This window comes from Oculina patagonica, chromosome 4, assembly GCF_052425735.1.
Source record: "Oculina patagonica isolate OP01 chromosome 4, crgOcupat, whole genome shotgun sequence".
Classification (NCBI taxonomy): domain Eukaryota; kingdom Metazoa; phylum Cnidaria; class Anthozoa; order Scleractinia; family Oculinidae; genus Oculina; species Oculina patagonica.
Window position 1 is genome coordinate 60,911,268 of NC_135761.1, and position 72,089 is coordinate 60,983,356.

The following is a 72,089-nucleotide window of genomic DNA, read 5'->3' on the forward strand; positions in this document are numbered from 1 at the left end:
TTAATTGCGGTTTGGTTCATGGTTCTATTTATTACAATGAGTACATTGATTTTTATGAAAATATGCATAGAATACGGCGAGAATCGGTATATCATCGGAAGTACCATATTGAAAATATACTATTTAGCATATGCTATGGAAATAGGGTACAATTGACTAGTGATCAAATGAATCGGATTTATAAAGTGTTTGATATTATCGAATCCGCTATTCCTATTGTAAACAAAGGTAGAAAAAGACTTATATCAACCAAATTCATAATTAAACAGCTTTTTTTGATGATGAATCTACCTTGTGAATTTATCAAAATTAGCAAAAGCAAGAAAACGTTAGCCTTTTATCAATTGTATTGGAATGAGATTTTAGAATTAAAATTTGATAGTATCATGCACATTATCAGACAGTGAATTTTTTATCATATTTAAGCAGATACCGATCTATAATTGGGCTGTTATCACTTATGTAGTCATCGGTGTTTTTCATCGTTATTAGGATATTGGATAGGTCGAATTCACCCGTTCGCAAAATAAATTTTAGTGTGTTAAGTATATGCATATAGGATTGGGTTGCATATATACAATTTTGAATTTTCAAATCGAGATTTTGATGTTGAAGCCAACCTTGTATCAATAAAGCTCCCGTGCTGATTGCAACAAGGCTGATACCACCAGTTGAAACAGACGATACTATGCCCCCCGAAGCAAATAAAATAGCCAGCGAATTGCCTATTAATTTAAACCTTTTAAAGGTTTTTGTAGCTTGTTTATAACACCAACACTTCTTATGGTATACTTTGTAGTATTCTTTCAATTCTTGAATTTGCGCTTGATTTAACTTGTCACTAATATGATTCCATTCGAATATATTTTTGCGTTGTTTCGGCATATATATTATATGCTTAGACTATGTTTTATTTCTATTTTTAAATCTGTTGTATAATTTTCTGATATTTTTAATCAACCGTTCAATAGTTTTCAGCATCTCATGTATTAAATCTGCAGTTTTCATATAATAGTGAGTTAGATAATTTATTCGAAGAATATACCCATTGTTTTATCTAAAAATTGGACTTTGTGATACTCTCGACTATTCACTGACATTGCTGTGTTACTGAAACCGATTCTTTGTACAAAGTAATCTGAAGAAATTTTAATGCTAGATGTATTGATATTAAACCCAGAAAATGTTTGATCAATACTCATAACATTATTGCAAACAGCGATTCTAAATTGATTCCCTATTTTAGTATACCAGAGGTTTAAAAATTTAGTTATATAAACATCTCTGATTTGCTCTGTATATGAATCTAAATCATATTCAAGTGCTAATTTATTATTCTCTACTTTTATCCATGGGAAATGAAAGCTACCCTCGTTGCCTAATTCTATTTTAATTCTTTTATTATCACCGAGTTTATAGTCATTTTTAAATGATATATATATAGTGTAGTCATTTGATTCAGTGATATTTTCATTTAAATTAATTACGAAAACACCTATAAAGCCCCCTTTTGGTTCAAATTCTGTTAACAATTTAGTAGTTTGAAAAACGAGATTACTACCTAAGCCAGAAACAACACTGCCGTTGCTATCTGACATAGTAAAATTCGATACATCTAATAAATTAAAAAAGTATTCAAACACTTCATTATAATAACTTTTGGGTTGGAGTGATAATATTTTTGTTTCAAGATAGGCCTTAAGATTATCATTGAAGCTATTCAGTTGTTTATAATTGACGGCTTGGCTATCACTATTTCCCTCTTCAATACCATAAATAGCTTTATTATCCATATTGATCGCTGTGTTGAAATTAATTTGGTCATTAGCTATATAATATATTTGATCATAAATACTTGGTTCGACATTGGATTGATGACCAGATATTCCATAAACAGTGAAATATGTCTGTAGTTTAGGGGCATAAGAGCTTCCTGTTTTATTTTTCATGACTAAATCGAGATACAAGTAATTGTTTCCGATGCTTTGACTTTTTGTGAATTGGCATATCAATCTGACATATTTTTGTGTTTTGAACGTTTTTCTGCTAACGTTATGAATAGTTTCTATGGATGATGTGCCATATATTTCCAAACTGTCAGGGTCAATATCATCACTAACCCACATAATCTCAAGAACAGCAGTATATTGATCATTGGTCAATAAATACAGATTTAGTCCAATTCTTGAACTGTAATAGCCTTTAGAACTGTCAAGCAATAATTTCATGTCAACAACCTTTTTATTTACCTTATGTGGAGAATTTTGAAAGGTTACAACATTCCCCAATTGGACATCATCTTCTTCACTCACTTGTGCATTGGGATCATCCATTATATATTTGAATTTATTTTCACCATTAGCTGATTGAACATGACTTTCACCAACATGATCAAGCATGTATTTTTTGTTTACAGCGTCTGTATCATTGGTTGGGCTTTTTAGATTTGTTATTTTATGAGAGTTCATATCGAGATTAGCTTGCATCGAATTACTGCCATCAATATCAAGCTTGCTTTGAATTTTTTGAGTCAAAACGCGTCCTACGACCTTCTTTAAAAAAGTGTTATCGACGTAAAATTTGTCTGCCTTGCTTTGAATGGAATTGGATAAAACTCCTCCTGTCTTCTTTGTTAAATAAGTAGTATTGACGTACGATCTGTCTGCTTTAGTAGCAAGTTTGGTATCAATTTCAGTCCTTACTTTGTTATCCTCAGCACTAACATAGCCTACGTTTGGTACAGATCGATCGTTATATAAACTTGGATAATACACTTCGGTATTTTGCAATGAAAGTCCAACGCAATCAAAATGGGTTTCATCACTGTTTTTTTTCATTAAAAATTGGTTGACATATCTCTTGTTAACAGCACTACTCAAGTCTTTTGCATATGTATCGAGATCAGCATCAAATGCTACGTCATCTTGTGTTTTCAAACCAAATATTTTCTTTTTGTCCATATCATAATTACCATTACTAGTCAATTTGAAACCTACTCCAGAATCACCTTTATCACCTTTTTCACCTTTTACAGATGTTAAATTATTGTTATTTTGTAAAAGTCCGTTTGAGTAACTCATATATTACTTAGTTAGATTATATCTTTTCATTGAAATTCTTAGTAACAAATTTTCGTGGCTTATCAATATATACGAAGCCAAATGGTTCTTTAGTTGCTTTATCGTATAGCTCTTTTGGAATACTGTTTTCACGGCATATTAGACTACTCTCATTAGCACTTGGGAATTCGTATATAGAGAAATGTGAACAGTTTAATCTTATGTCTTTTGGTGTCTTATAGTAGCTTTGACTCAGATATATCACGCTACAGTTCTTATGCCTTCCTCGTATAAAATAGTCGACTAATGGTTTTTGGTTTTTATCACATACAAAATCGTCAAAAATGACTATTTTCTGTGAGTCACCATCAAGGTCTCCAACGGGAATAATCTCATCATTGCGTGCTTCAATAACATCATAACCAGCTTCATTACTTATTTGCTGGAACATATCCATAAGATCCACAAACTTGGACTGCTCTAAGTTTTTTGCGTATAAATAAATTTTATCAAAATATAATAGATTGTATATCATATGCATTAGTGTGTTTGTTTTCCCCGAACCGCTTGGACCGCAAACCAGCATCCGGAAACATTGATTTGGCATGAAATCGTATAGTTGTCTAAAGTTTGAGGCCATATCGTCTTCAGTGTCATAATTCGGTATTCTCATTATATTATATGGGTATATTATTTTCAGTTCAACAAGGTGTTCAACACGGTGTACATCAAGGTGTTAAACGCTATGTTAAATGTTGATTTTTATATTCAATTTTCATTTTTTATGTAACGTAATAATATAAAATAAAATGAGTTTACTTAGATGGAAAGAGCTTGCAAAGAGTAAATCTGATTTGGGCGATAAAATCAATTATGTTAAAAATGCAATCACACAAAATAATATCGGTCAGCAGACAAGCCAAGAGTCATTTTCTAAGGTATTCAAACCAGTGACAAGTAAATTAGATGATGTAATTAAAAGTAATTTGCAGATAGCAAAAGTACCCAAAAATCGTGTCAAAAAGGGGATGAGAGGTGAAATGGAAGCTCCAGATTACTATCCTGAAGTTGATCCTTTTGAGGATATGGACGTAGATAATTTATTTGATGAGCCTGTAATGCCACAAAATGAAAAACAGATTGTACCGAAACCACCAACATATGAAGAATCTTTAAAAGATCTTTTAGAAGGAAATAAGGAGATTTATGTTGATCCCCAATATTATCCTGAATATGTAGATGAATTACCTCCTGAATACGATGAGGATGAAATTGATTATGCTTTAGATGCTGATGATGAAGTAAGTGAAATACTAGATGACGTTGGTATCGACGATTATGATGTAGTGCAAATGAAATTAGATCAGCCTGAAATGACACCAAAGAAAACCAAGAACTATCTTAATAAGATTTTAGAGAAAGCCAAATATAAACGGAGACAATTGAAAGGTTTCAAGGCGAATGTTACTAAAGAATATAATAGGGGAACTATATCTGAAGCGGAAAGACAGATTAAAAATAAGAGAATAAGCAATGCAAGAGTTGCATTAAATGACTACATAAATCATTACGAAAGTAAAGCCAAAACGATAAAAGGTTCTGGTATTCGAAAAAATCAGAAAGGTGGAAATGTTATATTTTTTAACGATGTAAAACAGCTTCTCAAAAAATTGGAATTGATCATCGGTTCAATAAACGCAGGAAACACATCAGTTAAAATGCGAAATATGGGAGTCGCTATATTAGACACACTTTTAAAAAGGTCTACTATAAATAAACAACAATATAAACAGATATATAATCTGTACTTTAAAGTCTAATTTATGTAACTGTATTATATATATGGATCGTGAGTTAGTATTATCATCATATAGTGTTAAAAATCAAGGGAATAACACTCCTCAAAATTTTACAACTAAATTCAACAGGCCTATAACATTGGATAGCAATTACCAATATATGATAGGTCTCAATCGTATTATTAACATGTCATTTACATGGTTTAATGTAAATCCCTCATATGGTAATCAGCTGATTAAATATAGTTCAGATAATGGGAATAAATTTGAAGACATAACTTTCCCTGCAGGTGTTTGGAATTATTCTGAATTTGATGAATATATTAAAGAGATTACTAAGACGGGGGATGATGATAACCCTATATATCCCATCTCTATTGATTTTGATTCAACAACATTCCGAGTCACAATCACTTTATCTCAAAATGATCAACTTGATTTGACGCATAGCAATTTCAACGACCTTATAGGGTTTGATAAAAAGGTATTAAAGGATGCGGTTAATATTGGTCCAAGAGTCCCAAATCTAAGCCAAGATACCGATATATTAAATGTACATTGCGATCTAGTCAATACTTCTTTAGTCGATGGCGAAGAGTCGGATATCATTTATACTTTTTCGACCAGCGTACTACAGCCGAGTTATTCGTTTACAATCGAGCCTCGTAGGGTCACATATAACCCGGTTAATAAGCAACAGATAAGTAGCATTCGAATATACATCACAGATGGGAAGAGACGGTTAATTAACCTGAATGGAGCGGATACGTCTTTTTCATTAATTTTGAAAAGGATAGAATAATATAACATAATAGTATATAATGAAACCATATGAATTCAAGAGGTTTTACCATCCAAAATTTGGTAAATTTGTATATAAGCACAAAGGGTCAGGGATTATCGTTGATAACATTTTCAAACCGATGAAGAGTGTTATGTCGTCTGTTGTTAAAAAAATTGTCAAGCCCTTAGGTAAGAAGGCAATAAAATCAGGTATTTCTCATGCAGGTGATAAACTGGGTAAAAGGGCATCAGAAAAAGCCGGAGACCTTATAATGGAAAGGCTAAGGAATATGAGGAAGGGAAATGCTGGGCAAAAGTCACTATCCCCAATCTTACAGAAAGTAAATGCCTCACCTGTCAGACACCAACAGAAAAATGAAAGTACTGATATGATCATTAATAGATTAATATCAGGATCAGGTGTAAAAAGAAGGCGTTGAGTAAAATGAATAAAATGATTAAAAAAATTGGTACATAATTGCAAAATTATGTAACATAATAATATATGTCTTTTAGAACAAGCGAATACTTACAGAGATATGAGTTGGTTCGATTTCAACTCGATGATGTAATTCGAGTCCCAGCTAACGGTCAGCACCAACTTAAAAACGGCTATAAGTTCACGATTAACGATAGAAGTTCATTCTACGATTGGTATAATGCGTATTTCGAGGTGCAATTTCAGGTGCAAATGTTAGCTGATGGAGCAACCACGGGGGCGAATCGTATCACAGTTATTAATGGAGCACATTCATTGATTGCCCACATGATGATTAAATCAGCAGGAAAAATCGTTTATGATACCGATAATCTCCATAAAGTTACTTTCGTTAAGAATCTCCTCGAATATAGTGACGATTTTAGTCGTTCAGTAGCAAAAAATAGTCTTTGGTATCTAGATACCGACCATAGGATAGCAAATGCTAATCAGAATGCAGGGTTTGAGGCTAGGCGACTTTTGACGACAGGTCTCAATGATGTCAATGTTGTTATACCTCTAAATCGTTACAGTTTCTTTGAAGAGCTGGAAGGTCGAATGTTACTCCCAATGCAACTCCAATTCAATATACAGTTACAGAATGACGCCGAATTACTTAAAAAGGCCGATGATGTAGCTGATGGACGAGTGGTCCTTAATAGATTCCTTCTATGGGTCCCAAAATTGACTCCAAAGGACAGCCTATATGATAAGTTTGTTAGTTCCTTCTTGGTAAAGAACACTTGGACGTATATGCGCGAAATGTATGAGGTTTCCGCACCAACGAATAGCAGTGGATTCTTCCAGATATCATCCAGTATTGATAATGTTAAGGCTATCTTTGTATATCTACAACGAGCTAAATCAAACAATGCAGATGAAAATCCCTATGAATTTGATACCTACAATATCAATCTTGACCGTGGGAATGGTAGTTATTTGACAACATGTCGATTGGAATACGGCAACGGAGTGTTTTATCCTGAGACCGAATATGATAGTGAGTCCAAAGTTAGGATATTCAATGATTTAATGTCTTATGGTATGAGAAAGAATGATTACAACAGCGGTACACAACTCAACTTGGCAAATTACAACTCTCTCTATCCTATTATCTTTTTTGATTTATCATATCAAGCAGAGCGAGTAACTAGAGACCCAAAGCAGTTGATCTTCAGATATAAACTAAACGCTAATAGTGCGGAAGATAGTCCTTTCAACGTCCATGCCATCGTTCTTTATGATGAGACAATCGTTATTGACAAGGTGGGTAATGAGCTGGTTATTGTATAAATCAATCAATTGAATATTATGTATAAACCATTTTATTTTGTATACGTTTTATAAACAAGAAATTATATAACGTAGTATATATACAAGTAATGACAACTTATCACTCTCATAAAGTTAATCTATCAGAAGGACAGCGAAGGAAGCTTTTGACTGCTTATAGAAATAAAAGTGAAATTACAATTCGCTTAAGCAATTCAGATCTGACTGGCAATGACAGTTTAATGCTAACTCAACGACAAATCAATAAATTGAATAAGGCTAAGAAGTTAGGTGTTGGATCTGATTTAAACATCTCAAAGACACAAATTCGAAATGTCATTAGGGTCGGTCATGGGGCACCGCGAATTGGTTTTCCAATGATTGGAATTAGTGCTCCGAAAACGCAAACAAGATCAAGAAGGTCAACAACTAACAAATCAACAACTCATGACACAACAACGAAAAAAGACGGGGGTAAAATCAAACTACCAAATAAGAGAAATGCATTATCTTACAGACCGCCACCATTCATTGGTTCTTGGGATCAATATAATAAATTTCTCAAAACTGGGGGATTAGTTCTTCCAAATTATATTTCAAAAAAAAAGATTTCAAAACCCAAAAAAAAGTAATCAAGCCAAAATTTCATAAGAATATACCCATGAGTAATTTTGATCTCATACAATGGTGTAAGTATTTGAATATACCAATAAAAGATGTACTAATGAGAGATGAGACCGTTCCACATAATCACAAATTAGGATTATTCATTTATAATCTTGAACCATCCTATATGAGCGGAAGTCATTGGGTTGCAACTTATGTAAAAGATAACGCTATCAATTATTTTGATAGTTTCGGTATGCCTCCATTTCAAGAAATAGTCGATCACGCAAAAAAGAAGAATTTAACATTGATACATCAAAACAATCAGATACAGAGCATAAAGACTACCACCTGCGGATACTTTTGTATATACTTTCTCAACGAAATGAATAAGGGGAATTCGTATTATAATTTATTAGAAGTGTTTGACATATATGACACAATGAATAATGAAAAATTCATTCAACATTATTTCAAAAATATGTAACGTAATATATATACAATGACTAAATCGTATTGTGTACGTGAAAAAATAAAAACTAATTCAGTTCCTAATTCTGAAAAATATATGAGAACAAAAAACAATCGTTTAATACTCAAATCGAAATGCGTTTCTTGTGGTATTACTAAAACCCGTTTTGTTAGTGAGAAAAAAGGGGGTAAAATAGGTGAAACGATTAACAAAAAGGTCGGCGAAAAGATTCCAGGGTTTCAACAGGCTCAAGACTTAGCATCGGCTATCATGGGTGCTACCGGAGGCGATAAAGATTTGCTTAAACGTTACTGGTCGGGCAATATCGCTAAAGGGGCTTTTAATAAGAAGAATGGTTTATTCTCAAAGAAATTCTGGACATCTCCAAGTGAACACCAAGATCCTTCATGCTCTGGTACTATTTGGGATAAGAAATCTAAAAAATGGCGAAACACATACTGTGATTAAATATCTAATGTATATATATATATATATATGTGTAAGTCATACTGTGTTTCATGTAAAAAGAATACTGAGTCAATGAATTCTAAAAAAGTCAAAGCAAAGAATGGCCGTCTTATGGAAAAATCAAATTGTTATATTTGCGGTAAAAAGAAGAGTAAATTCATAAAAAGTCATAGTGGTGGAGCTCTTGCAAGACGAAAAGGCCCTTCTACTGTTGATAAAATAGCCTATGTAGCATCTAATTTCATAACTCCATCACCAAGCTTTGCTTCAATGGCAAGACTTTTAGCAGGGCAAGCTCTCAAAGGTGTAAAAGACAATGTTGATTACTACAGAAAGGGAGAAGGTATCGATATCCATAAAGCTATTCTGAAAGTAGCACCCAAAAAGGGTTTTGTTATTCCAGGGCATAAATATACCGGACCTGGAAATCCTCTTGAAAAACAGGTAAAATGGGATCCAAAAACAGGTAAAATACTAAAAATATATGAGCAACCAACTGGCAAAACAGACGCTGTTAGCATGCAACATGATGTAGATTATTCTGTATGTACTGACAAACCATCAAAAGATCAGGTTAAATGCAAAAACGAAGCTGATAAAAAGATGGTAAAAGCCCTTGATGCTATCCCATGGAAGGACAGACAATGGGGTCATGCTATTGCAAGGAACACTATTGCTACCAAGGCTAAAGTAGGTATGGGTGTAAAACAAAAGAAGACAAAAAACGGAAAACGGCGTTGAGTAAAAATGATTGGTCTCAACAATTAGCCGATGAGTTACATAAACCAATCAGACGAAAATTTAAAACTAGAAGAGTAATATCAAATGGAATTGACGACATATGGTCTGCTGATTTAGTTTTTATGGATAAACTTTCAAAATGGAATAAAGGTTATAAATATCTATTGACTATAATTGACGTATTCAGTAAATTTGCTTGGGCTATACAATTGAAAGATAAGAAAGGTGCATCAATAACTAGCGCTTTCAACAATATTGTCATTAATGACAAGCGTAAACCTGAATATCTCTGGGTTGATAAGGGATCTGAATTTTATAACAAAACATTCAAGGAATGGCTAAAGCAAAATGATATTAAGATGTATTCCACTTTTAATGAAGGTAAAGCTGTTGTTATTGAGAGATTTAATAGAACTTTGAAAAATAAAATGTACAAACAGTTCACTGTTCAAGGTAACACACAGTATTTAGATATGCTACCCAAACTGGTGAAAGAATACAATAATACAAAACACAGTTCAATAAAGATGACACCAACAGAAGCTTCAAAGGAAAAGAATCAAGGAATTGTATATATTAACCTATACGGAAATATGGAGCCATTATCAGCTAAACCAAAATTTAAGGTTGGTGACAGAGTCAGAATATCTAAGTATAAACGAATTGTTTTCGATAAGGGTTATACACCGAATTGGAGTGAAGAAATATTTAAAATAAATAAAATACAATACACTAATCCCATCACTTACAAACTGAAAGATCTCAGAGATGAAGAAATACAAGGTAGCTTTTATGAACCTGAATTATTAAAAGCAAAACAGGATGTATTCAGAATTGATAAAGTGATCCGTAGAGACTACAAAAAGAAACAGGCTCTTGTCAAATGGAAGGGATACAGTGATGACTTCAACAGTTGGATTCCAATCAAGGATTTGAAAGATATATAAACAATTTTTAATTTTATTTATGGAGTATATGTTAAGAGTGCCTTAAAATCAATTATCAAGTATTACACATGCAAATAAAAATATTAAGTATAATATTTTTATAAATCAGTATTTGATTACAAAAAATATTTTAGGACATACATTCATTTTAAAAAAACATTGAATTTATCAACAACTAATTTTTCATCTAATTGATTTTCATTATAAAAAAAGGTATCAATATTTATAATACTACAGCCGTTATCAAAAAGCATTTCGACAATATCTAAATTAAACAAATTTGATATTACGTAATTAGTATCTTTATAATTATCAAAATATGCTTCAATATAATCGGCCCATGGGTTAGCCCCGCCATCCATAACAATTACACTGTTTGGCTGATTAAATACCATGTGCTTGAAATTAAATTCATCTTCTAAGATTTTAGCAATTATTTTAATATCATTCGATCTATTATTTTTATCCGAGGTTAAACCGATTATAAATCTTTTATTATTCATATATATATTACAAAGAGATTTTATTTTTATATGGATTTATGTGTTTTTCCCTTAAACGCACTATAAAAAAACACATATAAAAAAAAAAATGTGTCATAATATTATATGAGTAAAGCAGATATAAAAAACAACCAATTATCTAATTTAATCAATGAAATTACATCAAATCATGATACAAACAGTTGCTCAAAACATGTAATATCTATACTAAAACTTGTAATAGCACTCAATAAAAGAGCTCAATTAAATGAAAAAATATTATTCCATTTAAAATCCATCTCAAATTTAAATCCAATAAAAAACATCCATAAGCTACAAGAATTGAGTAATCATTTAGATTCTCAAGTTAAAAAAATTGATATTTTAAAATCACAAATCATCAATTCAAACATTAAAAAAATAGAAATCATTATAAAAGATGATAATATAAATTTATCTAAATGTTAAATAACTAATCTTCTATAAAAGAGATTTTTTTATTTTGATTAAAGGGTTTAGCAAGGGTTGGTTTTTAAGGCTTGGTTTTTTCATTTTGGTTTTCAAACTTGATTCCATTTTGGTTTTCAGTTTGGCTTCGAGGTTTGGTTTCATTTTTGATTCTATTTTTGATTTCATTTTTGATTTCATTTTTGATTCCATGTTTGATTCTATTTTTTGATTCTATTTTTGATTCTATTTTTGAATCCAGTGCTGTGAGTAGTATAGGAGTTGGGGATGTAAGAGATAATAAAAATTTTTATGATCTCGTACCCCCAACTCCTATACTACTTGACTCGTCCCCAGTCGTCTTCGTACAGCACGCGGCAAAGATACAGCGGAGGGAGAGACGGGTACTGAGAAAGGGAGCGCAAGGGGAGATGGGTAGGGAGAGACCTCGCGCGCGTGCTTCTCCCTTTGCCGCGTGCTATATGAAGACGACTGGGGACGAGTCAGCTACAAAACGGTACAACTTCGAATCAATATAAGCTTATTGCGAAACTTGTAAAGCTTGTTTAGATTCCTCCGTCTGCTGTTCGGATAGGCAAAAGAATATGGCATTGATCAATGATTTAAGCAAATGAATACTTATTTGTATTCCCAACCAAGGTCGGAAAATTATAACATCGAAAAAAAGTAAATCAAATTAAAGACCACCAAGTATTTAGATTTTTTTCTGCAAACCGGAAGTCACTTTATTAAGCATGCGCGGTCATCTGACATGTGATTGGTGCGCGCGCTTGTTGTACGCGTACGCTTTTGATATTCTTTGCATATGTAAAAAAATCTGCTTTTCTAAATTCAACTTTAGTCTGACTGGTTATCAGATGTGAATTCAACTATTATTCAAGAAGTCTTTCGGCAGTTTTTTCTTGTTTCATCTTTTTAGCGAGTCTGAAGAAGTGCTCGAAAGAAAACTTTTTTTGACATCTGGCGCGTACAGGAGATGTGGATCGATATGGAGGTGTTTACATGAAACCGGCGAGACTTTCATTAAATTGCGAGGTGAAAAAAACCTACCTCGTTTTCAAAAGCCGTTTTTATTGAGGCTTGAGTTTTATACTGCCGTAAAAAATACGAAACGAACTTTCATCGCTTTTACTTTGGTTTTGTATTACTAGTTTTAAATCCTCACGCCACTTTCTTATCCAATGAGGAGTAAAATCAAAACCACTTACAGACGTTCTCCCACGCTTTGCACGAGATTCTTTTGATTGGTCCAGGTGATTGCCTGTGTCCTTTGCGATTCTGGATGTCTAGTTTATTTTAAAGTAATCGCAAACAAGTGGGAAAGCGCTTAGAGAAAAACAAAGTTACTAAGAAGGCGAAATGATGCTGCGGGTATTTCGATAGATTGAAACATATAAATGACCAGCAGGAGAGCGACAACATACCTTTTTCTGCAAAAAAGGATCTAAACGGCTGGCTTTATAAAAAGGAAGTGTAAGTACGGATATGGGAGGTTTTTATTTACAGTTTAAGAACAAACTATCATGATTTTATAGTTATCCGCTCTACATGTGATTCAGAATCAAAATCGAACGCAATGTTCTTCCGCAAACATCAGTCTGGAATAAAACAAACCTTGAACCGGTAATACATCAGAAAATATAATTAGGAAGCACCCTTACAAAATATATGTAAAAAAACATATAACACCTTTACTTACGTTTGTATTTAATGAACGTTTTTCCAAAAGTGTTTCTGGAAATAGCTTGCGCACAGTTTGAGTTTTTCAATTAATTTTCTTTGTAATATGTAGTTATGTTTGGCTTAGAAGACCTGCCTGTTCTCAAACCGACCTGCCTGCTATCAAACTAAACTGGCGGTGATTCATTATTTAATTTGCAGGGCAGCTGACAAATAGGCAGACCTTTAATTTAGGTTTTATACGCAAGCAAAATAGACGTCTGCCATCCAAAAGTACATTGGTTTCAAGATCAGAGAATTCCTTTGACGGTTGACTGTTCTTTTGATCCATACAAGGTCTACCACTTGGACATTAAATTTATTTTTTGTTTCGTGTTTTACTTTTAAAATCTTGTTTGTTTGTTTGTTTGATGCGCTAACCAAGTCTATAATTTTCCAAAAAAAAAAAAGAAATGACAGTTATAAAAAAAACCTTTTAAGATCATTTTTAGAGTGAATAAATGTCGATGGACCTCTAGATAAGGCTTTGTTTGAGCAAAGAGTTGAGTTGCTTAACTCATTTACAAGTGTGGTTTAATATTCAGATATAGGTTGATCGCTATTTTTAACTTCAAAGCTGCAATCGTTTTATGATTGGAACTTTAAGAAATTGAAGCGAAAATATGCTTAGACACATTTGCAATTTCTTGCGACTTCTACTTATCTAGAAGGCTGGACTATTCTTCTTTGGCTCATATTAAAAATTCATCCCTTTCTTTTCTTCGCCGTGTGAGTGCGTATTCACTAGAAGGTCTCCCTATTTACAATGAAAGTGCAAAAATAAACATCTGATAGTTATTTCTGGTTTTCATCTAACGTAAATGACAATATAAAACCTACGAATCTATTCCTTCCGCATTTTCTAGACATGAAAAAGTTCTCTTCACACCTATCATCGCACCGATTCAGTACTTTTTTTTGAAAATGAAGCACTTTAAAATTTGCAATTTCCGGATGAATATGTTTCTACGCAAACGGATATGTCACTTTTAAATTTTCAGATCTGATAATTATTTAGATAAGATAACTTTACAAATGTAAAGTTAGATTTAATGGCATTGATGACAGAACCTATTTCTTGTTTTATTTTATAACCGCCACAATTGTTCTCTAAGTAAGGCGTACTTGTAATTTTCCCAAATTGATTTCTCAAGTAATTATATAGCTGTCAGTAAATCCTATATTGTCAGCGCAGCTATTTTTCCTTAATTTCTGAGAACTGTCCAATTTGGGATTAAATTTGGATAGTTTCGATTAGGACTTTCAGGTAAAATGCACAAACTGTCCAATTTAAGAAAAATTGGACAGTTTTGTCTCAGCCAATCAAATCGAAGGAAAAGCGACATGTGGCGGATATCAGCCAATTAGCATTAAGCATAGCGTCAGCCCGGTAAACTTGTCGCATTGTTAGTCGACAATGGCGGAATTTTTAAGGCAAGTTTGCTACGTTTTTCCACTCCTTTTGAGCTTTCCAGCACTAGTAACAACAAAGAGAAATTTTCTACGTTGTCAGAGGAGGAGCTAGCTACACTAAGAAGCAAAAACTAAGAGCAAAACGCCTCTAATAGTACAAAACTTGGGTGAACGTAAGTGCAGCGAAGGGAAGCAAGAAATCTGTCAGATACTCATCGCCACGAGCTAGATGCAATTCTTTGTCGTTTATGCTGAAATTCGAAAAGAAAACACGGCCATGAAGTATGAACGAAATAGTGGAAAGGAGTATGTCAGATTCAAGAAGTTGTAAAGCTCTTCGGACACTTTGTTTACGACTTTCGTTGATTGATGCAGTGTTTTCACTCACTTTGTAGCAAGCTTCGCAAACTCAGGTGAATAAAATTGCACTGTTTTGTTTAAGTTTATTCGTGAAGACAATGCTTTGAGTGAGTTGCATGTGCTGTGTTATGCCTACTATTGTTGAATGTTTTTCCCGCTCTGGACATATAAAAAAGTTTATTATTTACGCTGGATTGACTGACTACAAGCTATATAATTAATATGTAACCGGACTACATGCTTGTCCAATTTGGAAATAATTAGATTCAAAAAATTCCTCTGACAGCCAAATTGGACTCGGCCTACGGCCTCGTCCAATTTTGGCTGCCCTCGGAATTTTTTTCATCAAATTATTTCCAAATTGGACAGCATGTAGTCCAATTACGTATACTAATTTGATTATGAAAAAACACTACAAAACTATTATTTGGACAAACGTATATTTCTGTCTGTTTTATAACCTGTTACGTTTCTTTTGTTGTTCAAGAAAACAATCGATTTTTTGTAACTTGATAAAGGCCACCAATTTCCGTTATTTTAATGTATTTGGGAATTTTTCTTTTTTTCCTGGTTAGATCATTGTTTGACAGATTGAAATTTTATTTGTTACTTGGAATCGAACTGATTTACTTCCGAGTCTGTTTTTAAACAATCAGATTGAATGTTTTCAATTTTTTCTTTACTAAATCTGTTGCACTTGTAATAGTAGTAATAGTTTATTTAATCTCTTTTGCAGTTAAAAGAAACTGAATTATCGAGTGACACATGAAATGAAAAGTCTACTATTTACAATAAAAAATCTATCAAAAAGGACTAATTACAAAAAGTATCGAAATGTGAAAAAGCTTTCAGCTCTCTTTGTCCTACATGTTATGGCATTATTATACAGGTAAAACTTTGGCGCTTTCTGCCTTACATTATACTTAGACTCTATCAGTGCTGGTCTCGGTAGCAGATGGTGAATAGGATGTTCATCTGACTTCATTTGATTCATGTATTTACCGCATAAGTCTTCTCTTCTAGTGTCCATTCTTAATAATTGAGCAAGCTGTAAGGCATGAGCATATGATTCGGCTTCAGGATAAATGATGCGAAGCGCTCTTTTTTGTATCCGCTCTATTGCATCAGAGAGGTAGCTAGCCAGGGATGGCCTGCCAGACTGGGGCAGCATACTCTAAAACAGGCCGGACTGTACTTAAATAGATCTTCAGAATATTTGCTTGGCTAACAACGGCTCTACGTAAGACTCTAAGCGAATATAACTTCTTACAAGCTTTCTTAGTTATATAGTCGATATGACAGTTCCATTTTAAGTCTTTGTCCATAATAACACCAAGAATCTTATAGGTGTTTACACACTCAATAACATTGTCGCCTAGTACAATAGGGTTAATAAGACAGTTAGTATTGTGTAAGAAATTGATACGCATTAATTGGTAAAGAAGCATTTTTAAGGTGGCTTACTACAGTTTTGAGGGAGTAAATGAGGTCAACTTTTAACTCTTTATAAAATGTTCAGAAATGTGTTTCTTTCTCTTTGCTAACAAACCGCCACAATGAACGACCGACTGTTTAAGAGGGGACTGGCACTAGTAGGTTAAATGGCGTTTTTCTCAAAATCTACACGAATGACTCCACCTTAAAATTTTAAAAAAATTAAAAATTGACTCTGATTTAACATTCATGCAAACGAATAAAAAGACATTGTAAGACATTTTTTTTCGAAATATCGAAAAAATATTTAATAAAAGGGTTTAAAATCTGTCTTACAGAGCCCAGTTGTTCAAAGGGTGCATAAGGATATCCAGTGGATAAGTGCTAACAAAACATACTTCGCTATCCACCGGATAGCGAATGATTCGGTGGATAGCGTTATCCATCTCTTTGAACAACTGGGGTCAGATTTTCATTTTATTTTGTACTAATTAAATATTTAATTAGAGCTTATTTCTAAATTTTGAAATTGCAGTGAATTTGCAGTTTGTGACGTCATCAGTCTTGTGACAATAAAGCGCGAACTGATCTTTAAAATGACTTAAGGACTATATGAAACTCCATTTTTACATTGAACTCTCACATGTCAATTCATGGATATATTTCATGAAACTGGCAAAAGCAACCTGAGGAGTATTTCCTCGCAGTTCAAACTCGTATGCTCAACTGTGTTGCCCTAGTTGCGAGGCCAGGTGCTCGAAAATTTATCGATCGCTTATCTTGATAATTCGCTCTGAATTCTGAGCATACCATCCAAATCGCTTTCTTCATCACTACAATTACCACAAGGATCATCTTATTCATCGGAAATTATGTTAAGGATGTCTTCTGGATGAAAATATTCGACTCACGGTCCTTCGCATGCCGACGCCATATTTTCACAGTGAGAAGTCGACAAATAAAAATCATAAAGTAGGCCACAAAGTGCCTTCACCTCAAACTCAAAATTAGGAGGTAATCGGAAGTAAGACATTTTTTGCGGAAATTTTTTTGTCTCTGGTGACTGATATTTGGTGGGGCCACAAACAGCTACTAATGAAAATGGACCATTAGTTTTAGGTTTCCTACAACACAAATTTAAATTTTGGCTTAAAAAAATCTGTGACAAAGCCTTATTAAATGTGTATCCGACAGAGGTAAACATTTCACAACAAAGCCATCAGTTCTCTCTGTAGAAGAGAAACACTTATCATCAATACTTGTCACAAGCGGATATCCTTCTTCATTTGTAAAAAAAGCTCACAAAGACAACAAGACCAACAAAGAACCCACGAAAGAATTTTTAAAATCTACTGCGGTTTTACCCTTTATTACAGGTGTATCAGAGGTTCTTCGCCGCTGCCTACAACAACAAAAGCAAGCGAAAAACAAAGTCTTCAAATTAGACACATGTCTCACTTAGTGTGACCAAAAGACGGGCTTGAACCGACTTAACACGACTGTGTTGTCTATAAGACTCCATGTGAATGAAGCCGAACAACAAAGCGGACCTTTGAGGAAATGACATCTAATAGTTGGAATAATAATGAGGATAGCATCGAACCAACATGCTACAAATAGCGACACGTAAATAATCGACCTCATCGATAGATGAAAGAATAGCAGTAATGCAGTCGAAAGAGAAAAAAATTAACGTTCGTCCATCCTATCTTACACTACCATGAACAATAAACACATCTTTAATTGCACTTTTTCATAAACTAGCAAAAATCATGAATAACTGTAGTAGTGGACGAGTACCTTTAGAAGTGTAAAGGTGCTTTGTTTCCTCATTCTAAAATTAGCATGGTTTAATCATCAAGTAAAGGGAAGGGGCTTAAGAGAAAGGTAGGGCTCATTAGAAATTGAACTCTCAGAAGGTGGCTTACTTGAGGTCTTCATTGCCTGTCGCCAAAATTATAATTACAATAGACGCAGAAGAGTTCGCAACAGTCAAATTAATACCTTCCGCATTAACGAATTGCTTATATGATCCTGCAGCGCGAAATAGGAAAAGCATGGTGTTTACGATTTTAAAAATGCCTTAAATACCATTTCTTGAAATTATTTTTTGGTTAAAAGGCCTCGGTAGAAATTTGCCAAAATTCTTAATTCGAAAAATAAATTATGTCAATCAGCATTTGTCCGGCATGTTTACTTGCATGTCTGGAGGACAAAGACGAAATCTTGAAATGACCAAATCTTGAAATAGAGTGTTTTTCATGGCAGCCATGTCGGAGGAGCCAAACAGTAAAAAGATATTTGCAAAAATATATTTTTTCCAAAGGAAAATCATTCTATTGTTTCGTTCCTCCAATATGACCACCATGAACACACTCTATAACGTCATAAGCCGAGTTTTTTCAACCAATCAGAATGTCCGAAAAAGAAACCTTTTATTTCCTCTTTACCTAGGTTTTTCTTCTATATTAAATTGTCAAAATGTGTGGGAGCGTTGTGTTTACCAAAAAAGTTCAATCACGTATTTAATAAGGGTGCAAAAATGCAAAAATGGGAAATTATATTACCGATAAAGCGATGCGCTTTACTAACGATGCTGTTGAATTTAAACTCAAAAGTAAAACGATTTCTATAGCTTATAAGTTAATTGCTTCACTAACTTTAACTTGCCTTGTTCTAATATTTTCTTGCTTTTAACTCCAAAAAGCATAATTTATACATGCGCAATGCGTTTTTTTAGCAGCTCACCCATGCACAAGTTAATCCTATTAACCTTACAATAATTTTATACATAATATAGTAAATATTTTACGAACTAGCCTAGATTTCAGCCATCTTCTATGATCAACAGAGAACTCCGCGCCTGGATAGGAATTACGATGATGAGCTTTATTAGTATGTCAATGATGGTTATTAAAATACACGGAAAGAAAGAAAACTGTGTAAACACGTCAAATGTGTTGACATATTGTCAACCCAAATTTATTTAACACTCCGAATTGATAATCATTTTAGCAGTTTGTTTTGCTCCGTTAAAGGCTAGCTCTTTCTAATTAATAAACAAGTTATCTAAAAGAAATGTTAAATCTATTGCCGTAAAAAAGGTAAGACTAGTTAGTTACAATAATAAAAGATGTTCACTAACAATTTATTTATACTTTTTGTTGCGGTTTTGTTCTAAGTTATTTACATGTAATGCTTTTCCTTGCAGTGCAATTTGTTCGTTAGCAAGACTGTCCACTGTAAGGAATTCCCACTGACCAGTAGGTTGATGTCTGCTTGAAACTTATTTTCGATAGGGTTTTTTTTCTGTTTTTAAGTTATGGGGTTGCACGTAATTTTACTAGCCTTGCCTAGATAGCTGGTTCGACTTTTTTCGCACGCGCAACCCGTCCATACTTTTCCGCAGTGATCTAAGGTAGATACGACGCTTTATCGGCGATTAAAATAATGTTGAGATATAGATCAACTAAACGTATAAGGGTGGAATGCAACTCAAACTAACAAAAAATGTTCATAAACAAAACGGTCAAGAAAGAAAAGCTTTAAATTCAGCAGCTGCAAAAAGCAAGGCTTAGTCGTCGAAGACTTTGGCGGTGTTGTTTATAACAGACTTTTTGCTTTCCTTTGTTATTTTATTGTATTCCATAAGCTTAAGTATACGAACGCGAAATAGAACTTACGAAATGCATCAAAGCTTGAGGTTCGAGTCTGCGTAAAAAGATGAACATGAAATTAAAGTAGAGAAAATGCATTGATGGCTTGCGTCTGTCGCAATGAGTTAAACTGAATGTCTACGGTACGACAAAAATAGTAATCTTGAAACAGGGCAAGTGTAACTCATGGCAAGAAAAAATTACTTGAGAGCACAGTAAATTATCTGCTTTCTAGCAATCGAATATAGTTTCGCGATCCTGTTATAGTTTTGCTTACGAAAGAGACGCGGAATTTTTCGTGGTTAAGAGCCTGATTACATGGAGAATTTTAGCCCGGGTTAAAATTTCAGCCCAGTTTGCCGGGCTGAGATTTCAGCCCGGCTTCCTGAACAAATCTTCTTAAAAATACATTTACGATTACATGAGGATAGTTTCATCCCGTGTCGAATAATAGCCCGGGCTGAAATTTCAAGCCCGAGCAAACGGGCTGAAAAACCTCATGTAATCGCGTTTTCAATTTCAGCCCGGGCTGAAAATGAGCTTATGGATGCGCATTGGTGGTTTTTAAAGAAAGAAAATGACGGCCACGATAATTATTCAGTTTTAATAGTGTTCAGCCCGGGCTGAAATTCGCCACATAATAGCAACAAAATTCCAGCCCGGTAGCCCGGTAAAAAAATTATTCCCCTCAAGCATGTTGGATATGAGATTGGTATAGCCAACTCTGCGCTACGCGCTTATTGGCTATCTACCATCTCATATCCAACGCACGCTTGTTGAATAATTGTTAAATATACCAGCCACCTGAAGGGGTTTATTTACTGGGGCGAGATTCATTCATTGTTATTCTTTTAACTGTTAGCCGTTAATTCTCATACAGTTATTAAACGGAAGTATAAAAAAATTTCAGAGATATTGTTTTCTCTCAACAGATAGACAGGAACTACTACCAACAGCAAATCGAATTTTCTAGATGTTTTCGTTTCCTGAATGTATAGCCTGGCTTGCCGTGGGCTTAACCGATTCCGTCGCCATAGTAACACTTAACGTCATTACAATAATTGTTTTTCTAAAAAATCGTCATCTCCGTAAGCGTAGCACGTACCTGGTTATAAATTTGGCGGTTGCAGATATGTTGGCAGGAGGATTTGCTACGTATAATCTATTCTACTTGGTTGGAACACGATGCAATGTATGGAATTACAACGTAACTGAACAATGGGCAAAATATATACTATATACACTGTCTTTTTTGTTTTCTGTTGCATCTCTAACCAACATGACTGCGATTTCAATAGAACGGTTTTTTCATGCGACGTTTTGGCCGTTCAGACATCGTGTCATTCAGGAACAAGTCTACGGGTTAATAATTGCAATCGGTTGGGTTATAGCTGGGTTGTTATCAATTGCTTTTACGGTTCTAACGGAATTCAAAGAACGGAGTTATTATTTTTACTTATGGAATTCCTTTAATTCAATTTTCCTGTTGATTATTTGTATTTCTTACGCGTCCATTGTTATTAAAGTCCGTTGTGGAGCGCAGCCTCAACACCATGGTGCAGCCAGTAGAGAAAGAAAACTGACCATGACATTGCTGATCGTGACATTCGTGTCTCTGCTATTGTGGCTCCCATATGTAGTTAGCAACTTTCTCTATTTTTCATCTGATATTTTTAGTTCGTTGTCCACATTAGCATTTACACGTTTAAATTGGGCACTGGTTGTTTCATTTCATGCAAACTCGCTTGTAAATCCTATCGTTTATGTCATCCGAATACCAGAGTTTAGAAGAGCTCTGGCTTCACTCTTTCGCAAACGATCGCAGCAGCTGAACCAAGCTGCAGCTATTCCTCTGCGTGACATGTAAAACAGATGTCAAAAAACATGAAGTTTTAATTTGTGTTGTCCCTGTTAGCTAAACACACTGAATCATGATAACCCACTTATTCAAGTCTTGTGGTGCTTTATATATGTGACGCAGTAATATTTTTTAATTAATAATGTTTTAGTTAGTTCAGAGGTTCCCAGACGCGCCTCTTCTAATTGGGTCCTTTATAGCAACGTTTACAATGAAGAAAGATCAATAATCATCTGCAGATTCACTTATACTTAATTAATGGCCATGTTAGGAAAAAAAATTAAGGAGTGCTTTTTGTATAATAAGTTTACTTCATTTCAGCACTGTGCTTTTTTATTAACTTTAAGGAAGAAAATAATATCCCATACTAACCCTAAAGGCAAATGGAATGTGTTCAATTTAAGTAAACATAATCGATGTTATCAAACATCTTCCGGATTCGGCGTTATTAAGACTTGGAAAAATGCGCTATTTGTGTCTGTAACTTAAATTGTAAAATACTATAAATTTATTTTACGAGGGGAAAGTTATGTAAATACCGTATATTCTAAATTAAACGCCGGCGGGGTCTCCAAGCTATATTTGAAAAGAACCCCCTATAACACTTATTCAAGATGTAACGTGCTTTGGAAATGATGTCTACATAATATATGGCTGTCAAAAATAATGAATGAAAATGATTTCTGAGAAACATAGGACTTAACCAAAACCGCTGGAATCAAATAAACGCCGGCTCTATTGGGTCAAGTTTGAAACAAACGCCGGGGGCGTTTAATCGAGAAAATACAGTAGTACAATACAATGTTCATAATGTTACTGTATAACAAAGTTATGTAATGTAAGCTCAGTCCTGTACTTGACTTTATGGTTGATCCCATATACAACGCTATGTTGTTATTTATCTTTACTTTATATGTGTTTAAGTATATTATATTTGATGTTGTAACACAGCTTTGATCCTGTTTTGTGTTGTAAATAGCAAAATCCAATAAAATTAAAGAATGTTATCACATGTTTAGTTTTTGACGTTTTTGAAATATCTTATTTTGCCTTGCAAACTATAAATACGTCTCGCAGGACAACACGAAGGTTGAGATAGAAAGTGGGGTAGAAGGTAGTGGGTTAGAAATTATCGGTTCTATTTACCGCGGAGGCTGCCCTTTGAGTCCGCCCTTTGAGTCCGTTTCTCTTTATCCTTGCTGTTGAACTGCTAGCTTTAAAAATACGCCAAGACTCAAACTGCAAAGGTATCTCTCTTCCAGACGAACAGGAGGTTAAGATTTCACAGTTTGCCGACGATACTACTTTAATAACAAAAAATGCTACATCTCTTAAACCATACTTAAAAATTTTGGATTGTTTTGGAACTATTTCAGGACTGAAATTAAACAAGAAAAAAACAAAAGCAATGTGGATAGGCTCTATGAAAGACAGCAACCAGAAGATACTTGATTTTAAAGCCACAAAAGAACCTATTAAAATTCTTGGAGTCCACTTATCCTATAACACAAACAAATGTATCGAAGAAAACTTTTATTCAAAGGTGAATTTATGGCTCTCAAGAGATCTCACAATTTATGGCAAATCTTTGCTGGCGAAAGCTTTAGGTGTGTCACAGTTGGTGTATGCAGCATCTATGCTGACTGTCCCAGAAGCGGTCATTAAAACTGTTCAGGAGAATCTTTTCGCTTTTCTGTGGAAAAATAGGAAGGATAAAATAAAAAGACTTGTAATGTACCAACCAGTTGTAGAAGGGGGAATTAACTTCGTCAACTTCAATATGTTAGTTAAATCTTTGCGCCTGGCCTGGATTGGTAGGCTCCTAGGAAATTCTTGTGATAAATGGAAGGCAATACCGAACTACTACTTCCGAAATTATGGTGGCCTTCCGCTTCTCCTCAAATGCAATTATAATGTGGCACTGTTAGATAAGGGTCTGCCCCTCTTCTATCGAGAACTTCTCCAACACTTTCAAGAACTCAAGAGCATAACCAACATTTTCCCAAATGGTGAATTTATTATCTGGAACAACAAGTCGATAACTATAGAAAATGCTACTTTATTTTGGAAATCATGGCTTGAACGTGGAGTTGTTTTTGTGCAGGATGTGTTAAATCCTAATGGCAATTTCTTATCTTACGAAGAGTTTAGTAATAAATTCAACATTACAACAAATTACATGTATTATTTCCAGCTCATTGCAGCCATCTCATCTCATCTTAAAAGGAAAGCTGCACAAACATTAATACCTTCACGCGATCTCTCATCAAACTCCGCTTTCATCTCCTCAACTGAAACCTCGATTAACCTAGCTGTAGCACGCTGCAAAAATTATTACCAACTAGTAACCAATCACAGTTTTATTATTCCAAGTGGTGTACAAAAGTGGCAGGAAAGATTTCCTGAAAATTTTACTAACTGGAGTGAAAAGTTTCAAGCAATATACCGATCAACTAAAGATAACAAACTGCGTCAATTCGGTTTTCGTTTCTTGCATAGAATAACTGTTACGAAGAAAGAACTCAAACGTTACCATCTAGCCAACGACGACAAATGTATTTTTTGTTCTAGTTTGGACTCAATTGAACATACCTTTATTGACTGTAATGATTCTGTAATCTTTTATTCACAAATTTTATTTTGGTTTAATCATTGTCAAGATACTCCGATCATTTTATCCAATAAACAAATTGCTCTTCATGACATATCGCATCTGTCTGAAGGGCTTTCCAGTCCCATAAAGCGCAGATTAGACTTCCTCATCATCTTGGCCAAACAATATATCTATGCTTCTAAATGTCTGGAGAAAAAACTCTCTGTCAATGAATTCGTGAGTAAAGTCACTGTTCAATGGAAATTAGAAAACTGCTCTCATTTTCAAACAATGACTGAATAACTTTCTCCGGGTATCTTATTGCACAATTAATAAAAAATAGATAACTTTGCTCGCACTAAAAAAAAAAAAAAAAAAAAAAAAAAAGTAAGAATAATAACAAAGTTGTAATATGTTCAAATATTAATCTAATGCATAGCCCTCATATTACTTTATTTCCTGTGTATATTTCCCTTTATTTGTCTTTGTATTACTTTGTATATATTACATGACAAGTGCAAAATAAGTGTAAGTTATTTTATCTTAAGTTTTGTATGCAATTAGTCTGTAAGTAGCTGTATTGTTTACTTTTTTGTGATGTATTTTCTTTGTGAGTGTGTTGCAATAATAAAAAATAAAAATAAAATAAAAAAAAAATTTACCGCGGACTGCTTGCAGTTTTCAGTTTCATAGCCATCGAGGTCACACGATTTTGGATCCAGCATGTTAAATAAGCTACAGATGGGAAAAACGGGTAAGTACAAACCGTGAGGTTTGCCATGGGGTAGGCCATCAGGCCATGGCCTAGGCTAGGGGTGATTAATTTTCTTAAAATAAAAATATAGATTTATGAATTTACCATTTAAGAGAAAATTCAGTTTCATGACTCCCGGCTTCTGTAACTTCCAATGGCTGCATCACTGACAAGAAAAGTGCCTTTTTGTTTTTTTGAATATTCCAGTTTTTGCCCTGGACAAAGTTTGTCGGCAGTGCGTTTAAAATGTCCGATTTGGACTAAATTTGTCACTTGTAGAGTGTAGGTGATGCAGAAAATTTATCTGATAAGAAAACTTCTTTACCAGTGCGGATTTATATTTTTATTATGTTAGCAATCATCTGGAAAGATACACAAACAAGGATCGAAATCCACCAACGACATAGCGGTGCTTGTATGGGAAATTGAAAACGTTACTGAACGCTTTCTAGCCCAGCTAGGGGGGTTGATGGACCAGCAGGTACAGCAAAACAAGTTTACATGGACTAGAAAACCCTAAGCTTGCTTTATAAGATACCCAATTTTTGTTCGTTGTGACGTCATTATATCGGCCATTTTGGAACCGCCATATTTAAATTTCACAATTTTCTTGGATGGTGAAAAAAACGGTAATTAATGCAAAATCAAGCCAGAATAATTATGAAAAGTAAAATCATACGAAGTTTGCGATTTTCCTAGAAAAGACACTGGATAAATTGACAAGTTGTCAAAATAGATAGCCAAAGATGGCTATCTATAGATTGATTGGTGATGGCCAAACCTGCATGAAATTATCTGATTGTCGTAGGAATGCCAAACCATGGACACACAGTTGAAAAATCAAAATTTCCCCAAAAGATGAATGATAAGCTACTTAAAGTGTAAGCAACATAGAGTAAAATCGTCTTTAAAAAAATACGAGAAAATTCCGCGGAATTTCATCAAACCCCAGCCCCCACCCCCACCCCCCAACGACCACTACCACCACCACCCCCCTTGTACATCGCCCTTGTACAGCTGCAATTTGACCATTTGCGAAAGACTCTGTATATTTCCTCCGCGTCTATCAATATAGAACAGATAGAAGGCTATACTGTAGTACATTTGCAACCAATTAAAACAGCAACTTTATCCAACAATGCCAGTTTTCACTTGCAAATAGTAAAAATGCATGTTAAACATTTTTCAAATTTTCTTCGCAGAGTAAGCTAGCTTGCCAGAAAATTCACTGGGGAATTTGATTTTCTCGTAATTTTTTTCGTACAGCCAGTGCGTGCGTTTAATTTGCCTGCAAAGTGCTCACATCAATCTTTAACCCTTATATCATAAAAAGATTACCATGTGGCTCTGATTTTTTACGTATTCTACTTTTTTTTTGCAAAAGAAATCGCCAACATTTGTAAACCCTCAACATTTTACCCTCAACCCACAAAAAACGCCGGGTCCAGGATACGAATCAGGGCCACATTGGTGGGAGACAAGCGTCTCGCCGCTGCGCCATCCCTGCTCCCCACCAAACTGATGTAAACTGATGTTCTCAGAACTAACATTAAAAGAAATGCGCAGCACGTAGTAAGGAGACTTGAGATTTCGAGCCTGGGGAAGATTATAAATTTGATATTTTCATTTCTCTAAGACCAAAAAAAAATATTAAGTTTAATTCACTCCATGTCAGAACTTGTTAGCACAAAATATCATTAGAAATGAACATTCTTGTCGTATATGGCTTGCATTGCCGTAGCTATTCATTTTTATTTTAATCTTATGTCAAACAATATTTAAGAGCTATATTCGGAGAGTTTGGAGAACTGAAAGACATTCGGAAATAATCGAATTTTTTTCATTTCGCCAAAACATTGCTTTAGGTGAACTTATTCGAGGAAAAATAGTTTTAAGTTTCAGCGTTTTATTTTACAGGCGAAATTTCAAAAGTTTGAAGTGTTTGAAATTTGGATGCAAATGGCCGTTTTCGCCGCTTTGAAGAATCAAATTTTCACACTTCTTTGTGAAAACATCGGAGGCGTTAAAACTATCCTATTAAAACGAAACTTGGCACAAATATTATATTACCCTTACACTTTAAAGTCGTGTAATAATTTTCTCAAATTGTTATTTGTAGCTTTTGAACTGGGCGTATTAATTCAGTCGCCATTTGTGTCTCACCGACGAAGGACAAAATATGGCCAACTTTGACTACTGTAAATGGCCACTGGTATATATCATTTGGTCAAAATATTTACATGTTTAGAAACCTTTGTTATTGGTCTTTACACCAGAAAAGTTTCAGCTCTGGGAATCCAATATTTCTCCGTCAGTAAAATAAAATGTCATGGCATATTAGCGAGTTGGATTTTATGCAAATTACAAGGTTAAAATGCATTTCGGCAATGAAATCACTAACAAGAATAAACCATTCACCGCTACTTATCCTTGTTTATGCTGCTGAGCATTTGCTGACGATATCACTTCAACTTCCAGTGTCCCGTTGAGTCCTTTGACGAAATATATCAAGTGATGATGAACTTGTATGAGCTAAACCAACGGCCACCACTTGTCAATAAACTCGACAACAGGAAATTTGAGATATCCACGAATTGACATCTGTGCGGCGCTGATTTCCCGGTTTTCATCGCTCCCTTTAGACGTATTTTGAAAACATGGTAAACTATGCACTCCAAGCTGCAAACTTATCAGTTTTTTATCGATACATTGACGACTTCCAGGAGAATTATTTGTTTAGGAATGAGTGAGCGGAGAAATGGGACTGACCTTTGGATTGACCCCCGCGCCGTCACGTTACTTCCTTCCGTCACGCGCGGAATTAAAAATGTAAAAATTGAAAAAGCGACATATCACATACACAATACTTCTTATAAAAAGATCATAACATTACACTTTTCTAGATTGCGAAAAAATAGGATAGCCTATTTATTAGGATTTTCACCGTTAAACAATTACAATGTTTTTTTACATACATCAGAAAGGGAAATAAATATAAACTTAAATCAATGTTGTGACTATCTTCTGTATCTCACTTAGCTTCACTTTGACTCACTTCTGCTTTCGAAGAAGTATTTATTACCTTCATAGGTCGTGTTGAGTCGGCAAATACATAAAATTAATGTCTGTTGCTTCAAATATATATTTCCAGTCTTACTGTCCTATTTCCCTTTTCACATTTGGCCAGATTTTTTTTCATTCGCATTTGTCAGCAATGTTCAGAGCCCTACAAGGTGTGAAAAAGAAACCCGCGCGTTCGATTTTTTATTCAAAACATGCTAAACAAATAATAGGCCCCTAGGCCCGGGCCTATAACTTTTTCGCCCTGTTCGTATTTTGAAAATTTACGATAAAAAAGAGAGCATTTTGCAACGTTTCTTACAGGGCCGTACCTAGCTTTTTTTGTCTGCGGGGGCAAACTCCAAAATAGCCACAAGAAATAGCCCAACAAAATCAAACACTATGTTGGAAATTTAGTTTTCCTGTCGGGGGCAAACTAGGGAGCCTTCTACATACGCAAAATCGCATGCGCCGGAATGAGTGAAAATTGGCGCAATTCCTTTTTATAAAATTTTATAGTCTAGTTGCTGTAAAATACATATCAGCACAAAATGAAGGAGAAGGCATTTTCGAGATTCTCTGTGGACCTCCTCCGCCCCGACCAATGTCTCGCAAATGAGCACTTAAGATTGACCAGTCCTACAACTATTCAACTATAAGCGCCCCCATTCTAATAAGCGCTTTCATTTTTTCAAGTGTCCCTATTCCAATAAGCGCCCCCATTCTAATAAGCGACCCTATTCTGATAAGAGCCCTCATTTCTATAAGCGCCCCCGTTCTAATAAGCACCCCCATTCTTATAAGCGCCCTCATTTTTATAAGCGTCAATATTGTGGATAACTGCCCTACTGAAGTCATCGACATTGAAAAGATAAATCATTTATACCATGCCATAGAAAATACAGCCAATCAGAATTCAGGAAAGCCATTGTATATTCGACGGTATTCAACTCAACCTTCCCATCGTGCGCTGCTATTCCCGATGAAATTTAGTAAGCGTATTTTCTATGGCATGGTATAAAATAGTTACACAACACTTTCTCGTGGTATTCTTTGGAATATCCCGCTTGTCACGTGGTATCCCACTTGTCACTTGCTAAAGGCTCGTTTGTGTAACGAGAAAATACAAGTGACTCGTGAGATATTCCATAGTATACACCTGATTGAAGAAACGTTGACCCGTGAAAAGCCTAAACGATAAACGATGCGACCCAAATGTTTACTGGGAAATCGGAAGAAGTAATCGTCTTCTGTGACAGAATGAACACAACCATACGACAGGTTGCATAAATCATGCTTTTATAGAAAAATTGAAAATATTACCTTGATTATAAATAAATGGAATACTACTAAGCTTACCAATGCTTTCTACCCATAATCCCATTCGGTCTTATCGTTCATAGTTTAAGCTTTTTACGGGTCAACGTTTCTTCAATCAGGTATATCACTCAAAAGCGTTGCATAGCTAGTGTGAACATCTACCGTTCCGTACCGTACCGTATATATTTACTGCTAAAATGAACAATTATTTTATACAATTTATTACTGTCATATAGTTTCTGTTATTGGTAGTTATTTTAATTAACAATTAGACTACGAGCCCGAGTTTTCTATGAGCAAATAGTCAACGAGGCGCAGCCGAGTTGACTATAGCTCATAGAAAACGAAGGCGAGTAGTCTAATTGTTTTAGTAGAAACTCTAAAGGATTGCAGTCCAAAACCTACAATATTGTGCACTTTAAAGACAAAAATCAAGAAAATTTACCGCTTAAAGAGCTACACGCGCGCGCGACTGTTTTCTATCGGCGAATAGAAAACAGTGGGAGAACCAATCAGATTCGCGGATTTCCAATAGAACACAGCTGAGTTTCTACTAATATTTATTAAAGTTTTGTTTTGAACATTTGGTCGTTTTTCAAAAAAAAAAAAATAAGCGCCCTGTCGTAAAATAGTTTTATATACATATAAAAAAATTTAGGGCAAAGAACTACATGCCCATATCATTTATCTGTAATAAAATAATTTCATATACATATAAAAAATTTAGGGCGAAAAACTACACACCATGCCTATTTACCCCTGCTGGCGCGGACAGGGCTATCATATTTACGTGTTGCATCACAAAAATGGACGTTAGATTAACGGTTTAAACATGGAGTTTGTAACCTGATAGAGGCATATCAAGAAATAGTCTGCGTGGCATATCAAGAAATAGTCTGCGTGACGACACTAAAAACGGCTGCGAGGGAGACTAATCAAGAAATGAATTCCTTAATGTTTTCACACCTTGTAGGACTCTGAACATTGCTGACAAATGCGAATGAAAAAAAAAATCTGGCCAAATGTGAAACGGGAAATAGGACAGTAAGACTGGAAATATATATTTGAAGCAACAGACATGAATTTTATGTATTTTCCGACTCAACACGACCAATGAAGGTAGTAAATACTTTTTCGAAAGCAGAAGTGAGTCGAAGTGAAGCTAAGTGAGGTACAGAAGATAATCACAACATTGATTTAAGTTTATATTCTTTTTACTTTCAGATGTATTTAAAACACATTGTAATTGTTTAACGGTGAAAATCCTAATAAATAGGCTATCCTATTTTTTCGCAATCTAGAAAAGTGTAATGTTATGATCTTTTTAAAAGAAGTATTGTGTATGTGATATGTCGCTTTTTCAATTTTTACATTTTTAATTCCGCGCGTGACAGAAGGAAGTAACGTGACGGCGCGGGGGTCAATCCAAAGGTCAGTCCCATTTCTCCGCTCACTCATTCCTAAACAAATAATTCTCCTGGAAGTTGTCAATGTATCGATAAAAAACTGATAAGTTTGCAGCTTGGAGCGCATAGTTTACCATGTTTTCAAAATACGTCTAAAGGGAGCGATGAAAACCGGGAAATCAGCGCCGCACAGATGTCAATTCGTGGATATCTCAAATTTCCTGTTGTCGAGTTTATTGACAAGTGGTGGCCGTTGGTTTAGCTCATACAAGTTCATCATCACTTGATATATTTCGTCAAAGGACTCAACGGGACACTGGAAGTTGAAGTGATATCGTCAGCAAATGCTCAGCAGCATAAACAAGGATAAGTAGCGGTGAATGTTTTATTCTTGTTAGTGATTTCATTGCCGAAATGCATTTTAACCTTGTAATTTGCATAAAATCCAACTCGCTAATATGCCATGACATTTTATTTTACTGACGGAGAAATATTGGATTCCCAGAGCTGAAACTTTTCTGGTGTAAAGACCAATAACAAAGGTTTCTAAACATGTAAATATTTTGACCAAATGATATATACCAGTGGCCATTTACAGTAGTCAAAGTTGGCCTTATTTTGTCCTTCGTCGGTGAGACACAAATGGCGACTGAATTAATACGCCCAGTTCAAAAGCTACAAATAACAATTTGAGAAAATTATTACACGACTTTAAAGTGTAAGGGTTATATAATATTTGTGCCAAGTTTCGTTTTAATAGGATAGTTTTAACGCCTCCGATGTTTTCACAAAGAAGTGTGAAAATTTGATTCTTCAAAGCGGCGAAAACGGCCATTTGCATCCAAATTTCAAACACTTCAAACTTTTGAAATTTCGCCCGTAAAATAAAACGCTGAAACTTAAAACTATTTTTCCTCGAATAAGTTCACCTAAAGCAATGTTTTGGCGAAATAAAAAAAATTCGATTATTTCCGAATGTCTTTCAGTTCTCCAAACTCTCCGAATATAGCTCTTAAAAGAGAGAACTCCGATTGTTTGCACCGCAAGCTACAGTAGTTTTCTTCCGTTAGAAAAATAAATGGCAAGTCAACCGGCAACCCCAAATGCAAATGTCAGTAACCTGGAGCCCATTTCTCGAAAGCCCCGGAAACTTTTCAGGCCTGCAAAACCATTTTTAAATATCTGTATCTTAAAAAAAGAGAAGTGTATAGGCCTGAAACTTCGTATGAAGGAACCCTCTGTAAAAAGTAAAAATATGTCAATGAAACAGCTCTGTAATCATAAGGGTTTGGGATTTTGCTATGGCTTTTCGGGTGCAATTTTTTTTGGAACCAACGAGAAACGGGCCCCAGCCCCTTTCTGGTTGTTTTGTTTTAAATCAAGCGCACTGACTATGCACAATATAAAACGTGGCGCAGGACCTAGGGCTAGTAAACGAAAGAGAGGCAACTGAGAAGCACCGTTCAGTTCTTGGAACCAAAACTACGGTTTCGTAAATTCAAATATCTAATGCAAACTACTATACTCGAACCGAATACAAAAATAGAAAAACACAAACAAGATGCTGTAGCATGGGTGGTGGGAAAAGACTAGAACGGATTACTAAACTCGCGTTTATTTACTGTTTCCGTGCTACAAGGAAATTAAAACCGAAATTCTTGCTCTCATATTTTTTCTTTCTCATTACAAATCCGATATAAAATCATTTGATTGTTAAAGGTAGTCCTCCAGAGACTACCACTCGCCAGATCTTGATAAGCAGGGTTTTTTTTTTTCATGTACATAGTGTTTAGCATAGAGCACCATTAGCGACACAGGCTCGTATAGTCTTTATATTCTATTTTTCATATCTATTCATTGATTATGGCGCTGTTACTCCTCAGGTTCTTCAGGCGTGCTCTCTTCTCTTGAGTGTTTTAGTTTCTCTGTTAGGATTCCGGGCTTCTTCTTCACATCTCCTTTTCTCCACAAGACTATTTCCTACAAGATAAAAGCAACAATATCAGTGGATGGAAAAGCCATGCAATCATTACTCCTCAAGACTATTTGCAACAACACAGACAACCTAGAAAAAGAGAGAAGCCTAACATTTATTTTTATTTTTTTTTCTTATTGATATCTGCACAGTTTACATTACATAGGTACATGTATATGGAATAGAAAGTAACAGATGTCAAATTTACAATTAAGTGACAGTTAAATAACAATTATCGAATAACAAATTTACATCACTCTTAACCTAGTCTTTTAAATCAGAAAAAAACATTAAATAAGCACCATCAAAAAGAAAAAAGACGCAAAAAAAATCTCGATATTTTTGCAAATGCAATGGAACATAATATGATGTAATATGTTCGTGATTGCTATACTCGAAACTGTCACAGCACTTTCCCAGGTCCACGCTCTGCAACGACCGACACTTGTTCCAACTGTCCCATGCGAAACTGAAACTGGACGCGGCTCGATGACTTGAAGACGAGACTGCACGAGACTCCCACCACTCGACAGACCACGCGGAGCCGGATCAGGTGTCACGCAATCGTGCAGTGACCACGAAGCGCAGTCCACAATGCGGGGGAAGCGCAGCACGCACACGCAGACAGCGAGCGACCGGAGGCGCGGGGAACGGAAGACCACAGGAGAGCAGGACACAACCGGAGACCCAGAACGGAGGCCCACGACGGGGAGGTCAGGTGCCCCACCCCAACCCCCCCACAGGAATGAACAGACACGAGCGCACAGCGGGAGCGGACGACAGCCCCACAACCACACAAGGCACGCACAAAAACGAATCAAATTACATTATTCCTTATTTTATTGGCTAGGGAAATATATCTACTTCTTTTTAATATTCGAAGTTATTTTCTTTTCAATTTCCTATTTAATGATCATTTATTTTTGTTCTGATAACCTTGAATTTTTGGACATATTTGGTTTCTTCTGCAGTCCCACAAGAACAATTTTCCAATAACGATAAATCAAATGAAGGGCATTGTTTTAATGTTATTCCAAACAAAACATTTTGCAAAGTATCACGAACTGCTTGATTTGACATGCCCACAAAAACTTTTCTTATCAAGACTATTTCAAGCAACAACCTTTTCTCCACAACGCTATTTCCATGAAGACACATAACATAGACAAAAGAAGCCTAACATGCAAAACAGATTACAAGCAAAACAAGATTACTTCCAGTGAGACAGAAGAGTATTCCCCAATAACACACATAATTTCCCGCATGTTAGTATGAGGGGGGGGGGGAGGGGGTACCTACATGTTAGTATCAGTGGAGTGGATGTGAGAAATGTTGCATACCACACAAGGATAAGAAGTGGACACTAATGACATATGTAGGGAAAATATACAATATTATACTTTCAAAAAGCAGATCTTTCCAAGCCTTTTTTGGTGCAAGACATGGCCAGTTAATGATGAGTACCAATTGCCACTTTTAGGGCTTATACATGTAGGGTCCTGTTATTTAGTGCAATACATGTTGTTGTAAAACCATGGCTCTAACTGCTAAGAGCATGTCGCAAAAATGATTTTAAGAGTTCACAAAGTTTGAAAATCAAACATGAATAATTTCCCTTGAAAGATTCGTCAAAAGCCCAGACCTTTGACAACTCTGTTTTAAAGCTCTAAATGTGCTAGAGGAACTCGACACAAATTAGACTCCTCACATCATGTACCTGCTGTTTAAAGTATCTTCTCTCTTCCTCATCCACCAGGACAAGATTTAAGAAGTACCTCACAGAAAACTTCTTGTTGACATCTTTAAATGTAGGTGTCAGCTCATAGCCAGCTAGGAAAAGTCTGATGGGAATGGATTCTCCTGAAAAAGAAAGTATCAGCCACCAAATGTTATATAAATGCAATGCTAGTGGTGGGCAACATTATTTTGGCTGCACTTATAGGAAGACAACATGATCTATTTGGCCTTCCAATTCCAGAATTGTCATCAATTCTGGAATTAGACCATGTTGTCTTTCAAAATGTGCAGACAAGTATTGCACACCACTATGATAACACAAAATAACCATAATAGGTTACCTCTTTAAAAAATATACAAGTAGGATAAGCAAACCTCTCACTGGAGCTCCATCCATGATCTCATACTTGGCAATTGTTTCATTTTCATTGTAAGTATTAGGGCCTAGCAAAGAAGTGTACAGTGTATGAAGTGTTAATAAAGTTCTTATAATTTATTCAAAAAAGACAGTATTTATGCACAGTCTGGTTGGTGATCAGATCAGGGTATGAACCCACGACCACTCACATGAAAGGTGGGTGCCGCTGGTAACAAATGAAGAACATACATGTAGCTAGTCATGTGGAGAAGTTACTACAGTACAGTTGACTCCCGATAACTCGAACCTTCAAGGGAAATTGAAAATGGTTCGAGTTATCGGGAGTTCGAGTTATTGGGAATTGAAAACAAATTACCGGAAATAAGGAAAAAAGGGTGTTTACTGATTTTCTATTCATAGAGCAGTGTAGACCAGTGTACATTTTAAATAAACAAATTTAATTAGTGTATAGGTAAGCCGAAAGTGAAAAGAACAACATATTTCTAAATCGTTGTCAGGTATACATCAGAACGTAACGTAAACCTAAAAGCAAATTTAATTGCTGCGAACTTCGCAGGTTTCAAAGAGAACAACGCTAATGCTATAGGCTTAACTGCTACAGAGTTTATTCGATTTACTTTTCGAGAAAAAGTCAGTTAATTCGCCCTGGCGATAATCCTTTAAAGTTTTCTAAGGTGGGATTTGGAAGAATCGGTATCAACCTCCACACCCGGGCCTCCACAAACGAACTAAACGTCTGTAGCACGTCAATGGCGCGTCACAGTTCGTGTTTTGAGGGGCGTTCTAACTCGTGTATGTTTTTATTTCAAAATAATTTCAACCTTTTGGACTACAGCACACTGTTTGTTTTGACTTGTCATGTATTGACAGACATGGTTCGAGTTATTGAGGGTAAAATTATATAGAAAATGACCTGAAGGGAAACGAAAGTTGGTTCCAGTTAGCAGGAGATTCGAGTTATCGAGGGTTCGAGTTACCGAGGGTAAAATTACAGTAAATGTATAACGGAAATCCAGGGTAAATCGATTTTGGTTCGAGCTAGCGCGAGGTTGGAGTTAGCGAGGGTTCGAGTTATCGGGAGTCAACTGTATGTATCAATTTCAATACGTGCTATCAGGAATTAAAAAACAGTCCACTAGCTTGACACCTGATGCAGGCAAAATAATGTTCGAATCTGACTGGCAAAACTGAAAATAATTATTTTGCCCAACAGGATACTGGACTCCTTGGATCAGCCATATTTGATTCATATTTCAAAGAATAACAAACAAATTTGAGGTTTCTTGCTAATTCGCTTCAGAAAAAAATAAAATTATTATGGACAAAAAATTACTGGTCTTTACACTTTTGCCTTTAAAATCTGTCAGGTAAATTTCTAATTAAGTACATGTAGCTTTCAGCGATAACTTATCCTCAGAGAGTCTGTAATGGAAGTTTGCGAGAGCATGCTTACCCTCTTTTTCTCAGTAAAAAGGGGTCTGTCCGGGATTTTATTGACAGAAAAGATTTGCCCCTTTTTACATTTTCCATAATGCACTTTGTTTGCCCCCAAAAACAGGGGCAGATCCAGAGGGGTGGATTGGGTGACTAGCTACCCACCTTGATCCACCAAAAAAAAATGAAAAGAAACACATTAAACTAGAAAATAACGACAAGGATACTGGGTAAGGAGAAAAAAGTGTTACTTTTTTTAGCTAAAATAAAGTTGAAATAATTATTTCAAATTTTTTAACATTTTTCCCCCTTAGCCAGGCAGCCATGCAGCCACCCAAAGAACAGCCACTTTTCAGAAATAAGAGATTTTTAAAACAGGCTGTTTTGGGCATCAATTTACATACATGTACATGTAAAAGTGGCACTATCTTGATCGTTCTTGTGTTGCTTACATGTACATTCAACAACCTTAAAAAATTACATATTATTTTATCCTTTACGGCTGCTGACCTGTGCCAGTCGTTTCTCTTTTGATAATTGCTAATTCCATGTGTTTAATCTTGATTCGCACAAGAAGAAAGTAAATCTTGCCCACAATCACATCTTTCAAGTGATACCTGGGGAACAAAGATGTAAAAGGAAAAAAAACTGTTACGCAAACTCCAACCATGAGAACTACACAAACCTTCGATCAAATACAGGTTTCTCCTCAAAACATCAATACATTGTCAAAAAGAAAAGTGATAAGAATAAAAACCAACATCACCCACGGAAGAGTTAGTTTATTTATAAACAGCAGAGAAAACTTTTACTGCATTATAATGCAGGTACAATACTTGCATTTTGAATGGGATTGAGTAAACTGTGAATTACAAATTACCGGTATATGCTTTATTTTACATTACATAAACTCTGAATATGGCACAGTGTTGCTATGTACACTGACATGTATTCAGTTTACTGCTGGCTTAAAATTATAAGGGTACATACTTTGATTTGTTGTATTCAAACTCTATGTGCAAACAGTCTTCAATACCAACTTCCATTTTGATGCTGAAAAACATAAAGACAAAAAGTTAAACATTTGACAAATGGCACACAAAGCAATTGGCAAATGTTCATCAAAAAAAGGCTTCTGTCTGTAAGTGACACAGTTTAACTGAATTGTAACTTCTGAATTTGGAAAAAGTTTGATATAGAAATAAACAGAAATGATACTTTTCTAGGCACTGCACAAAATTGCAATTACAATTGTTTGAAACAGTGGAGAAACATTTAAGACAAAAAACAAACGCACAGTAGGCACATGCACTGCAAGGTAGCTATGTCGTGGGCAGTTTATCTTTACACCCGCTTTCAGTGTTACGTGCATAGTGGCTTTCTATCGACATCCATCTTTCGATGTGCTAAACTGACAAACAAGACAGATCGAAATCTGCCAATCACGGCCAACAAGCATCACCTTCTGAAATTTGTTGGCTCATTTGCATGAAACCAACACTGGTATGCGTCAGTTTTGATTGGCTCATTTCAAACAGCATGTCAAAAGCCAATGTCGAAAGATGGATGTAGAAAGATAGCTATGCACGTAACACTGAAAGAGGGTGTAAAAAACTGGCCGTTTTTCATGTTTTTCATTCGGAAACTAATCCATTTTAATCTTTTCAGGTGTAAAACATTATTATGTTCATCAGAAAAAATACTGTCCCTTTAAATGCTTCTAATCTACCAAAATTTTCTTTTGCTTTCTTATTCTTCCTTTTTCTTTCTTCAGAAAACTTTTTGGGCAGGCGGAGGGGGTGTATTTTTGGCAGGGGGAGGGGGTGGGCTTAATACTGGATAGGGCACATTATAAGAAGGAATTTGGGGTTTCAAAAATGTTTGGCCATACCAGTATATTTCTTAAGATAATAATAAGAAACACAAAACAAAACATACAGTCATCAGATAAAAATCACAATTCTTTTTTAGCAGACAGTACCAGCAAACTACTAAACAATAGGAGGCTTACAGTAAGGTTGCAGGAAATTGCAGCACTTACACGCATGTAAAATGCATGCAATTTAATTTTAATTATGTGTATAATTATGATTATTGATACCTATTGTTCATCTCAGGAAAGCTTGACAATGTGTGGACAGCCAGGTCAAGCTCTTTACTTATATCACTGATTCGTCTGATAACCGACACTCGCAGAAAATATCTGAAAATCAATAAACAAACAAACTTACACCCTGCAAATGGTAGACCACAAAGGGTTTTTAATGGTGAAGTCTACTCCAATCAAATAGGAGTCAGAAAGTTTGTCAGAGCTGGCACTTAACTCTGGTTCTTGTAGCAGAAAGGGACTAGGAGTGAATAAAAATTCCAACTGGCAGGAGGCAGACCAGTTGGCTATACACAAAGTGTGACAAAGGATTTAAACTTGGGACGACTGAGAACAAATCCAACTAGTGGCAGGGTGGAGGGGTCGAAACAGGGATCTCTGGATTACAACGCCAGCGCCCTAAACCACTTGGCTTTCAAGATGTTATTTAAGACAGCAATTTCACTGGTCACAGCTGGGGCTTTTAAGACGCTGGTACCACAAAGTTGTTATACAAGTTCAATTCTTGTGTTAAGACTGAAGTACAATGTACATTCTACAGGCATGCAACAGCCCTCTAAAGAAATATCGTAAAAACTCGTGTATAAGCCGCACTTTTTTGCCGAAATTTTGGGCTCAAAATCGTGGGTGCAGCTTATCTACGAGACCATTGCATGCAATTTTACAGGGCATCTGACAGGAAGCGGTGGTGCGGCCGTGCGGGTCCACATATATCTGCATAAATCGCTCACACTGCATCCTCTGCATCTTCTGCGCATTTTTGCGCATAAAACTGAAAAATTGCTCCATATAAGCGACAAAGCAGCTCTTTACTATCCTCACAAAAAAAAATAACAAGGAGACTGATCATTTTGAAAAAGTTTTTCCTCTCAAAACAGCGACGAAAATTTGTCCTTGAATAATTTTAAACCCCCAGGCGTTCCAAGTGTCTTTTGGCGATGGGCCTGGAAACTAGTGCCTGGCTACTAAGCTACAAACGCTTTCATGAACACAGCGCAAAATCAGGTGCAAAATTTGATGTAAAAACAGTGATGAACGAAGAAATACCTGTCAACGAATGGCAGAAAAAGATCAAAAATGTTGGTTGAAACGATGTTTATTCTATAAAGTTCTAAAATTCTGGGTAAGACTGAAGTGTTTTCCGTTTATGTGTTTATAGTACATCCTGCACATCGATCGGAAAGGCTCAAGGAATCATATTTAGCTTTATTGATTGTTGAAATTTCCTCATAATCCAGCATTTTTTCACAATCAACTGGGCATTTTTACGCCAGGTTTTATTTTTTTTTTCCAAATCATGTTTGAAATTTGGGGGTGCGGCTTATCTACGAGTGCGGCTTATACACGAGTTTTTACGGTATTATTCTATCCAAACAAACCTACCTTAACCGAACATTTGCTCCAGTGTAAGTCTCATAAGGCTTCTCAACATTCACAAACTCAAAATCATATGATGCACTCTGTGTTAGTTCTCCAGGTCGTGCTAAATCTCTCACCAGTGAAGTAAATTCATGATGATTGCCACGATCATAAAAAAGTTCTGAAAAATTGAACAAGCAAATAGTTGTCAGCTTGAAGATTTGTTGAAAAATTTATTGTAAAAAAATACCACAGGTGAGGTACAATGTAGTGATAGTATGGAATACTTGAATGTAGAAACATCTGGAATGCAACCCTTTGAATAAATTTCGAAATATGTGTCATAAATTTTTTTAACAACAGCAGAAAGAGTAAACGTACATACATGTACAGTGTCGCTGGCAGTGTTGTTCAATTTCTGTGGCTCTGTTACCAAAACTTCACCTTTACACAGAAACAAACATCCCTCCAAGTTTATTTTTTTCCTTAGTGCCCATTTGGCCACCAACTGCTCAAGTTTGGTCGCCAATGAAAAATTTTAGACACTAAATTAAGTTCATGCTTTTAATCCTTCTTCACAACTTTAGATGCCAGGCTGGCGACTTCAGTTTCAATTTAGTTGCCAGCTCCAAAATGTTAGTTGCCATGGCAACTAAAATGGTCTTTACTTGGAGGGTTGAACAAAGGCTTAGCCAACAAAATAACTAATGGGTTTTCTGTTGCAATAGCAGAGTAAAATTGAGGGATAAGTTGTGGGGAGGGGGTCTGAGCAATGCAATGCCACAAAAAAATCAGCAAGATTCTGCAATGTACTGCGAAAAAATTGGAAAACTTCACAATGTCATAGTTAGCCTGCATAGCTGTTGGTATTGTTGTCATGAAGGGAAAAGTGACAAAAACAAACAGCAGGGCTATAAAAACAATGTCACAACTTTTAAGTGGTTATTAAACAATCAAATTGTACATTTACTAGAACCACTTGCAATCATATATATATATATATTAACTTGTGTGACTAAATAAAGCTGTTTCAGCTCATTTCCGAAACAGGAAGAAACCCAAGCATGGTCAGGAAACATCAAGGACTATAGTTGACCACAGGCCCGTAGGGAGGGGGGTGCGATGGGTGCGTCCGCACCCACCCCCCCCCCCCCAAGAGCCTTGAGAGTCCGCTCATTGTGAAAAATATAATAAAAAAATAAATAAAGAAGAAGAAGAAGAATCGTTTATTAAAAACCATAATACTTCGCAGTCCTTAGACTGAATTACGTGTACTGTTGTTACAATGTTACGGTCAAAGGGAAAGGGGTATTTCTGTACTTCGACTATTTACATTTAATATGGTCTTTTGGGCTGAAGGTTCACCATTTGCAGATTCGTGCAAGTATATTTTGGACCAAATTGTCTTATTCTAGGTTAATTTCAACAATACATTCTACCTAATGTCCTTTATAGTTGAACCGTTCGAAGTTCCATTAAACAGAGAGTATACTGGGTACTTGTTAGGCTCGGAAGCACCCAAGAAGGTTGGAGATCGCCACTCTGCTAAAATATCAACAAACCGACTCTGGCTGATTTACGTATGTAATTACCATTTGACACTGAAATGAAGAAACCGATCTTTTTCCTGTTTTCCTTTTATGTTCTGCGTCATTGTTAGCTAATGGATTGTAAATTACGTTTTCAAGATTCTATTTCTAAAAATACGATTTAAATGTAAAAATGTACCAGAATTGTTGTCGTTGTTACCTTCATTTTTACCTGCCTTTTTTCTAAAAAACTGTCTTTAAAACGCACGAAATGCTGTCTCAGATAAGCTTTTTTTTTCAAAATTTTCTGGGGGAGGATACTCCCACACCCCCCTACATTTTCGCGCCTGCGGCGCTGAAGATTTTGCGCTGGAGTCGCTCCTACGCTCCCCCCATACAAAATCCTGGTTACAGGCCTGAACCAGAACATTGAAAAGTGCATCCCGCAGGATTGAAGGATATATACCGCAATACAAGGTTAAAATTACAAAAATGCTGCAAGAGAAATTGGCCAATACTGCAAACACCAATGCCCCCCCCCCCTCAAGATTTCATTATTTTTAAAATGAAAACTAAATTAGCTAAACTTAGAAGAACACTGCCTACACTGAACATGTATAAAGGCAATCAGAGCATTGAGTTGCAACTGATATGACATCATCATCACCATGTTGTCCATGTTGTCAGTTCCACCAACATGGCTGCTATCACCATACACTGCACATAGATTATCAATGGTATCTGAATAACAATTAAATGCTCACCTATTTGTCCCACAAACTCTATTTTTATGCCGTGATGCTCCAGTTTCTTTCCAGGAACTTTCAAGTTCACATTGACCTGTTTAAAAAGCAGTATTACATGTACATAAAACATGAAAAAGTCGATCAAGTTACAGTGGCTCTATCACCAGGCTTTGCAACAGGGAAGTGTCTTGCCTAAGAACACAACACGAGGTGCAATGGCCAGTGCTGAAAACCAGATCTTCTTACAAGATTGAGACTCCATCACAAACAGTCAATATGAATACATAATAGATTAGCAATTTACAGACCAGTCAATTTCCCAAGACAAACTGGTGGAACCCTAGTTTGGAGCAAGTCACCTTTTTCTTATGGCAGTATGCAAATTCACACATGTACAGTAGTTTGAGAGTGCACATCTCCACTATTTTATTCATTCTTTCTACTTTTGCTTTGTAGTAGAAATCTTGATAGTCACTGACATAAGATTTATTTCCTTGCATCTTGTCTGCTACAGGGTACATGTCTCTACCAGCCCTTTATCTTTTTTTCAAAAAAAAACTGATGTTTAGGTCCCCAGCTTGGCACGTTTGTAGATACAGTTGGTGGATCACTTGAACAAGTGCAATGTCCCCTATCCCCTTCCCTAGGTACCCCATAACTTGTCTATAGATACCCCTTCCCACCCTCACAACACCTTGATAAACAAAGGGACATTGTAACCTTTATAAATTAAAAACCACTTTTGTTTCATTGACAGCAACTTATAAAAACACAAAACATTCTACAAAGCTTAAATTGTACAAAATACCGGCTAAAATAGCTTGACGCGAAGCACAAAATTCAACTCTCAAAGATCATTTCAACATTTATATTAGCTAGCTAGTGTTATGATTAGATCGTTTTGTGCACGAAGACAAAAGTGCTCATCGACTACATAAATGAACTGAAGCTATGTTTAGAAATGCGATCGCAAGGCAACGGGAACAATAAACCTGGTAAGTAATGAATTTAATAAGCTTTTAATACTTGTGACTCGAGATCGACTGACCATTGACCTAAAGCACTGATCTTGTTAATGTTGTTAACCGCGAGGCTCGAGCTTAATGCACATCAATTTCTTGCATGCGATTAAAAACTACATGTACATTAGTAAAATGGGTAAATTAAGAGACCAGTTAACGCTCATACCTTCCCAGCTACGGTTTCCCCGTCGTAGTACAAATACAACTTCTCCTTTTTGCCATCCTCGTTTTTCACGTCAACCTGCTTGCGGTTCGCCGAGTTAGCGAGCTCGATTTCGACTTCAGCAGACTGGCCAAATCCGAAGAAGCTCTACGAGAAAAGAGCGGAGATTGTATTGTTAATCAATCCGAGAGACGCTGGTGCAAAATCCAGCTCTAATTTGCGATACATACCATCCTAAAAGTGTAAGTGCCAAAGATGATATCCAAGATGGCCTTCTTCCTCCTGATTAGCCTCGCTCTGACGCAGGGGGCGCGTGATTCAAGTGAGCCCAAATTATTGACCGAGCGAGGGTAGGTAGGGACAACTCTTTGACACACTGTCCACAGGCATACCAGGCTTATTTCGAGAGAGAAAATTTATAATACAGCCTGATCAAGGCGGGACTAAACGTGAGGGCCTTTGTTTCGCCGCTTATGATGGGTTAACCGGAAATATATCGTTCGCGTCTCAAGCAAAAAACCTATGCTCATCCCATAAAGCTATGTTTGGGGGTGTTTAGTAAATTTTTGGGGGATTGTTGGGGATGTTTGGGAGGAAATAGTTTTTCTCAAATAAAAAGAATTTGTAAAAAATTTAGAGAAATAAGAAATATTGACGATTTGATGTAGTTTTAAAATTCGAATTTAAAGTTAAAAATTTATAGTAGATGGACACCACTTCCAAAAATAATTTTCTTTCTTTTACCCCTTCTTAAAACCTCTCAACAATTCAGTAAAATTCAAATTTTGTCCCGCCTTAACATTAAAAAGCCAAAGGTTTATTCTGTGGCAAGCTGTCCTATTATGAAAAAGAGTATTTTGATTGTTTGCAATTTTCCTGGAATATAGCTGGAAAGGAATGTACAATAAGACTGCAAATACAGCTGATTCCTCAATTGGCTTATATAAAGTACACAGGAAGTAGCAACACCCGAGAGTAGCTCGAGACTTTCCTGAATGTACCGATAGATAACCCTAAGGCAGAAAACGGCAGTTCTGCCAAGAAGTAGAGCTTCCATGGAGACTTAGAAAATTACTTTTGGACAGTTTTGCCTCGTAAACATCATTGCCCAGAAGAACATAACGGCCCACCTAATCCCAAGAGAAAAGGAATAAGACGATGATCACGCGGTTGTCCGTGCTCATATGAATGGACGCTGTGTGATAACAAATCAGATATTGCATAATGGCCACCCAATGGCGGCCACTGTTATCCGCCCATGGAAACTCTGCATCTCGGCAGAACCTACCGTTTTAATACTAAATTGTCTTAGTTATGAGCAGAAGCTACTGCTCGATTCGATTTTTTCACTTGAAGACCGTTAAGTCCGACACCAAATGTTTATTTGGACATTGTTATTTTGTCCACCCTTGTCGAAGGTGTTGAACAATTTTCGTCTCAATTGTTACGCGTTCTTGTCCAAATGTTTCATCGATGATGATACGTAGCTCTGTTCCCGTATTGCCGAGATCTGGTGGTGATTTGTGCCGAAATGTCGCCTACCAGCCGAAATCTCGCCAGCCAGCATTTTAACAAAATACAAAACTAATCGAGCCAGCCCGCTCATTGAACTCATCTGAAGAGGCACTAAAACGTCAATTTTGGCTGTGCTGACCTGTGTTTTTATGAGTTGTTAAAACATCAGCCACTGACACTTTGTTTCCAAGCTTTGAATATACTCAGTACAGATTAGCTATCTACTGCAACAAACGATCTATCAGTGTATTCCCAAGAAATATCTTGGTATAAATAATTCGTACCTGCGCATGATTTAGAAAATGATCTAAAAACAATGCTTATTGGCGTTTGCTACTGTATTAAAGAAAATTGTGCAAGAGTTAGTTCAAGATAAGCTAGCTATAAGCTATACTAGCTACAAGTTGTCATGCATCAACCAGAAATACACAGGAAACAAAATTCACACGAGTTTACGTTTGACAATAAATGTACAAATAACGCATTGACAATGAAGAAAAATTGCTCGATGGTAAATATCAATAAAGTATTAAAATAATCACCGACTGCACACTCATTAAAAGACGAGTGAAAATAAAAGCATTTTAACAGTTATGGATACATTTTTAGGATTTTGCTAAACTATATTATTATTCTTGTCTACACCATCAATTGGCAAGTCAAATAAATCAACATTTTAGAATTAGGCTAATATCATATCGTTTCATCATGTGATGCAAAATGCCTGGTCGTTTTTTAAAAAGGAATTGTTTATTCGTTTCAGAGGTGTTGTTATGTTTCATACCGCATGATGCTTCGGTCCAGTGTGACATACGTGAGTACAAAAAATGTCGCGCATAAACGGAGAATTCTTAAACAGAGAAAATATCACGCGAATGTCATTTGCTAATAGATGAGGAAAAAACTAATTGAATACTCATTGATATAAACTGCCCGAAGGTATTTATGAGTATGGTCATAAATTATTAAGTGCACGCTCATGTAAATGAAATGAGCAGAATTTTCGAGCTAAGTACGGCCCAATGCTCCGTTTATAGCTGGAATTTGAAGAACTGCAAGAAAAGAAAACAAGATCAGCATTTTAGAATTGAAGCTGGCATTATTCATTGAACATTTGTTGAAAATCCTTGGTTATTAGAAAAAGTAATTTGTTGCTATTATAACGTTCTGACTTTAGCAAAAGAACATTATAAGCAGTTGGGAATTGATTTATCCATGCAAATCGTATGCAGAGAAGACAATGAAGTGGGCAGAAGTTCTGGCAAACAGAAGGTTTAATTACGTATCCAAATTGGTCGTCGTGCTCGGCGTCAGCGGATCTTCAAATTGGCCAAAACAAGTAGGCAGAAAACGGCAAGTTCTGCCAAGAAGTAGAGCTTCCGTGGAGACTTGACAAAAATGGGACAGTTTTCCTCGCAAATTCCATTGCCCAGAAGAACATAACGTCCCGCCTTAATCTAATATGAGCATAAGATAAGCAAGCTATAAGTTGTCATGCATCAACCAGAAATACACAGGAAACAAAATTCACACTACTTTACGTTTAACAACAAATGAACAAATAACGCATTGACAATGAAGAAGAATTGCTCGATGGTAAATATCAATAAGGTATTAAAAAAATCACTGACTGCACACTCGTTAAAAGACGAGTGAAAATAAAAGAATTTTAATAGTTATGGATACATTTTTAGGATTTTGCTAAACTATATTACTATTCTTGTCTACACCATCAATTGGCAAGTCAAATAAATCAGCATTTTAGAATTTAGGCTAATATCATATCGTTTCATCATGTGATGCAAAATGCCTGGTCGTTTTTTAAAAAGGAATGTTTATTCGTTCCAGAGGTGTTGTTATGTTTCATACCGCATGATGCTTCGGTCCAGTGTGACATACGTGAGTACAAAAAAATGTCGCACATAAACGGAGAATTCTTAAACTGAGCAAATATCACGCGAATGTCATTTGCTAATAGATGAGGAAAAAACTTATTGAATACTCATTGATATAAACTGCCCGAAGGTATTTATGAGTATGGTCATAAATTATTAAGTGCACGCTCATGTGAATGAAATGAGCAGAAGTTTCGAGCTAAGTACGGCCCAATGCTCCGTTTATAGCTGGAATTTGAAGAACTGCAAGAAAAGAAAAAAAATCAGCATTTTAAAATTGAAGCTGGCATTATTCATTGAACATTTGTTGAAAATCCTTGGTTATTAGAAAAAGTAATTTTGTTGCTATTATTTCGTTCTGACTTTAGCAAAAGAACATTATAAGCAGTTGGGAATTGATTTATCTATGCAAATCATATGCAGAGAAGACAATGAAGTGGGCAGAAGTTCTGGCAAAACAGAAGGTTTAATTACGTATCCAAATTGGTCGTCGTGCTCGGCGTCAGCGGATCTTCAAATTGGCCAAAACAAGTAGGCAGAAAACGGCAAGTTCTGCCAAGAAGTAGAGTTTCCGTGGAGACTTGACAAAAATGGGACAGTTTTCCTCGCAAATTCCATTGCCCAGAAGAACATAACGTCCCGCCTTAATCTAATATGAGCATAAGATAAGCAAGCTATAAGTTGTCATGCATCAACCAGAAATACACAGGAAACAAAATTCACACTACTTTACGTTTAACAACAAATGAACAAATAACGCATTGACAATGAAGAAGAATTGCTCGATGGTAAATATCAATAAGGTATTAAAAAAATCACTGACTGCACACTCGTTAAAAGACGAGTGAAAATAAAAGAATTTTAATAGTTATGGATACATTTTTAGGATTTTGCTAAACTATATTACTATTCTTGTCTACACCATCAATTGGCAAGTCAAATAAATCAGCATTTTAGAATTTAGGCTAATATCATATCGTTTCATCATGTGATGCAAAATGCCTGGTCGTTTTTTAAAAAGGAATGTTTATTCGTTCCAGAGGTGTTGTTATGTTTCATACCGCATGATGCTTCGGTCCAGTGTGACATACGTGAGTACAAAAAAATGTCGCACATAAACGGAGAATTCTTAAACTGAGCAAATATCACGCGAATGTCATTTGCTAATAGATGAGGAAAAAACTTATTGAATACTCATTGATATAAACTGCCCGAAGGTATTTATGAGTATGGTCATAAATTATTAAGTGCACGCTCATGTGAATGAAATGAGCAGAAGTTTCGAGCTAAGTACGGCCCAATGCTCCGTTTATAGCTGGAATTTGAAGAACTGCAAGAAAAGAAAAAAAAATCAGCATTTTAAAATTGAAGCTGGCATTATTCATTGAACATTTGTTGAAAATCCTTGGTTATTAGAAAAAGTAATTTTGTTGCTATTATTTCGTTCTGACTTTAGCAAAAGAACATTATAAGCAGTTGGGAATTGATTTATCTATGCAAATCATATGCAGAGAAGACAATGAAGTGGGCAGAAGTTCTGGCAAAACAGAAGGTTTAATTACGTATCCAAATTGGTCGTCGTGCTCGGCGTCAGCGGATCTTCAAATTGGCCAAAACAAGTAGGCAGAAAACGGCAAGTTCTGCCAAGAAGTAGAGTTTCCGTGGAGACTTGACAAAAATGGGACAGTTTTCCTCGCAAATTCCATTGCCCAGAAGAACATAACGTCCCGCCTTAATCTAATATGAGCATAAGATAAGCAAGCTATAAGTTGTCATGCATCAACCAGAAATACACAGGAAACAAAATTCACACTACTTTACGTTTAACAACAAATGAACAAATAACGCATTGACAATGAAGAAGAATTGCTCGATGGTAAATATCAATAAGGTATTAAAAAAATCACTGACTGCACACTCGTTAAAAGACGAGTGAAAATAAAAGAATTTTAATAGTTATGGATACATTTTTAGGATTTTGCTAAACTATATTACTATTCTTGTCTACACCATCAATTGGCAAGTCAAATAAATCAGCATTTTAGAATTTAGGCTAATATCATATCGTTTCATCATGTGATGCAAAATGCCTGGTCGTTTTTTAAAAAGGAATGTTTATTCGTTCCAGAGGTGTTGTTATGTTTCATACCGCATGATGCTTCGGTCCAGTGTGACATACGTGAGTACAAAAAAATGTCGCACATAAACGGAGAATTCTTAAACAGAGCAAATATCACGCGAATGTCATTTGCTAATAGATGAGGAAAAAACTTATTGAATACTCATTGATATAAACTGCCCGAAGGTATTTATGAGTATGGTCATAAATTATTAAGTGCACGCTCATGTGAATGAAATGAGCAGAAGTTTCGAGCCAAGTACGGCCCAATGCTCCGTTTATAGCTGGAATTTGAAGAACTGCAAGAAAAGAAAAAAAAAATCAGCATTTTAGAATTGAAGCTGGCATTATTTATTGAACATTTGTTGAAAATCCTTGGTTATTAGAAAGAGTAATTTTGTTGCTATTATAACGTTCTGACTTTAGCAAAAGAACATTATAAGCAGTTGGGAATTGATTTATCCATGCAAGTCATATGCAGAGAAGACAATGAAGTGGGCAGAAGTTCTGGCAAAACAGAAGGTTTAATTACGTATCCAAATTGGTCGTCGTGCTCGGCGTCAGCGGATCTTCAAATTGGCCAAAACAAGTAGGCAGAAAACGGCAAGTTCTGCCAAGAAGTAGAGCTTCCGTGGAGACTTGACAAAAATGGGACAGTTTTCCTCGCAAATTCCATTGCTCAGAAGAACATAACGTCCCGCCTTAATCTAATATGAGCATAAGATAAGCAAGCTATAAGTTGTCATGCATCAACCAGAAATACACAGGAAACAAAATTCACACTACTTTACGTTTAACAACAAATGAACAAATAACGCATTGACAATGAAGAAGAATTGCTCGATGGTAAATATCAATAAGGTATTTAAAAATCACTGACTGCACACTCGTTAAAAGACGAGTGAAAATAAAAGAATTTTAATAGTTATGGATACATTTTTAGGATTTTGCTAAACTATATTATTATTCTTGTCTACACCATCAATTGGCAAGTCAAATAAATCAGCATTTTAGAATTTAGGCTAATATCATATCGTTTCGTCATGTGATGCAAAATGCCTGGTCGTTTTTTAAAAAGGAATGTTTATTCGTTTCAGAGGTGTTGTTATGTTTCATACCGCATGATGCTTCGGTCCAGTGTGACATACGTGAGTACAAAAAAATGTCGCACATAAACGGAGAATTCTTAAACAGAGCAAATATCACGCGAATGTCATTTGCTAATAGATGAGGAAAAAACTTATTGAATACTCATTGATATAAACTGCCCGAAGGTATTTATGAGTATGGTCATTAATTCACAAGTGACACTACGTCGTGAGACAAATGTAATTTTGTTGCTATTATTTCGTTCTGACTTTAGCAAAAGAACATTATAAGCAGTTGGGAATTGATTTAACCATGCAAATCATATGCAGAGAAGACAAAAAAGTGAGCAGAAGTTCTGGCAAAACAGAAGGTTTAATTACGTATCCAAATTGGTCATCGCGCTCGGCGTCTGCCTGTAGGCAAGAAAAGGTAAGTTCTTCTAAGAAGCAGAACTTCCATGGAGACTTAGAACATAAAAATGGCACAGTTTTACTCGCAAACATCATTGCCCAGAAGAACGTTACAGGTTGCAGATCAGTTTGGTGAAGTTGACTGTTGAAGAAACCACTTCTCTTGAAAGTAAGTATTATAGTAGTTTTATTTCGATTTCATCTGTTAAGAAACACCGAGTTTTTTTACCTTTCCCATTAACTCGTAGTTTCTCTAACATTTCGCATATGGGTTCTACTATACTCTGTCCTTGTGACTGCTGTTTATATTCATAACAAGACAATGTTTTTATTTTATTGCGTCTTCATCTAGAAGATCCAGATAAGGGGTCCTGACTTGACCATTCTAATGCAAAGCCGGTGCCATTCCTGCAACCGTTATTAATAAAATACATTTCATCTTGCTAGGAACGTTGTTTTTAAGTATGGAAGTTTGTATAGTGCTTTAATTTTGTGGGGTATTGTTGGGCTCGTGTGATTGAGTTTTTTTGGCTTTCGTGTGAAGACTGTTCTGTACACAGGTTGCCCGAGTAAATCTGTGGTTTAACAATTCGTGTTTGCTTCTTTGCCATTAACCCGTTCTGTAGCTTTGAGTTCCAACTGAAACTAAAAGTAAAGTCAATTTATTAATAAATGTTTATGAATATTCCCTCGACAGGTATGTATGTCAAGTGTGGAGTTTTCCTGTTGATGCTTATGTGTGGCATTGGATATTGTAAGTACACCTTTTTCTAGGTCTTTATGTACGGTCTAGTAATGAACTCTGAAAAATTACCGAGTTGTGTCTTCCAAAAGATTTATAGGGACTCGCTAAAAACTCGCTGTTACGGCCTTTTCAGAAGGGGGGGGGGGGAGTGGGGGGGGGGGGGGGGGTAAGTGAGGATTTGTGCTACGATCTCTCTCGCTCCCCGTTACATTACTCACAAGTTATAATTTAGATGGTTTATCCAACGTTTAAAAATCGTTTTCAGCAACCACCATCTTCGTTTCGCAATCTTGGATTGCTTGATTTTTCCTTGACGTCAGAAAACCATCAACGAATCAAAACCAATATAAGGACAATAAAATGTTCTAAAAATATAAAAGTCACTGATACGAGGTGAACTATTTTCATTAATAAGCATGCACAAAATTTTAAAACTGTGATAAAAGTGCCTGTCAAAATATATGATGTGGTTGTCATAGAATCAGGTCATCAAGTTTCGTAAAATATATCATTTATATCATTTCAAGATAATATATTCAAAACTTCCTTTTTTTCAAAAGCTTTGGTGGTATTTAAGCATAGAAAAATTTATTGAAGTTAATGTAAAGTCCAGGGAGTCAATCACTCGGCCCTACCACCTCCTTCCCGATCTGGAATAGCTTTAATTCATTACAGGTCTCATTTGTGCAGGTTGCTAATTTAATTCGTTGCTTTTTTTTTCTTTTCAACAGGTACAGGTATGATTTGTTAATTTCAGTGATTTCCTTGCAACAAAGGACTAAAGGAGTAAAGGGACAAGACACAGCTAGCTGCCTCTTGTATTGTTGTTTTGCCTCGTAAACGGCTGGATTTCAATAAGCTTTCAAATAAAATTGCTTGTTTGCTTTGTTTTTACGCTTGCAGAGAAGCTTAAGTCCAATCTGGAAATAAACTCTCTTATTTCTCAAACGCTGAGCGTTTGAGAAATAAGAGAAAACTGAAATATGACTTAAAATTACTAGGATGTTGGTGCCATGATCAGGACGAGGGTTATTGTGCACACAACCAACATTTGTGCCACCTGGGCGATCATTCATATTTCATGTATCGGCATTGTCCAGCCACTTGCGGACTTTGTGGTAAGTTTGTGTGTATTGTTAGTTTATTTTAAAATTAAAATTGCTTGTCTCGTTTTATTATAATCCACCCATGCAGCCAAATTATCTGTACCTCACCTTGCTATTTTTGCTGTTTTTTTCGGGAGCATGTCTTCAAAAGAATTACTGCCTTTGTAGAACATAATAAGAGGATCTTTAAAAAGATGGAAAAAAATGTGCTCTTAAAATAATTGAAGGTTTCGAAGGCTCTTATGTAAAAAATCTTGGTGCTGATGCACCAATAACATGAATTCAATCCAATCCATCGTAGGCAAAAAGATAGCGACTGGTACATTTACCTCTAATTCTTCGCGCATGAAAAAAAAAACTAAAAAGGCTTATAAAAACGAACATGTTAGTTCTAAAAGTTCCAAAACTGACATACGCAATGTTGTTAGTTTAGGGAAAAGTTCCGAAAAAATGGCTTTCTATGTTGATATTGGATTTGTTAGGTTCGCAAGGTATTGTGGTAAAATGTACAGCCGGCCACCATATGCATCTTTAGTTCGGAGATTTTGCTGGTACAGCAGGATATAATCACTTGTTAGTGTTTGTAAATCTGTCTGCTTGACAAATTGATTAATAATACTGCAAGAAGAAAGAAATTGACTATTAAGGCTCCTAGAATTGCGATCAATAGTTGTAATCGTTGCACAGGGAGCACCACTTAAGAACAGGATAAGTCCCCCCCCCCCCCCCCCCTTGCCCCGTGTGATCTCCAAAATGAAGCAAATGGGGATGCTCGGCGGAAATATTTTTGGTAGGAGAGACGCGACGAAAGATGTGTCACGTGAAACTATCAGAATATCTCTTTCTTGATTTTTATCACGAAAATAAGAAACGCACATACTGAGTTGTTTAAAAATGCATGCGTTTACTCATTAGAGCAGTGAACCAAGAAGTCGTCCCACATTCGCAAGTCCTAAACATAATTTATTTGTTTATTGATCTATGTTTTCATTTCGTTGTTTGTTTTTTGTTCATTTATTTTAATAGACAGTAATCCTTGCTGGTGTGAAGATTATGACCCTGGAAGTTGTGCTCAATTTAAGGAACGCGGAGATTGCGGCCCAGGCCCACATACACAGCTTGGCAATCTCTTTTATTGTCCTAAAACGTGTGGCGTCTGTTACTGGTGAGATTCCTTCTTTAGATAACAAATGCTATAGCCAGAATTTAACTGTATTCGGACCGGGAGAGAAATGGTAGCACAGGGGGAAGGGGAGGGGTGGAGAGTGGACCTGAATCCGTCTGCGCGTACTAAAGTGTTGATTGCTTCTTTTATATTTAAGCAAATTTCACAAAACTTTGTGACTTTCTCTGAAATAATTTTAAAGCATGTAACGAGGCAGTTTTGGTGCGACTCGTCAGTGTTATCTGATCGATAAATCAAATCCAAAGTGGCGAATCCCATATGGCGGCTGTTCGAAAATCCTGACTTAGTTCCTTAGTCACATGACATGATCATGCCTTGAAAAAGTTCAGTTATTCAAGTTCTTTAAGACGCATATGCTGACTTGTGTAATGAAGAAGAGCAGCCCGCAAGTTTCTCGAAATGTATCCAGAAATCGCCCATGATTTGTTCAAAAACGAAAGTTCTTTTTTTTTCATTTGGTCGTAAGTGAAATTGTGCTAAAAAGTCTATAAAAGTAAAATTTCTGAGCATTTTCTTCCACAATTTCACTGCAACAGCAGTTGCTAAATAATAATATCTTTGTCCTTAATTACAACTAACGTTAATTATCATTCGATGCAATTTTTTCTTCCTTTTCCTTGGCCGAGAGCCCACCACGTGATCTGCAAATAACTGCCTACAAATAATGGTCTGCTCATGCACATTAGCGTCTGACAGTGATTTTGTTACAAAAAATATTCTGCTCATGCGTAGTTGTGTCCACTTCCGAGAAAAAATGGCAGCTAGTTTTCCAGAGATGAAGAAGAGCGGTTAGATTTTTTCTTCTAGGCCCGAAAAAAACAGCGAGCTACAAAGAAGGCAATGGAATTTCCTCTCATTGTATTTTGGCACTATCTGAAAGAAAGAGAATTGGATGAAGACCAGCTCGTATTATCGAAGGCGAAGTTACGCTTTCGTCTGTATTAATTCAGCAAGAAATAGTGCAATTTCCACGCAGTTTCCAAAGGTACTTTGTGCGAAACAAATTCAGTGATCGAATGATAAAACAGTTATTGAACTCGGTTCTCGCAAAATATCGTGATTTGTCAGTGTCTTGCAGTTCAATTAATATTTGCCTCAGCCTTCGGCTTCGGCAAATAATTGATCTGCTCGCCACTGACAAATCACGATATTTTGCTCAACCTCGTCCAATAACTGTTAATTATTTAAAGTAGAGTGGATTACAAGGTTTTCTATCATTAAGAAAAATCGTATCTTAACTTGAAAGTGACGACGAACCAATGAACACAATGAGAATGATAGTTCTTAAAGGAAAGTTCACCATAATTAAAAATTAAGAAATCCCTTTATGGGAAGACATCGAATGACGTCACGCTTGCATTGTTGACAAGTTTGTGATAATTCATTGCTGAATGAGCAAAACGTTGTCGATATTAAGTCAAAAAGAATGTCAGATCTTCCCCAGAAATCTTCCGCAAGCTTCAGGAAGATTAAATCTTAATTTAACGTTTATTAAATGGTTTGAAATTGCTCGGTGGGAAAAGGGTTTCTCGATATGTCAAGTTGCCAAGCAAGTGGTGGATAACGTTAAAGTAACGGTAAGTGTTCAAAGCATGTTAAGGAGATACTGCAAGAAAACAGCTTAATTATTTTTTCTTTTGCAGATTCAACAAGGTTGTTCAAAGAAAGCCAAGTATCCAGAACAAAGGGGAAACTTAGAAACTGGAAAATCATGTTACTTATGACAAACTAATCATGGTTTAAAACAATAAACGAAGGGTTTAAAAGACAACGCCTGCGAGATTTATTTCTTTCGAATTCTTGCCTTGATCTTCGATCCTTGAATTAATAGAAAATGCAAAAGCAATACTTTTTTTATTTTCTCACCGTTCAAGTTTGATAAAAGAATAAAAACAGCCCCCTGTCCTTGACAAGCTTCCTTTCTTCGGTATAAAGCGTAACTTGAGCTCCAAAAAAGAATAAGCACTCGGACGCTTAAATAATAAAACTCCTTGGGAAAAAAAAAAAAAAAAACCTATTTTAGAAACTTTAAAGCTAATGTAGGGACCGCTTTTCCCTGTTACAAGGGTTACTAGATCAGCGCCTAATTGCAAAAAAAAAAAAGAAAATGAGAAAGAAACACGAATCTGATACAAGCCAAACATCGAGTTGACACGTTCTATGCGGAACCTATCTCGGCCCTATATGACATCAAAAGTCGTAACATTGATCAAAAAGTATTGATGTATAATGATTTTTACAAGCACTATTTCCAGAAACCAGGTTTTTGTCTTAAGATTCTACGATGATCCAACGATGCGACTTCCAACTTCCGCTATAGAATAGAGATCGTAGAGCACCCTATAAAAATAATAGGTTCGGTATCGTAACAGAAGATAATATGCAACATTCTATTTTTCCTTCACCCCAAAAACTATAGATTGGGATCAGAGCCTGGTAAAATTGTAGCTGTTTCATATCAGTCTAACTGTAACTGCAAACTGTGACCTTTCGTTTTTAAAGGGGATTTACATTTTAAGTTTTTTTTTAGCAACGCGCCTGAAAGAACTAAAGCGGAGACATAAAAACCTAAAAGATTCCATTTGATGTAAATCTTGGCGTGAAAATTGGTCGCTGTTGTGCGCTAGCCGATTTCCACTTATGCGCGCGTTTACTGAGTTATCGCTCTACTATATAACTAACTGAATATTGCCAACAAACAATTCTTTAATGAAGATAAATTGTTCAACAATAACACGAGCATGAAACAAGGAAAAATCTGAGTCTCCAACGGGAATTGAACCCATGGCCTCCCAGATGCCGGTTGGGCGCTCTAACCAACTGAGCTACGAGAGACTCGTGGTCAGCTGGGCTATTTACTAGGTTGATATGTGACACGCGTCCTGCATATTGCTAGGATCAGCAATGTGGAAATCAGGGGGGGGGGGGGAAGCAACTTCCCATACATTCTCTTATATGAAATCTGAGCGATGCTCTCACAACTTGCAAAGCAATCATCGGGGCGGTAGTCAGCGGATGTCTCTAAGGCGCATGAGCAGCTCCTTTCTTTGTGAACTTGTCAAAACAATAACAACATGGGACCAGTGAGCGAGTTCGATATTTTATATATGTAGTAATAAAAAAGACTTTCTAAGTTTTGTCTTTAAAGCAGCGAATATCTCCGGAAAGGTTCTTGGTGTCAATATGTGGTGTTTGTTATGAAATAAAACCATCACGGGAATGGTAATGAAAACGTGGCGATCGAATATTCCCGCGCTGGTCGGAGCTATTGTTCTTGCTCTATTGTTTCGAGGATGTTTGTTGACTTGGTCTTTCTTTGTTTTACTTCATTTACAATCCCCATGTGGGCCAGTTGAAAATCGTGGTACAAAAATTTGCATTTCAGCACTGAAAAGTAGCACGGCATCACAAAATTCTGCGTTCTTAAAACTACACGACGATGACGAAATTTTCGGATAAACACGCTGCTTTTAGATTTTTAGTTAAGAGAATTGAACCCCTTTATAATAAGTGATTCCACGGCATAGCAGCTTCCATTTCGCGGGAAAAGATTGCCTGTTGCATCATCCTCCAAAAACCGCTGACTACATCGTGAATTGATCGCTTTGCAAGTTGTGAGAGCATCACTACTCGGTCCCAGACCTCGTTTCTTTCCCCCCCCTGGTAGAAATCATTATTTACTTCACACTTGATGATTTCGACATTGCTGATCCTAGCGGTATATAGGACGCGTGTCACTGACCAGCGGCAAATATATAAAAAAAGCTGATTATGCATGCAGTGACAATGTTTCAAACAAACTCCGACGAATTCAACAGAGAGTTGTCGAAAATTAAGTTTCTTATAAATTTTTATAACATCGTTTTAACTTTTTTTTTTAGATTTTTTAGACCTGTTTCAAAATCCGTTTTTTAAAGTAACATGATTAACACTAATCACCGTAATAACAGTGTTGTTTTTTGTAGCTCAGCGCTGAATTCTTCGAGAATCACAATCCTTTGAAGCAAACATTATTGAACATAATTTCATTCATCTGTTGCAAGCACGAGCTGAACCATTAGAGCCCTTTGATTACCGCTGAGAGACACCAACTTAGATTAGCAGGCCAAGAGTCTTATCTCAGAGGACAATATGCTGGTCAATAAATTTCTTAATACCTTACTTTATGTTTATTAAACGTATTACTTAGAAAACTCACCGTAAAGGCACCCTAATTTACATTGGACAGCTGAAAAAGAAAATTGAAATGAAACGTTCACACAAGAAAGCTATAAATGATTTGGTTTTCCAGTTCAGAGTGTTTTATAAATTAACAGATAATATTTTGAACCAATAATAACAACAAAAACACAAAACAAAATTGAAACAATATTGACCGCAAATTTCTTTGATTTCTTGTTCAAGTTGTTTATGTAATTAGTTTTGCTTCCCTCGAAAACCCCCAATGCTCAGTGAGAAGGTTTGTTCTACCCCCTCGGTTGTCTTTTATTCCCCAGTAAATTTTTCTTGAGCTGTGTGTTCTTATACATTGAAATAGTAAACAGTGCGCGATTCTTGGAGCTTTGGAATTTGCATTGAGGTATATCCTTCTTTGAGTCAGGTTTGGTATTTCAATTGTTGACTCTAGTACAAATAAAACAATGACTGAAAGCTTAGCTTTTGTCCTCAACTTCGAATTGCTTCGCGTTCATATATGCATACTGAGGTTTCAAGACACACGTCCTGATCACATGCAAGTCCAAAGTTCAAGCTATTGTCGCAGGGAGTTATAATACAGTTTTGACGCGCGTCACGTCCATATTTTCATTGCTGATATATGAAACTATCATAATACGCATTTGTAAGAACGGTAAAAGTACTCAATAAAACCAGTCTGTCTTAAATTAATTTCACCTCAAATAAAGGTTTGTTTAACCGAGTTTTCAAATCGTTAAAAGGTTTTCGCTGAAAGTAAAGGTTCTCCTTCCTCCAAAACGTTATGCCATTATTTAGGCAAAGGCAAGTTTATTCTAATTGCAACGATTGAAAATTTTGCCTCACGTTTACATATGTGGTTCTATTTTGTATTCTGCAAAGTTTTAAACATTCTCATTGAATCAGGATGACTCTACAGAACAGAAAGGTTTTTTTCCTTCATTTTAGAATATATAGCTTACCTTCCTACATGCATGCCTTGGTTAGCAGCACAGCATTAGCGATGGCATGTTGCGTGACAAGTCACTTTTCCACAGATACCGGCCGGTCGCCGCTTTTGCCAGTATCATATTACACTACACGTGTGACCTCACAATGTAATTTCGGGTTTTCGCTTTAAAACACGAGCGATTTTACAATGTGACTTCTGGAAGGATTTTGCTTTTAAAACGATATTTTTATAACTACGTGTCGTTACTTTTGAGAAATGGCGAAGAAGAAGAAGTACATCGTGAATAAAGTCGTTCTTAAGAGCAAGTTTGCAGAAAAATTAAACAACATGAGGCAAGGCAGTTCGCTCATCTTCTGCATATAAGTAGTCCTTATTAAAACTAAAAACGCTATGTTGTTTTTTCCTTCAAATATTTTTATTTTACTGAGAAAAACGAAATTTTCGATTTGACGTCTACACTCGTCTAGACTCGATTCATAGGGTACAAATTGGGTTGAAAATCGACCATTTTCATTCGATTCGCATGTCAAAACGATCAAGCGCAGAAAATAATAAATACAACCGGTTTATTGCATGACTCTTCCTTGTCCAAAGAAGCATAGTTTCAAGAGTTTTGGTTTAATCTAATTATTTAACGGTAAACAAAACCAGACTATTCTCACGCGCCATGAAAGTCGGTTGGTCAAAAGAATCGTCATTTTTACTATGTGCCATATCTCAGAATTCCTTGAGATAAAGGTTTTTTAAGTGTAGAAGGATAATACTTTCAAAAGGATAATACTTGTCAAAAAATTATTTAAAAATAATTTTTTGACAAGTGCTTAATCATTTGCCCAAACCAAACAAAACGGCATAATAAGTATTACCACCGTATTTGTTCTATAAATCAATTTAATCGCAATGCTTGCAATACTAAGGCATAAATCAAAATAAATATGTTCACCTTTGCTTGATTATGATCTCCTGACCATTGCAATACGTTTCTTTCCTGTCATTTCTTCAATGGCTTCCCGTTCAGTTCGCGTGCCGCTTGTCGAATCCGTCTTGCGACTGGTGAATTTGAAGCAACCACTGATACGTTTTAATGCAACGTCTCCCCGCGCGCGCGCTTTTACCCTACGTTTGTCGAAAAAATTATGCATACCGTATTTACTCGAATAAGCGCCGCGGCGCTTATTAAATTTTTCGCGTCTCAAGTGCGGCGCTTATTCGAGGGCGGCGCTTATTTGAGGGCGGCGCTTATTTAAAATTTGGACGCCATAAAGAATTTAAGCTTTTACAGTAATTGAAAATAGCGTCTTTTGATTGTCAGTCTTCGTCTCTTGCTGAAGAAAGAAGTAGCGCGAGCTGTCTTGGCAATGTTCACGGCCATCACAACATTTACAGAGCTGCGTATTGCAAGAATGTTGGATAGAAGAACTAATGAGCGAGTGGTAAAACAATAACATTGAACTGCAAAACATCGCTTTTGATGAAAAAGAAATTTACAAGTTTGTTTTAGAGTTGCTTTGTAGTGCTGCTACTAGTTAAATGGAATTCCTCAAATAAGCGCCGCATCGGGACTGCGGCGCTTATTCGGGGGCGGCGCTTAATATCTTTTTTGTCCCAAATGCGGCGCTTATTCGAGGGCGGCGCTTATTCGGGGGCGGCGCTTATTCGAGTAAATACGGTAAGCTCTCTAACTGGTCTGTCACTGTGCCCCTGACGAGAATGTCAGGCTTCCTGAGTGCAGACTTGGGTGTTTTTTCTTTATCAATCTAAGCTGATAACTATTTTCTTAGTGAGCTCACTAAGCTATTATCACAATCAGCTGTATTTTTATAGGCTGTTATATTTACAGCAATAATAATAAAGGTATTAAAACTTTTTCCATTTTCAGGTAAATGTAGGAAGTCCTGGTCGACCTGAACTTGTAATTGGTATTTATTTCACCGTAACTTTGGACAACGGTTTTAACCGTTCTTTGGACACTGTCTTTACATGAGCATGTTGTAGATATATTTTAAACTGTATATGTAGATTTCTTAAAATTTATAGGCAATTTTAGTCGATCTGAAATGTTATACTGTCAACCAGGAAACCGTGAACACTTGACTTTATTGTAAAGTGGATATGTGAATTTCTGGAGAAAACCATTACTTCGAATTACAGTCGAAGCTCTCTTAACGGACACTCTCGTAAGCGGACAGCTCTACTTACGGCAACCTTGTTAGAAACCCCGTTTTTACTCCCATACAAACTCTGTATTTTTACATTCTCGTAAACGGACATTCCCGTAAGCGGCCGCGGACACTTTCCGAGATTACGACTTAGACTTTTTCTTTGTTTTTAAGCTCCCGTAAGCGGACACCGCAAAGAAAATCATATAAAAAACCTCTGTATCTTGTATTAATCAATCAACTTCACATCGCCGTTCGTCACAATGATTTTACTGTAATTACAGTACCATATTTCAGGGTTTGTTTTGTCGTCATCCATGTCCGGTTACATTTCGAAACACCACTAACATGCATATTACCATTATGTTAGCTGGGCAAGCTCCCGTAAGCGGCCATCTATCCCCTACACCTCTAGTGGCCGCTTACAAGAACCATTCTCCTAAGCGGCCAGCTCCAGTTGCGGACACTTTTTTCGCGTCCCGAGGGTGTCCGCTTACGAGAGCTTCGACTGTACTTCATATTTTTAATGTAGAGCGCCATGGGCAATTAGTGGATCTCGGCGCTATATAAATATTTTTATTATCATTATTATTATAATGACAGCGGCTCGAACTGCAAGAAATGGAAAGCGTTCACGGTTTTCATATTCTCATTGTAATAATATTTATTCCAAAATTTAAGTTCGCATGTAGTTCAATGTATACCGTATTTTCTCAATTAAACGCCACCGGCGTTTATATTTCAATCTTGGCTCCGTGGATCCGGCGTTTATTTGAATGGTGCAGTTAATTGGAGCAAAATGTTTATTAAACAAGGGATTTAAATCATTATTTGTGACATGAACGTAATTCACCATCATACCTAAAGCATATTACACCTCAAATAAATGCCTGGAGGGCTCACTTACCACTCTAGCTTGAAGACCCAGCGTTTATTCGGGGCCCGGCATTTAATCGCAGAAATACTCCACAGAACGGGTTTTAACCGCTCCTTGGATATTGGCTATAAATTTAAAATTACTTTAATTGTATGTATTTTGTAAGCTGCATTTGCTCTTAAATAGGAAACAATAAAATGTGAAAAAGGTTACCACAGTATATTAAAGAGTAAAATCTGATTTCTCTTCCATAGCCATTCTATCAAGCTTTCCCTTTTTCATTACTTCCCTCTCAGTTAACGCAAAACAAATTAAAAGGCCTCTCCTGTTATCTCCTCCACTCTGCACTTTCTTTCTTTTATCGCCATTGTTCTGCACGTTTGACTCAACAGCATTTATACAACACAGATTAGGCTTTGGTAGATTTTGCTTCTAAAAGTGGCATATTATGCTACTAGCAGTGCTCAAAATTTTGCCAAATTAAGCAAAAACTATGCCAGAATTCCCAAATTATACTTCTGATTTCCGAAATTATGCTCACAAAATGACGTAGATTCTGAACATAGAGGTGCGCAATAACGACACCAAATTATGATGTTTTTCAAATAAACTGTTGTTGTAAATTTATTTGTGTTTTATGGCAGTTTGTCACGGCCGTCAGCTGTCCAAATTAGCTGCTCGCATCTCTGAACCGTTTGTAAAATGCCTCCAACGACTTAACAATCACAATTGTATAGCTAAAACACGCATTGCAAGAACAAACTACATAAATTTCATTTATTTCTGTAGAAAGTACACCATATTTACTAAATTTTAGGAATTTATGCTCCAAAAAGTGCTAAAAATTGCTAATTATGCCGTGGCAGTTCTCGTTTCACAAATTATGCTTTTTAGCTTCAATTATGCCAAAAATTATGCTAGCACAATCTACCAAAGCCTAACACAGATGCATGAAACAAACCATCATATTTACACAAGTCGGCGGATGAGCCTGATTCTGATCATGAAGGCAAATCATATCCTATGGTTTGTTTGCTAAACGTCTCTTGCTTGAAACACTGACCTCCCTATATATTCAAGAAAACTGGTAAAAAAATGTACACAGAATACACTTATCAAAATGGTGCACGCGACGAGGATGGGATTCGAACCCACGCGTGCAGAGCACATTGGATTAGCAGTCCAACGCCTTAACCACTCGGCCACCTCGTCTTGTGGATTTGTGAATAAAGCTTGCTGAGGTAATAAATCTGGCATTTCCTGTATATGAGAAAAATAAATTTGACGTAAAAAGGGTAAAGGTCAATTGTTGTTTTAAGGAATGAACAAATGGGAAAAGCCGGAATAGACTACCTCCAAAACGAGAACATTTCGGAGTAGAGGTACTCTATATTAGTTGCCCATATATCAATTATTTTATACCTAAACTTCCAATTTAACACCTTATTTTTACCTTCCCTGTTTATTTGAAATCAATAAATTCGCAATCTTTTTTTTCGTACTCAGAAAATTTTAAAACAATAATTTAAAGTCCTTAAATTTCCTACAATTTTACAGTGTAAACCTATGACGACATTTTAATAATATCACTTAAATATCAATAATATCAAACCAATGTCAAACTAATATCAAACTAGCTGGTGCGTTCCCGCAGATTTTGCTAACCATATCTGCGGGACGCATCGAAACCATAGCTAAGTGTAATGACCACATTAAACATTGTATTGTATTGTATTGTATTGTATTGTATTGTATTGTATTGTATTGTATTGTATTGTATTGTATTGTATTGTATTGTATTGTATTGTATTGTATTGTATTGTATTGTATTGTATTGTATTGTATTGTATTGTATTGTATTGTATTGTATTGTATTGTATTGTATTGTATTGTATTGTATTGTATTGTATTGTATTGTATTGTATTGTATTGTATTGTATTGTATTGTATTGTATTGTATTGTATTGTATTGTATTGTATTGTATTGTATTGTATTGTATTGTATTGTATTGTATTGTATTGTATTGTATTGTATTGTATTGTATTGTATTGTATTGTATTGTATTGTATTGTATTGTATTGTATTGTATTGTATTGTATTGTATTGTATTGTATTGTATTGTATTGTATTGTATTGTATTGTATTGTATTGTATTGTATTGTATTGTATTGTATTGTATTGTATTGTATTGTATTGTATTGTATTGTATTGTATTTTAGATTGGGAAAAGTAGTGCTACCGTAATGATTCGATTTAGCACCCGGGGCGCTTATTTACTTTTGGCACCTCAAGGGAGGATGCAGGGCGCTTATTTAATATTTTTAAAAACAACCAAATGTTCAAAACAAAACTTAAATAAATATTAAACAAAACTAACAATAACAGAAACTATAACAGTAACAAATTGTTGAAAATTCAATTACTTTTAAAAGAATTGTTCATTTTAGCAGTAAACATATACCTGTACGGTAGGGTGAATGTTCATGAGTTTATCTATTCGACGTCAATGACTTCAGTAGGGGCAGTTATCCACCATAAGGAAGTTTATTAGAGTAGGGGCGCTTATAAGAATGAGGACGTTTATTAGAATGGGGGCGCTTATTGGAATAGGGGCGCTTATTAACAAAAACACATTCGAAAGGGAGCGCTTATTCGAAAGGGGGCGCTTATTGGAAGGAGGGCGCTAAATCGAATCATTACGGTACCCTTGAAAGAAAAATATCTGAAGCTCGGATTAACTGAGTAACAAGAAAGATGATAGACGAATTCTACAAAATTGGTACACTACTATCGTGAAGTCATATTGAGGAGGAAATCAAGTTGAAAGGATGAAAGGCAAGTTTGCTAAAAAGTTGCGACGAGGATGGGATTCGAACCCACGCGTGCAGAGCACATTGGATTAGCAGTCCAACGCCTTAACCACTCGGCCACCTCGTCTTGTGGAAACAACCATTTTGAATATAAAATGTCTTACAAGGGGCGTAAAAACAGTTTGAAAATGAGCTCTATTATAAATATGTTGGACTATTCTTATGGTCAAAACTAAATAAACATCTTAAACATTCGCTTACTTTCGCTATTTTTAGAAACAAAAACAAAAGTTGAATCTATCGGACTATCATCCTACTAAAAGGCTTACCATATATAACAAAATTGTTTCATTAATATTACTTCCTTGGGTATAATAATAATAATAATAAAATAAGAACTTTATTTAAGTGTCTAGTCTTCTAGCTAGCCTTAAGCTTACTAATCGGGGACACTGTTTAAACTAAAATATAATATAAGTACAAAAACGATTCTGGTCTATTTACATTAAATTATGCTTCATTTTCCAACACTCTTTGTATTTACATCTAATTCCTACAATTGAGATACTACTTTAAAATACGGAATATCGAACCTATATTTTTCTTTGCTGTCAATCACTCAACCGTATTTAAAGTTTTAGAATAAAAAAAACAGTTAATGTTGTTTTAACTTGTTTTTGTTTCTTAATATTTTCAAACACAGCGTTTGTAGAGTTCCTCCATACACTCAAATAGCATTCACCTTCTCATAGCTCATAGTCACTCAGCTCCACAGTCAGTGCAGAACTACCGTAATGATTCGATTTAGCGCCCTTCTTCCAATAAGCGCCCCTTCCGAATAAGCGCCTCCCCTTAAAATGTGTTTCTGTCAATAAGCGCCCCTATTGTGGATAACTGCTCCTACTAAAGTCAATAATAATAATAATAATAATAATAATAATAATAATAATAATAAGACTTTATTTTAACGAGGGTAACATAGTTTACTGGTGGCCCAGTAGTTTACAATATGGCCCTCCCTAATTAATTACATATTACATACTTAACTACAAATTATATAAACCTAACTACATATTATATACTAAAGACAGTGATAAAAAATTAAACTTAATTTAATACAATGAGAACTAAAAAATGTTAAAAAATGTTGCTAATTTTTAAATGTTCTATATAAACCTAACTACATATTATATACTTAAGTGATAAAAATTTAAACTTTTAAAATTTAATACAATAAGAGCTAAAAAGTGCTGCTGAATGTTCTAGTCCAGCATTTTGTTTTCAAAATCATCGACGTCGACTAGATAAACTCATGAACAGTCACCATACCGTACATGTATATATGTTTGAACTTTCAAAAATTTGTAACTGTTATAATTTCTGTTAGTTATTTTACTATTTATTTAAGTTTTGTTTTGAACATTTGGTTGCTTCTCAAAAACTTAAATAAGCGCCCTGTCTGAATAGGCACCCTGTCTCGAATAAGCGCCCTCTCTTGAGGTGCAAAAAGTAAATAAGCGCCCCGGGCGCTAAATCGAGTCATTGCGCTACTTGCCCTAGAAACTACCTGCTGACCAAGAAGCCTGATGACTTTGGATAGGGAGTCACCCAGTGCTGTATTTATGTGGTAAATATTAATTTCTCTCACCAAGTGCCAGTTATAGCATCAAGCCATTCTAAATATCAATATTATCTTACAAGTGGAAGAACACGGTTAAGCAGTGTCACACGGACACACTAATATATCAAAGTACAGTAGATCGACAACCTGTAGACAATTTTTTTTAAAAAAAAAAATCTGAATGAGCGTTTTTTAGTAAATCAAGAATGAAGTTTTGAGCAGAATTTGTGGCTTCCCTCAACTGACAGTCAATATCTTTCAACAAAAAAAATACCTTTCTACCTTTCTTTTTGTAAAAGGTCTTTGATGATGATAAATATTGCGTAATATAAAGGAGCTCTGCGAACTGCATCTGATTAGATGCACCATAAATCCACTTCAAATTTGTTTCTACTTATTAAAGCTTATGTTTAATGCATGTGTGATTTCACAAAATACACTTGTTTAAAACTGTGAAATGTGACATTCGTAGAACAAAGACGAAATGAAATGAAACGTGGCGGTGGCAACCCATCATAGTTTTCATTCTTCACTAAAAAGTCGTCTAACAAAATAAAGCAAATGAATGCGCGTATTTGAGGAAGAAACATCACGAACTGCACGTGATTACAACGTGTAAGTGATTGACAAGAACTCCAGGCTTCCATCTTAGCCAATACACGATTTCAATCTTTAATTCAAAAATGGAATGATATTCCCCGACTTCGAAACAACCAATAAGGTAAAATATTCAATTAGAAATAGCAGTTCTAAAGCGAAAAGACAAATAACTCGTAATTCGTTCTAGCCATTCTAATCTTAGAGAAACAGCGCCCGCAGGATTGTTTAATGATTAAAGAGGCGGATAAATGTATTATATGAGCCCAAGCAGACGGCAAAATCAGGCCGTTGTTAGAATAGGCAAGTCAGTGTTTGAAGCAAGAGACGTTTAGTATAAAAACCATAGGGTATAATTTGCCTTCAGAATCAGGCTTAGCCGAATTGTGTAAACATGATGGTTTGTTTTATGCACCTGTGTATTATAAATACTGTTGAGTCAAACATGGAGAACAATGGCGTTAAAAGAGAGAAAGTGCGGAGTGGAGGAGATGTGTTTAATTGTTTTGCCACAAAAAATGAGAGGGAAAAAAGAACAAGGGAAAGCTTGGTAGAATGGCTGTGGAAAGGAAATCAGATTTTACTATTTATTACTATGTTGGCGTTTTTCCCATTTTATTGTTTCCTAATTTAAAAGCAAATACAGTTTACGAAATACATACAAAGTAATTTTATAGCCAGTATCCAAGGAACTATTAAAACCCGTTCTGAGGAGTTTCTCAAGTATACAATAAACCACTTGAGAACTAAAATTTTGGAATAAATAGTATAACAATGGGCATACTAAAACCGTGAACACTCTTAGATTTTATTTTGAAAGAGAAATTGAGAAAAGTTTTGGCAAATAACCTAATGGCACCATCACTGTTCATTTGTTTACATTTCCTGCAGGTTGTGCTATTATTTGATGGTTTTCTCCAGAAATTTACATATCTAAGATAATCTCAAATGTTTACGGTTTCCTGCCAGTTTATTACATTTCAGATCGACCAAAACTGCCTCTAAATTTTGAGCAAATCTTTATATACATTTCAAAAAATAACTACAATATGACCACATACAACCAATGACCAAAAGACAGTTGGAGTGAAAAAATGTCATTAACAAGTTCAGGTCGACCAGGACTTCCTACATTTAACTGTAGATATAAATGATTTAACGGAAACGGAAAAAGGACTTTCCTTTGTGTCTCATTCCCAGAGATCATCTAGTACTAATCATTGTTCGTGTTTTAGGTTAGATTATCCGTTGATGGCATCTTTAAATTCATTCCTCGATCACGTCTTTTTGCCGCCGTTTGACGAAGTGTATTAGTAAAATCGACTCGGTGTAACCTGATAGTGTGCTCAAAAGCATCTTAGAAGTTTCCTGAGACCTTGGCGATAATTTTCGCTGAAAAGAAAGCAGATGCAAGGGTTTATAGCGCAATTTGCACAATACATTAATAAGGCAAAAAGCGTGAAGTGTTCAATGCCACACTGAGACCAAAATTTTTTGTCCGATTCAAAGAAGAACAGCATCCAGTCTATACTGTTTGGCAGCCAGCATACTGCAAAGCCCACAACAATAGCAACGGCCATCTTTAACACATTTCGTTCCCTATTCAAACGTTGTTGCCTTGCGTTGGCTGATTGCTCGCCTAGAATCGTCGGAGACTTCAGCTTTAAATAGATGATAATGTAAAGTATGGCTATCAAAACTAAAGGGATATAAATGCCTACAACAAATATTGCCAACATGTAATTTTCAAAAGATGAGAACTCTCCAAAGACTTCATTCCACTGCCGTGTACACTGCATTCCTTCGGGATATTCCTTAACTTTGCTGGCATAAAGAAGTGGGGACCAGATAGCCATCGCGACGATCCAAGTGGCGAGAATGAAGAAGGGACACAGCTTTGACCTGATGAGTTGGGGACTGAGGGGAAATACCACAGCTCCAAATCGATCCACTGCTATCAGAACCAAACTCTGAATAGACACAGTAAGGGAGACTTCTCCTAAGAAGTTAACCAGCTTACATAAGGCCTGGCCAAGAGGACCACTGATCTGCCAGGGGTAGTAGGAGTCGACGTACAACTCTGTTATTCTCCTCGGGATCAGAAAAATCGGAAACAGCAGATCGGACAATGCCATGTTGACGATTAAAAAGTTGATGGGTTTTCTCATGGTTTTCGTCTTGTAGACAATTATTCCGATGAAGATGTTTCCAGCCATCGAAACAGCAAAAAGCAGGCAGTAAACAAAGCTTGTTCCTATTTTTGCCGCTGTAGGATAACTGAAGCAATTTTTGATTAGTGGCTGTGTTCCATTCGTCGTTGTGTTCATGTTTGCCGACAATTTCGTGGTTCACGCTCACAAATTGTTTTTCTTCTGGTTTGCTAACCAGGTAACAAAACTCTATTTTTGATCTACCGAAGCCACAATAATCTTTCTGGCGCGGTCACACCAATCATGCAATTATTTAAGGCAATTAAAAAGCGCTATGTCACTGATAAGCCTGCGCACCTAGGGGGGTACTCGGAATTTCAAATGACGGGGATGATCGAATGGGGGCAAAATTCAAGACCCAAGATCCTTCGATCATCCCCGTCACTCAAAATCCCGAGTACCCCCTGGGCCTGCGCACTGAGTATATTTAATTGTAAATGGAATCTGCCAATATTGTATTGAAATATTACGTCAACGAGCTTCTTACAGCCCGTGTTCGGCACGCTTAACCTATTTTTTTTATGTTTGTGAATCATAACCTCTAACATTTTTGTTTTGACGATAAAATATGTTGAGCTTGGCAGGTCAGCACAACCAAATTGAAACCAAAGAATGTTATTGTAATTATCATATCTCATGGCACTTAAACGTGCCGCGGCGTCAGAGCTCAAATAAAGTGAACAATAATTGAATATTGACAGATTAAACTGCAAATTAAAGTGCGCAGGCGCATCCGTGACATAGCGCCTTTAAATTGCCGTATTAATTGCATGAATGACGTCACCACGCCCAAGATTATTCTGCCTTCGGTAAAACATTAAGTGTTGTTACCAGGTTAGCCGAACCAGAAGGAAAACAAATTGTGAGCGTGAACTACGAAAATGTCGGCAAACATGAACACAACGACGAACGGAACACAGCCACTAATCAAAAGTTGCATCAGTAATCCTACAGCGGCAAACATTGGACAAACCTTCGCTTACTGCCTGATCTTTGCTGTTTCGATGGCTGGAAACATCCTCATCGGAATAATTGTCTACAAGACGAAAACCATGAGAAAACCCATAAACTTTTTAATCGTCAACATGGCATTGTCCGATCTGCTGTTTCCGATTTTTCTGATCCCGAGGGAACTAACAGAGTTGTACGTTGACTCCTACTACCCCTGGCAAATCAGTGGTTCCCTTGGCCAGGCGTTATGTAAGCTGGTTTTCTTCTTCCGAGAAATCTCCCTTTCTGTGTCTATTCAGAGTTTGGTTCTGATAGCAGTGGATCGATTTGGAGCTGTGGTATTTCCCCTCCGTCCCCCACTCATGAAGTCAAAGCTGTGTCCCTTCTTTATTCTCGCCACTTGGATCGTCGCGATGGCTATATGGTCGCCCCTTCTTTTTGCAAGTACAGTTAAGGAGTACCCAGAAGGAATGCGGTGTGAACGGCAGTGGCATGAAGTCTTTGGAGAGTACTCATCTTATAAAAATTACATGTTGGCATTACTTGTTGTAGGCATTTATATCCCTTTAGTTTTGATAGCCATACTTTACATTATCATTTATTTAAAGCTGAAGTCTCCGACTATTCTAGGCGAGCAATCAGCCAACGCAAGACAACAACGTGCGAACAGGGAACGAAATGTGTTAAAGATGGCCATTGCTATTGTTGTAGGCTTTGCAGTATGCTGGCTGCCCCTTAGTATGAGCTGGATGCTTGATTTCTTTGTATCAAACATATGGTCTCATTGTAGCTTCGAATACTATTCGCTTGTTGCCAATTTTATGTTTTACGCAAATTGCGCTATAAACCCTTGCATCTGCTTTCTATTCAGCGAAAATTATCGCCAAGGTCTCAGACATCTTATCAGATGTTCTTAGATTTTAGAGAGGTGACCGATGAATAAATTTTAAGATACTAGCAAAGGGTAATGTAACTTAAAACACGAACAATGATTACTACTAATGATTACTGCTAAAAGGAATGTCCTTTTACCCTTTAAAATCATTTATATCTAGTTCAGGTTAATGTAGACCTGAACTTGTTAATGATATTTATTCAAAACTGCTTTGTATTTGATCCAATTTATGAACCTTTCTCACAACGGTTTTAACAGTCCTTTGGTCACTGGTTGTACGTGGTCGTATTGTATTTATTTTTTAAACTGTATATGAAGTTTTCCTAAAAGAAATGTTTTGGTCAAAGGCAGTTTTATTCAATCTGAAATGTAGTAGTATGAGCTGGAAACCATAAGGAAACCATAAACACTTAAAATTATCTTGGATTTGTAAATTTCTGCAGTAAAACATCGAATATTAGCACAAACTGCAGGAAATATAAACAGATTGACAATGTGGGGCCATTAGGTTATTTGCCAAAATATTCTCTATTTCTCTTTCAAAATAAAATGAAATTGTTCATGGTTTTCATATGCTCATTGTTATAATATTTATTCCAAAATTTAAGTTCTCAAGTTGTTTATTGTATGCTTAAGAAACTTCACAGAACGGTTTTTAATTAGTTCCTTCGATTCTAGCTATAAATTTACTTTGTATGTATTTTGCAAACTGTATTTGCTTTTTAATTAGAAATGTGCAAAAAAAGTCAACAAAGTATTAATTTGCCTACCACGACCGTTCTATGAAGCGTTCCCTTCTTCTTATTTCCCTCTCAGTTTTAGCCCAAAACAAATTATTCCTCTTATCTCCTCCACTCCGCACTTTCTCTCTTTTATCGCCATTGTTCTTCATGATTGACTCAACAGTATTTATAATACACAGGCGCAAAAAACAAACCCGTTTATCAACACAAGTCGCGGATCGGCTGAGCGTGATTCTGAAGGTAAATCACATGCTATGGTTTGTATATTAAACGTCTCTTGCTTTAAACACAAATTGCCCATTTGAGAAAACTGCCTCAGGATTCTGCTGACTGCTTGGGCTCATATAATACATTTATCCGCCAACTGTTCAATCATTAAACAATCCTGCGGGCACTGTTTCTCTAAAATTAGCGT

The 72,089-nt window shown here is 36.0% G+C and overlaps 5 protein-coding genes and 2 non-coding genes across 8 annotated transcripts; 3 read left to right on the forward strand and 4 right to left on the reverse strand.

The window, feature by feature from the left end:
* The first annotated feature begins 19,522 nt into the window (after positions 1 to 19,522).
* LOC144648928 (adenosine receptor A3-like) lies at positions 19,523 to 22,792 on the forward strand. 2 transcript variants are annotated; one of them, XM_078508377.1, is made up of 3 exons: positions 19,523 to 19,605; positions 19,713 to 19,764; positions 21,090 to 22,792. In XM_078508377.1, the coding sequence occupies exon 3, from the start codon at positions 21,131 to 21,133 to the stop codon at positions 22,022 to 22,024; it is 894 nt and encodes a 297-aa protein (XP_078364503.1). In that variant the 5' UTR covers positions 19,523 to 19,605; positions 19,713 to 19,764; positions 21,090 to 21,130; the 3' UTR covers positions 22,025 to 22,792. The 2 variants fall into 2 exon arrangements, with proteins under 2 accessions (XP_078364503.1, XP_078364504.1); XM_078508378.1 differs by lacking the exon at positions 19,523 to 19,605 and having other exon boundaries at positions 19,684 to 19,764.
* A 9,955-nt stretch (positions 22,793 to 32,747) lies between these two features.
* On the reverse strand, positions 32,748 to 44,006 carry LOC144647797 (vacuolar protein sorting-associated protein 26B-like). Its single transcript, XM_078507502.1, has 10 exons — positions 43,830 to 44,006; positions 43,603 to 43,746; positions 42,433 to 42,508; positions 40,164 to 40,320; positions 38,775 to 38,876; positions 37,664 to 37,726; positions 37,184 to 37,290; positions 35,236 to 35,304; positions 34,841 to 34,983; positions 32,748 to 33,128 (listed from the first exon to the last, which is right to left on the reverse strand). Exons 1-10 carry the CDS (start codon positions 43,830 to 43,832, stop codon positions 33,021 to 33,023), a joined length of 972 nt encoding a protein of 323 aa, XP_078363628.1. The 5' UTR covers positions 43,833 to 44,006; the 3' UTR covers positions 32,748 to 33,020.
* An 8,269-nt stretch (positions 44,007 to 52,275) lies between these two features.
* LOC144648929 (uncharacterized) lies at positions 52,276 to 55,435 on the forward strand. Its single transcript, XM_078508379.1, has 3 exons — positions 52,276 to 52,490; positions 53,505 to 53,643; positions 55,308 to 55,435. Exons 1-3 carry the CDS (start codon positions 52,386 to 52,388, stop codon positions 55,394 to 55,396), a joined length of 333 nt encoding a protein of 110 aa, XP_078364505.1. The 5' UTR covers positions 52,276 to 52,385; the 3' UTR covers positions 55,397 to 55,435.
* Positions 55,436 to 62,976: 7,541 nt separating this feature from the next.
* Trnas-gcu (transfer RNA serine (anticodon GCU)) lies at positions 62,977 to 63,058 on the reverse strand. The gene has a single exon. It is a non-coding gene; the product is annotated as a tRNA-Ser (tRNA).
* Positions 63,059 to 64,702: 1,644 nt separating this feature from the next.
* Positions 64,703 to 64,784, reverse strand: Trnas-gcu (transfer RNA serine (anticodon GCU)). Its single transcript has one exon. It is a non-coding gene; the product is annotated as a tRNA-Ser (tRNA).
* Positions 64,785 to 67,485: 2,701 nt separating this feature from the next.
* LOC144648930 (RYamide receptor-like) lies at positions 67,486 to 69,310 on the reverse strand. Its single transcript, XM_078508380.1, has one exon. The coding sequence runs from the start codon at positions 69,200 to 69,202 to the stop codon at positions 68,222 to 68,224; it is 981 nt and encodes a 326-aa protein (XP_078364506.1). The 5' UTR covers positions 69,203 to 69,310; the 3' UTR covers positions 67,486 to 68,221.
* A 572-nt stretch (positions 69,311 to 69,882) lies between these two features.
* On the forward strand, positions 69,883 to 71,602 carry LOC144648931 (QRFP-like peptide receptor). Its single transcript, XM_078508381.1, has one exon. It carries the CDS (start codon positions 69,967 to 69,969, stop codon positions 70,951 to 70,953), a length of 987 nt encoding a protein of 328 aa, XP_078364507.1. The 5' UTR covers positions 69,883 to 69,966; the 3' UTR covers positions 70,954 to 71,602.
* The last annotated feature ends 487 nt before the right edge of the window (positions 71,603 to 72,089 follow it).

Bases quoted from the DNA above. Each gene is read 5' to 3' on its own strand.
- LOC144647797 (XM_078507502.1), bottom strand. The intron at 37,291-37,663 runs GTATGTACCCTT...TTTGTTCCCCAG, and splicing joins TTTGAATACAACAAATCAAA to GTATCACTTGAAAGATGTGA. The intron at 33,129-34,840 runs GTACATGATGTG...TTTATCTTGTAG, and splicing joins GAAGATACTTTAAACAGCAG to GAAATAGTCTTGTGGAGAAA.
- LOC144648931 (XM_078508381.1), top strand. From the start codon at position 69,967: ATGTCGGCAAACATGAACACAACGACGAACGGAACACAGCCACTAATC.
- LOC144648930 (XM_078508380.1), bottom strand. From the start codon at position 69,202: ATGAACACAACGACGAATGGAACACAGCCACTAATCAAAAATTGCTTC.
- LOC144648928 (XM_078508377.1), top strand. From the start codon at position 21,131: ATGTTTTCGTTTCCTGAATGTATAGCCTGGCTTGCCGTGGGCTTAACC.
- LOC144648929 (XM_078508379.1), top strand. From the start codon at position 52,386: ATGATCAGGACGAGGGTTATTGTGCACACAACCAACATTTGTGCCACC. The intron at 52,491-53,504 runs GTAAGTTTGTGT...TTATTTTAATAG, and splicing joins AGCCACTTGCGGACTTTGTG to ACAGTAATCCTTGCTGGTGT. The intron at 53,644-55,307 runs GTGAGATTCCTT...TTTCTTTTGCAG, and splicing joins ACGTGTGGCGTCTGTTACTG to ATTCAACAAGGTTGTTCAAA.